This window comes from Apis laboriosa, unplaced genomic scaffold (genome assembly GCF_014066325.1).
Source record: "Apis laboriosa isolate Shangri-la unplaced genomic scaffold, ASM1406632v1 scaffold1321_cov151, whole genome shotgun sequence".
Taxonomy (NCBI): domain Eukaryota; kingdom Metazoa; phylum Arthropoda; class Insecta; order Hymenoptera; family Apidae; genus Apis; species Apis laboriosa.
Genome location: NW_025221248.1, coordinates 75988 through 143138, shown reverse-complemented (window position 1 = coordinate 143138; position 67151 = coordinate 75988). Strand labels below are relative to the sequence as shown.

General features: G+C 22.2%; 7 protein-coding genes across 20 annotated transcripts in view; 2 read left to right on the top strand and 5 right to left on the bottom strand.

Annotated features, from left to right (window-relative positions):
* Nucleotides 1–3649, bottom strand: part of LOC122720658 (rho guanine nucleotide exchange factor 7) — a 5094-nt gene extending 1445 nt beyond the window's left edge. For 2 of the 4 annotated variants that reach the window (XR_006347794.1, XM_043947472.1), the window contains exons 1-8: nucleotides 3457–3649; nucleotides 3250–3376; nucleotides 2976–3153; nucleotides 2551–2766; nucleotides 2273–2471; nucleotides 1895–2131; nucleotides 1723–1801; nucleotides 110–1585 (exon numbers count right to left, since the gene is read on the bottom strand). Coding sequence is in view for 3 of the 4 variants with exons in the window: in XM_043947472.1 (XP_043803407.1) it covers nucleotides 110–1585; nucleotides 1723–1801; nucleotides 1895–2131; nucleotides 2273–2471; nucleotides 2551–2766; nucleotides 2976–3153; nucleotides 3250–3376; nucleotides 3457–3600 (2656 nt within the window). In the remaining variant the exon portion in view is untranslated. Of the gene's footprint in view, nucleotides 1–20; nucleotides 1586–1722; nucleotides 1802–1894; nucleotides 2132–2272; nucleotides 2472–2550; nucleotides 2767–2975; nucleotides 3154–3249; nucleotides 3377–3456 lie in introns of all 4 variants that reach the window. The other 2 variants (XM_043947474.1, XM_043947473.1) reach the window with 2 other exon arrangements.
* Nucleotides 3650–13637: 9988 nt separating this feature from the next.
* On the bottom strand, nucleotides 13638–22091 carry LOC122720807. Of its 2 annotated transcripts, XM_043947792.1 has the most exons (11): nucleotides 21824–22091; nucleotides 21407–21739; nucleotides 20891–21321; nucleotides 20147–20430; nucleotides 19828–19893; nucleotides 17541–17748; nucleotides 17086–17337; nucleotides 15850–16052; nucleotides 15604–15695; nucleotides 14440–14632; nucleotides 13638–14106 (listed from the first exon to the last, which is right to left on the bottom strand). In XM_043947792.1, the coding sequence occupies exons 2-11, from the start codon at nucleotides 21476–21478 to the stop codon at nucleotides 13781–13783; spliced, it is 2127 nt and encodes a 708-aa protein (XP_043803727.1). In that variant the 5' UTR covers nucleotides 21479–21739; nucleotides 21824–22091; the 3' UTR covers nucleotides 13638–13780. The 2 variants fall into 2 exon arrangements, with proteins under 2 accessions (XP_043803727.1, XP_043803728.1); XM_043947793.1 differs by lacking the exon at nucleotides 19828–19893.
* A 122-nt stretch (nucleotides 22092–22213) lies between these two features.
* LOC122720808 lies at nucleotides 22214–40504 on the bottom strand. Of its 5 annotated transcripts, XM_043947799.1 has the most exons (14): nucleotides 39685–40504; nucleotides 38548–38648; nucleotides 38092–38224; nucleotides 37898–37965; nucleotides 37550–37810; nucleotides 37318–37420; nucleotides 36011–36141; nucleotides 35705–35954; nucleotides 35570–35637; nucleotides 35417–35491; nucleotides 31503–31865; nucleotides 31157–31417; nucleotides 22369–22460; nucleotides 22214–22246 (listed from the first exon to the last, which is right to left on the bottom strand). In XM_043947799.1, the coding sequence occupies exons 1-13, from the start codon at nucleotides 39699–39701 to the stop codon at nucleotides 22408–22410; spliced, it is 1884 nt and encodes a 627-aa protein (XP_043803734.1). In that variant the 5' UTR covers nucleotides 39702–40504; the 3' UTR covers nucleotides 22214–22246; nucleotides 22369–22407. The 5 variants fall into 5 exon arrangements, with proteins under 5 accessions (XP_043803734.1, XP_043803733.1, XP_043803729.1 ...); XM_043947798.1 differs by having other exon boundaries at nucleotides 22236–22460; XM_043947794.1 differs by lacking the exons at nucleotides 22214–22246; nucleotides 22369–22460 and adding an exon at nucleotides 30567–30974.
* Nucleotides 40505–41482: 978 nt separating this feature from the next.
* LOC122720664 (5'-3' exonuclease PLD3-like) lies at nucleotides 41483–52375 on the top strand. Of its 4 annotated transcripts, XM_043947485.1 has the most exons (13): nucleotides 41771–41947; nucleotides 46579–46645; nucleotides 46735–46864; nucleotides 47083–47322; nucleotides 47397–47569; nucleotides 47682–48030; nucleotides 48112–48246; nucleotides 48413–48604; nucleotides 48697–48825; nucleotides 48926–49065; nucleotides 50193–50358; nucleotides 50458–50599; nucleotides 50691–52375. In XM_043947485.1, exons 3-13 carry the CDS (start codon nucleotides 46748–46750, stop codon nucleotides 50885–50887), a joined length of 1980 nt encoding a protein of 659 aa, XP_043803420.1. In that variant the 5' UTR covers nucleotides 41771–41947; nucleotides 46579–46645; nucleotides 46735–46747; the 3' UTR covers nucleotides 50888–52375. The 4 variants fall into 4 exon arrangements, with proteins under 4 accessions (XP_043803421.1, XP_043803419.1, XP_043803420.1 ...); XM_043947486.1 differs by lacking the exons at nucleotides 41771–41947; nucleotides 46579–46645 and adding an exon at nucleotides 41483–41618; XM_043947484.1 differs by lacking the exons at nucleotides 41771–41947; nucleotides 46579–46645 and adding an exon at nucleotides 41628–41764 and having other exon boundaries at nucleotides 50691–52374.
* Nucleotides 52376–54165: 1790 nt separating this feature from the next.
* On the top strand, nucleotides 54166–60042 carry LOC122720786 (fatty acyl-CoA reductase wat-like). 3 transcript variants are annotated; one of them, XM_043947761.1, is made up of 9 exons: nucleotides 54166–54245; nucleotides 56215–56576; nucleotides 57108–57356; nucleotides 57455–57600; nucleotides 57724–57833; nucleotides 58859–59054; nucleotides 59228–59485; nucleotides 59564–59821; nucleotides 59912–60042. In XM_043947761.1, exons 2-9 carry the CDS (start codon nucleotides 56256–56258, stop codon nucleotides 59997–59999), a joined length of 1626 nt encoding a protein of 541 aa, XP_043803696.1. In that variant the 5' UTR covers nucleotides 54166–54245; nucleotides 56215–56255; the 3' UTR covers nucleotides 60000–60042. The 3 variants fall into 3 exon arrangements, with proteins under 3 accessions (XP_043803696.1, XP_043803697.1, XP_043803695.1); XM_043947762.1 differs by having other exon boundaries at nucleotides 54188–54275; XM_043947760.1 differs by lacking the exon at nucleotides 54166–54245 and adding an exon at nucleotides 54295–54431.
* A 2445-nt stretch (nucleotides 60043–62487) lies between these two features.
* On the bottom strand, nucleotides 62488–65845 carry LOC122720717. The gene is made up of 5 exons (XM_043947612.1): nucleotides 65651–65845; nucleotides 65167–65491; nucleotides 64974–65103; nucleotides 62844–63175; nucleotides 62488–62714 (listed from the first exon to the last, which is right to left on the bottom strand). The coding sequence occupies exons 2-5, from the start codon at nucleotides 65362–65364 to the stop codon at nucleotides 62613–62615; spliced, it is 762 nt and encodes a 253-aa protein (XP_043803547.1). The 5' UTR covers nucleotides 65365–65491; nucleotides 65651–65845; the 3' UTR covers nucleotides 62488–62612.
* Nucleotides 65846–66995: 1150 nt separating this feature from the next.
* Nucleotides 66996–67151, bottom strand: part of LOC122720705 (formylglycine-generating enzyme) — a 1639-nt gene continuing 1483 nt past the window's right edge. Inside the window, exon 4 of the mRNA XM_043947586.1 lies at nucleotides 66996–67151. This exon is cut by the window's right edge and continues 52 nt beyond it. Within this exon, the coding sequence (XP_043803521.1) occupies nucleotides 67048–67151 (104 nt within the window). The 3' untranslated portion in view covers nucleotides 66996–67047.

The following is a 67151-nucleotide window of genomic DNA, read 5'->3' as shown; positions in this document are numbered from 1 at the left end:
TATCTATATGTATTACGCGCGCTCAGAAAAATATAATTAGTATTAAAACAAGCAAAAACATTAATTAAATGAGAAAAAAAAATAAAACAGCCATGCCATGGAAGCTTGCCTTGGTCTGAACATCCAGACAATGGTATAAATTTCTTCAACCACCAATGGGCATATAGTCCTGATTTATATATTTGATTCGTTCCGTTGTAATTGTTTTTAACAATGGGATGACTTGGCTGAATTACTCTTCTTCCAACTTTTTGTATTATAGTTTGATGTATGTACGGTATAGGTTGCGTAAATCTTTTTTGCACTTTATGCTCATATTTATTCAAAGGTACATAAATTGTATTTATTTGTGTTTGTATTTTATTTGTAGTAAGAATATGCTTAGAATTGTGATCTTTCATATTAGTTTTGCATATTGAAAGATCCTGAGCATTTTCAATATGCTTCGATAAATTGCATAAATGAATGCTATTCCTGGGAGTAGAACCAAAAGGTGATGTACAAATGCATTGATATTCAAATTTACTTTCATCATTTTCACTTTCGCTGGAATAGATTCTTAGAGGATGTTCAACGTTATATTTATTATCAACATATGTGCATAATTTACAAGAAGAATTAATTTCAGATGAATTCAAGCAATAACTCTCAACCATTCCTGAATCTAACGATCCAACGCTAATTACATTAGCTTGAAAATCAGATGTTTGATATATTTTTTTTGGTATATATGTTTGAAATTGGCAACAATGTTTATTGATGTTTGAATTACATATAAAAACAGATGGATGATGTATAGAATTTTTGGTAATTTGTTCATCAATGAATCCTTTTCCTTTCCAACACTTTATTGAATCTATGTGCTTTTCCATTTCGTTAAATATATCTTGATGGAAGTTAGAACCAATTGGATATGAATGAATAAGATTAGTAAAACGTGATCGGTAAAGAGATTGTCCATCAACAAAACTATTATTTACATTATTATTATTATTCATAAAATTATTGATTGAACTTTCAATGCCAATAAATGGTAAACTTTTGCTAATTTCACATATACCATTTTGTGCTGATATAAATTCTGTTAAACATGAATCATGTGCTAATCCTATAGTACTAAGATCAATATCTTCTAATGCATATTTCACTTCAAGTATCAGAGTAGACTTACGCAACATTGTTTGTGTCGTTTCAACAGATGAATGTTTCATTTTATTAATATTATTTAAAGCCATGTTTTCTGAATTTTGAGAATAGCAATCTTGATTGTTTGTTTGCATTGGATGAAGAATATATGTTGTTATATTAGTTTTTCGCATTTTTACGTTACTCATATCTGGTTTCAGAATATATTGCAAATAAAGCAATTTTTTCAGAATTTCAAGACGTATAATTTTTTTCTTGACTAATTTTGCAAAATATCTTGAAAGACGAACATATGGAGGTAAATTATGACTCACGCGTGATATCATTGATGATTTTACAAGACTATTATTTGTTGTTTGTTCTTGTATTAAAAGTTTAATCCAACGCTGTTGATCTTCTTTAGTAGCGCAAAATACGAGTATATTCTCAATCATTGGTCCTAAAATAAAATCGAAATTTTATTAATTTTTATAAATATTATATTATATAAATATTATTTATAAATATTAATTTTAATATTTCATTTTGAAAAGAATGAATGGTTTTAATGATAAATGAATAAATAATATCTCTTGCCTGTAATTTCGAAAGTATTTCTCATTTCATCTGTATCTTCTATTTGAATAATGGTAATACCTGTTAATGGAAGTTTTCCCTACAGAGAATAGAAAAAGTAAATTCTTTTATATATATTTATGAATTAAAGATATAAGAAATATAATATATAAAGAAAAAATTTTGAATATACTTCATAAACAAAAGAACTCATTCTTGGACTGATACTGAGAACTAAAAGAGTTGTTGGAAAAAGAACAAAATATCTATCTCGACGATCTAGACTTGTAGTTCCATTTGCCAAAGTGACTGAGCCAACATAAAGAATTTCTCCAAGAGAATTTAATTCTTCTCCCTCCCATCCTTTAATACCACTAGTTAAAACTTGAAGTGCTAATTCACGTTGTTTTCGTATAGATACACATTGATCCTATACAACAAGAATACATATATTACATTAAAATATAAAAATATATGTATTACAAAAAATATCAAACATTTTTAAAATTAAATATACAACATATAGATTATTAATTAATATAATTTATTAATATTAAATTCTTTAACTTACAGCTATTTCTCTATATACAGCTATACTGCGCTGAGTGTCGCCTCTATCAGGATGATTCTTTTCTGTATACCTTTCCAATTCTTGAAGCATAGCAGAATATTTGTCTAATCTTCGAAAAGGTTTACTTAAACTAGTTGTTAATACTAATATACCCGGTGATATTGCTCCATTATGTTCCATGAAATCATTCAATTCATCTCTATATAAAAAAAATTTTATTTTTTTTTTATTTAAATAATCTAAATAGTCATAAAAATCTTTTAATTTTTGTAACATACCTATATTGATCTAAAATACATACAGCCTGTGGATGATTTCCACAATATGTTATATGAATAGATTTTAATTTTGGTGCTAATGTTAGAAACAGATTTCCAACTCTCAAAACGCAATCTTGTGTCACAGTTGTTTCTAAGTTAGATAATAATCGTTGATGTATTTCAAGAACTTCATGTATATTACCTAGAAGTTGTTTATATTCTTCTTTTTCTAATCTGAAAATTTAATATACAAACAAATTTTATTTTTAATATTAGAAATTTTCAATATTATTTATAATAAAGTATTATTATTTACATACATACAAAGATAATATACAAATAAATATGCATATAACATGAATAGATATATAAAATTAGTAATCAATAATTAAATAATTTATTACATATATTTTATATATTTTTTATATATTATATAAACTTACATATTAGCAGATTCTAGGGGATGTAAAAAATTATTTATTAAACCCTGCAATTCTGCTACATTCACTCTTTCAGAATCTATTAAATCCTTTAATACAATATCTCGATTTAATTTTTGATGCACAGGGGATTCTTGCAGAATTTTTTCAGGAGAAGTCTTCATAGTTAAAATATTGTTTTCTTTAAATGAAATAAAAATAAATAAAATAACAAAATAATAAAAATATAGTAGAGATTATTTGATGAATTAAAATAGATTATTTTATTGCATAATACCTGAAACTCTACATTCTTTGACATAATTAGATGGAAACCAGCCAGTTTTGTCATGCAATGTGCCTTCCCACCAGCCTTCTTCATCTGTTTGTGTTATTGTTATTACATCTCCTTTTTTAAAACATAACTATGATAAAAATATAACAGTATTTAGAAAATCAAATTATAAAAAAATTATAACATGATATAATAGAAAATTAAACATACTTCATCATTATTTTTTCCTTTAAAGGAAAAAAGTGCAGTCACAAGTTTTGGCATATCAGGTTTTGACATGATTATTAATATAAATGAATAAAGAAAGAAAAAACAATTCAGAAACAAATTTAAAAATGAATATATAAAAAACATAAACAATCTTTAATCAAACAATTTCATTTTACAAAAAAACTCTCTAATTTTGTTTGCATTTCTTTTTTATCAATTCAGCTTCATTGTATCATAAAATTTGAAATGATATAATCTTAAATACATATTCATTGAATATATTTAAATAATTTTTCAACTTTCACAAAATTACGATTCATATTTCTTGAATGTTTAGTGATTTTTATTTATACGTTTCACCTTTGTTCTATCGTGCAATTCGTATTCTTTTCTGATTATCGCATTAAATTTAATTCAACTAGTTTAAATATACTTGATGAATTATTATATACAAAAAAAAAATTTGAAATTATTCAACAATGTCATTGACTATTCATCTATAACGAACAAAGAGGTTAGTCTTACATTCAGTTGCAACTATTAATATCTAATACGCATACATTTTCATGTATATATATAATATATATACATGAAAATGTTTAATTTTATGTATTACGTAACTATTCTTATATAAATAAATAAGTTACATAAATTACATATAAATACATATATTATACATAAAAACATATATTACATACATATATATTTATATTATCTTCTCTTTTCTTTTTATGTAATATGTATAATATTTTATAGAAAAAAAAAATTTCAAAAACTTTTTTTTATGAAATTAAATATTATTACCAATACAATACAAATTTATTATATAAAATTTATATAAAATTATATAATACTTACCCACATAGAGAAATATATATTATTTTATTTATAAATAGATACATATGAATATATGATATAAAAGATAAGTTTTTATAGAAAAAAATAATGCATATAATATAATGCGTAAGTAAATGAATTACATAAATGAGAAAATGCTATATTTTTATTGTAGCGAATTACATGCATATGATATTACTTACATTCGCGTTTTTTTCTTAAATATTACTAATATATAGCTATGATATTTTTGAAAATAATAGTTTTGATTTTTATCTGATTTTAATATGTAATAAATTCACAATTTGATGTTTTAGCAAATATCTATTTTCGACGATATATTTTTCTTGATTTTATAATTTATAGTATATATTATATATTATATGAAATTAAATGAAAAGAAAAAATGAGCATATTGTTGACGCATCAACGTAATGATTCGGTGAACAATCAATCTCTTAATTAATAATTTCAAAATAGAGAATGTGCAATACAATTTTAATAAAATAATAATTTTTTTTAAATATATTGGGTGTACGTATAGACATAGAAATTCAAATAGAAATAAGAAAGTGTTTAATGACTATATTATTGAAACAATTATTATCAGTGTTTTGTCATGGTCATTATTATCGCTAACACGGGCATCATATGATGAAGAATCGGGATCATAAATTCGATCGGACTTTATTTTTCGTTGTATCCCGATTTTCCGTACATATATATAATAGAAATCATTTTGCTAATAACATTGCAAATAACATTGTTTAATACACTAATAACAAGTAAAGACAATAAAATCGGCGCGGTTTTACTACGCACACAGGTACAAGGATATAATATAACATCGATCGAAGAAATTGCCTAATCGATAGGCTCTGGTCCGCAAAATATGGGTATTCGTCGGTGTATCCAATCGCATATACATACATATATACTTATATATATATTTATATTCGCATTCGTCGAAAAACAAGTAAATTATCTCATTTATTTGTTTTTTTCTTTCTCAAAATTTTTTCAGCTGTAGAGAGCAATACACGCGATGCATGTCATATTCTCATATAAGAGATGGTGTTCTTTCAAACAAAATTCATTGATATTGATGAGTTTTCAATTAAAACCGACAATATTATTCACGAAGGATCTTTGAAAGTTTATATGATGGACGGATAATCATCAGTGAACATCGTATTTTGTCCTTTCTCTTTCTTCGCTCTCTTTTTTTCTCAACTTTCATTTTTTCTTACCTCTTGCTCCTTCTTCTTTTTTTTCGCTTGCATGCTTTCAACTTCTGGTTTCTAATGAATCATTTTTTTACTATCTTTTATCTTTGCACATCTTATTTTTTATCGAATTGGTCCTTATAATTATCTTTCATTCTATAAATTCTTTAAATATATTTTTGAAATATGTACGCGTATGTCATTAACGTTTAACGTCACTGCTCTCATTATTAATATAGTCTAAGAAAAGAGCAGAGGACGATTTTTCGTTAAAAAAGAGAGAAAAAAAAATGAAAGTAAAAAAGCATACATGCGCGTATAAAGGACATTTGCTCATAGAAAGTATAATTTGTATCGCAAACAATATTTTCGAGGAAACAAAATACTTATTCGTCAATGATATTGTTCGATATTTGAAATCAAATGAAGATCAGTCTCGTGCGTATTTTGAAAGATTATAAGTTAAAATTTGAAAGAGATAATTTACATGGTTCTTAATCACTAATTATAGTCGATTAATATATCATTCATGCATTTATGAAATGTTTGATACGTTCGTTACGATGCCATGCATTGGCGATCTAAACAATTGCCATGGCTCATAGAAATTTTTTTTTACTTGATGGACGGGAAGTTATAAGAATGGTATAGACCAAGATAAAATTGTATACTTGAAAAGTATAATATACGCGATTTACGGGACAGTCTTCTAAAAACTACTTACATCATATTTGCAAAAGCTCGTAAACATAATAAATAAATTCTCACACGTGTATTACACTAGTGCAATATTTTTTCTTTTTTAAAAAAAGCTTTGTTTTTCTTTATATATATTATTATATATGTATTAAAGACAAACTTATCTTAATGATATATCAATTCATTCTAACTTTTGATAATCATATAGAAAAAGATATACTTCACAAATTTCGATGATTTTCGAAATGTTATTTTAAATAATTTTTTTCTATAGCGCTGCTTAATCTTGAAATATTCGCGAAATATTGTATTATTACAATTTTATTTATATGTAATCTTCTATATCTTCTGTAGTAGCAAATGTAACAGTAAAGTGGAATTTATCAATTGTTTATAGTATAAACACATTACAGCAGCAGACAAAATATATAACGGATAAAATATTACATATTTAATATTTATCAATAATAAACATGAGAAAAAAATGATAAAAATGAAATATAAAACAATTGTTTAAAATCAATTAAAATTCTATTTATTGATTTTAATTATCTTAAAATATAATGTAAAGAATATGATTTTGAACAATTCTCTATTTTCTATATAATAGCAGTTAGTTTTTTGAATTAATAAAAAATTTTTTATATTATATCATTGAATTTTGTCTATACGTCAATATGCAGCTTTAAGATCAGCTAGTATATGATTTTGATTATTGGAACAACAAATTGAAAAATTGTGCATTTTTTTTTAAAAATGGTTGTGATCTGAATTATTGCAAATTCAAAATTTCCGAGATATTAACAAAAAATTTTTAATATTAAATTTTGTCTATATCTATATATCTATGAAAATATAAATATCAATATCGATCGTTGTTTATCTATTGTATTTATAAACATATGATGCCCGGCTTTTAAAATATACAATAAAGAGATTAATATATATATAGAGATTAGATATTTTTTCACGAAAATAAATATTCTAAAAAGCATACGCTTTCAATTAATATGAAATTAGAGAGGAACTGAATAAGAAGAAATAAATTTAAAATTTTAACTTCAGGTTATTAATTTTTGAAATGTTAAAAAAAGATTTGATTTTGTAATTCAGAATAGGAGAAATCTATTCATTAATTTTTATACTTTTTGAATCGCAAAAATCAACATTTTGAACAACTTTTTTCTTTAAATATATATCGTCTTCGTATATTATTGCTCTTAGTTTTCAAAATATTTGCAAAAAAAAGTTCTTATTATTACATAGATAAATACATAGATAAATTTTTTTTATATATTCATAGCTGCATGCAATTTTTTATAAATATAAACAACTAAGATATATAATTAGTGAACTAGCAAAAAATTATTATATATATTATTTTTTATTTATTATTATGGATTATATTAGACTTAAAAAGTTTTAAATTTAATATCGAACTTGATTAAAATTAAAATATAAAATAATCCTAGATAAATTATAATAACCAAAGTTACAATGAATATCAACATCATTCTTGGTATTTATCATTGTAATTTCGATTTTTTTTTTTCATTTCGGTCATTCAAAGAATCTGAAGAATTCATATAATGTTCTCGACATTAGATTTGAGACATTTTATTTAAACATAAATAAATATTTATGAGCAAATAGATTTTTGACCAATTTACCAATTTAATTTGAGCAATAGATTTTGACCAATATTTTGGATGCTGTCCGCTAGAATACTTATAAGAATAATAAATAAATGATGGCAGACTCACACATACACGCAATATAAAATTTTTTTTTATAAATTTAATATAAAACTTATAATAACAATATTTTTTTGCAAATATCTCGAAAATTAAAGCGATAGGAACATAGAAAGAAAAGAGTTTTTTTAAAATAAAATGACAAGAATCTTCCTATTCCAAATAATTTTCAACTAAAAATTTCAATACAATATATTAAATTCTACTTTTACACATATTATGAAGATATATTATCTTCGTAATAGCAGTCATAATCGTCAAATATTAAATAACTAATCACAATAATATGACGATAGTAGCAATAATAGTTTTATTAGTTATTTATAACATATTCCATAAGTATCGGCACGCATGACTTCTAATGTACTCAGCTTAGCAAGACTCAAAATATAAAGCTCAAACCAAACTAATACTTTTTTATCTTCATATGACAACACATTTATAAGCTGTTGAATATCTACTAAGCAATCAAATATGGTCTTTGAAAATTTAACATTTTTCTAATTAAAAATAACATTTTTCTTTAAATAAAATAGCTAAAAAAATAATAATGAAAATAAAAATCATTGTCGTCATTGTTAATTATCTATAGTCGGCAAAAAAATTTGTTTTAACTCAATAATTCTGTCAGTAGATCTTAAAACATAATATAATTTAAAATGATTGCAGATAAAAAATATTCTTAAGCAATTGAAGTTACGATAACAGATTTTATTTGAAGATACTATTTACTTTAAAATATGCTATATATCAGTATCACTATGATATTATATATCAACCCACACTCAATAACAATCCATAGAATATGCAATGATAATAGCAGCATTTAATGTTAATTAATGTTAAAATTATAATAGTTAATAAGTATTAGTTAATAAATAATAGTTAATAAAATTATAATATTTAGTAAAAATTATATGTTAGTTATATTATACCTATATATACTAACATATAATAAAATTATATGTTAGTTATATATATAGATATTAATAAAAACTTTTATTAAACTTTTATTAGAATAAAATACAATATGCAATTCTTGTCGAAATGAGCTAAAATTTTGAGGGATCAAAGAAAGATTTCTGAATATAAAATTTTATCTTTGAATCTTTATTATTTTCCGAAATATTAATAATAAGATTGAAAATGTATAAAGATAAAATAGTTAAAAATCTATTTGCTCATGAATTACGATAATTAAAATATCTCAAATTCAATGCCAAGGAATAATAAAACATAAAACAATCCTTGAATTAAAAATTAAAATATAAAACAATTACAATATATCAACATTTTTTGTATCAAATCTATGGTAATTTCCATCATCCAAGTTTTATATTTTATTTATTATATTATATTTCATTTATCGAAGAACCCAATCTGAAATATTGAAATATTGAAATATTCAAATTCAGCATTGAATAAGACATTATAAGTTCATCATAATTCATAAAAAAACAGTTTTTTAGCGAGTTTATCTGTTATATATTTCGCTACCCATTGCGATATGTTTATAAAAACAAAAGATAAATGTTGACGTATATATTGCCAAAAGCGTATGGATATTCATAAAAATATGAGACTTTTGAAGGATTCTAAACATCAAAATGATGAAAAAAGTTCATATACACATATGTTGGATAAGATTTAACGGGTTATTTAAATAATAAATATTAAATAAATATTAATATTAAATAAATTTATATTAAAATTTTAAGTTTATATTAAGATAAAGTGAAAATGCTTTAGCGCGGCAGTACCACATTACAATGTCGCTTGCTGCTCAATGAAAGTAAATATACGATATTTTTTTATATTAAGATTATTACTATTAATGATATTTTTTTTATAAATTAATTATATATTTCAAATGAATTTCAATGTAATATTAATGTACATATCATATAACTTATTTAACATTTAACTCGAAATTTTATGAGAATTTTCATTTGCTTCTATTTTTGATTTTAGTAAGTAAACTGATTGAATACAACAATTCAATATGGATTTAAATAAAATGTTTGTATTATAAAATGATTTATCTATGGATTTAAATAAAGTAGTTAAATATAAAAAATAAATAATATATTAATATTCTAGAATATACTAAAATTTATTCAAATTTTTGTTAAATAAGAAATTACATAATACATATATTATATTATATTACACTGAAATTCAAATTATCAATTTAAAATAATCAATTGTATATAAAAAATATATCAATGTATTTACTTTTATTGGGGATAAAACTATGTAAGCGACATTGCAATATGGTACTTCCGTGCATCCAATATTCTCGCTTTTTTATTATCTTACTCTATTTAAATTTAAAATATTTAAACTTTGATTAAACTAAATTAATTAAGTTTTATTGGACATATATGTATATAAACTTTTTTCATCATTTTGATGTTTAGAATCCTTCAAAAGCATCCCATATGAACACCCTATATAAACAGAAATTCAATGTACCAAAAATTTTATTCAGAATAGAATCTTTATTGATTTCGATGATTTTTGAATATATTCTACAAATTAACATTTTGAACAATTTTTTCTTTTGTATGTTATTACTGCGATATATAGAAATAGATAAGCAGTTGCATCGTGTTGATGTATCATCAAAGAACGTGTATGTGTAAATAAAATCCAATGTATACAAAAAATTTTTTATTAATTATTTTGGAAACTAATAAAAATCCGAAGCTAAAATTTTATATTTTGGACTTCTTTCTCATCTTCTACTATCTTTCAAATTTTCAACTCATTTTTTGAAAATTGTTCCAGTGGATTCATAATATACATTTTAAATGTTGATAGAATCAATAAATAGAGATCGTATATTAATCTATATGTAATAAATAAATAAAATTCAATATATAATACCAATAATTTTTATTAATACGTCAAAAATTATGAATTTGCATCAATCCAGATCAGTTAATAACATAAACTTCGCTATCATATTCTTAAAGTTCTTTCAATTAATAAAATGAAGTCACAATTGCCCAATAACATATAATGAATGAACTTATTGAAAATCTACTTCTAAATGGATTTGAATAATAGAATAATGATATTAGTTTCCCCATATATTTTGACTATCATAATATATTTAAAACAATAAATAAACAGCATAGTAATCGCATATACTACCACAAATATATAGTATAGACAAATTTTAATATAGCAACAATTTTAATAATTATTAAAAATAAAAATCCTCATTGATTTTTTCAATATATTCTAAAAATCAACATTTTGAATAACTTTTTCCTTTACATATTTCTTTGCATGTGTTGTCACTCGGTCTTAGTTTTTGAGATATTTATAAAAAATATTATTACTATTATATAAAATTTCTTTTATATTTATATCTACAATTATATCATTACTATTAATATAATAACATAAAATGAATGAAATAGTAAAAAATCTATTCCTTCATGGAATATGATAAGTGTAACATGTTATAAAATTTAACGCTGCGCTTGAGCATTCCGCAGATCTGAAAAATCTATGGAATACAAAAATAAAATATAAAACAATCTTTACATAATCAAAATTAAACCGAAATAATAAATATCAAAAATGATGCTGATATTCATTATAACTTTAATTATTGAATTTTTGGTTTTATATCTTATTTTTATATTTCGTAATCATTTGTGAAATGCCAAAACTTGATATTGATATTTGAAATATATCAAGTTATTATAATATTTTTGTTAATATTTGATTATAATATTGAATAATATAATATTGAAATTATAAATTTGCAACAATTCGGATTACCATCATTGTAATTCTCGTTTCGTAAATTTTCGATTGATATTTCTCGCCTCTCTAATCGATATCTCAAATATTAAGCCAGAGTTACNTATATATATATATATATATATATAGAGAGAGAGAGAGAGAGAGAGAGAGAGAGAGAGAAAAAATCGTCCAGTGTTATCCTCTATAATATATTTCAAAATCATCGATATGCTTTTCTCTATATAATTAACATTTTCATTTTATAATTAACACACGAAAAAAAATGTTTATTATTCTATTATTTTCCTTTATTATTATATTGTATGAAATTAATAGAAAATGCAATTTGAAATTGTATATGTTTTATGACATGAAATATGTATCGTGTCATATATTATAAATATTTTCTACTTATTAATTTTTTATCATTCTTTGTTTTTTCTTTTTTCTTATCTTCTTTGTTTTTTTCTCTTTTCCTTCTCCTCTTTCTTTTCTGAATCATTTAAACGAACGAAGTAAAGCGACAAGCTTTTTGTATAGTTTGTTTACAATTATATTCAATTGATCGAATATCAAAATAATCTAGTCTAAAATAGTCTAAAATATATATATATATATATAAAGAAAAAGCATAATTTGAAAAATATGTAAAAAATGAATATATATGAAAAATGAAAATATACAGAAATCGAAATAACTACATTACATGTATATATTTATATTGTTTGAATTATCATATAAAAATATCATATAATAAATCATTATTTTTTTTTATTATTTATTAAAACTTAGCAGAAAATAAAAATAAGATTATAGCTACGTATCACTCATACAAATTTTAAAACATAATTTATTTATTTGATTCATCTTTGCATAATATAAAAAAATGTTTTAATAATAATATGTATATTAAGCATGTAAAGAGAAAAGAAATCGATAAGTGATTGCATCACACAAAGAAAGATTGGACAAGAGGGAGAGTTTTAGAACAAGAGAAGGGATGAACAAGCTAAAATAGGAAGATAAACAATATATATATATTGAATATATATTTCTTATCTCTTTATAATTTCGAGATCGTAAGTCATAATTTTAAATAGGAATTAAAGAAAAATAAAAAAAATTATTGAAATTATTTTTTACTTATAGTAGAAATTTTTTCATAATTTCTTTTCAATATAATTATATGATTATAAACATTTTTAAGTTATTCCATTACATTTCAGATATATTTTTTATCTAATATGCTGATTTTCTATTAAAATTACTTTTGAATCACTATACATGATTAATATAAATTATTACAAGAAATACTATTACTTTACAGGAAAAGATTCAATGTATAAAATGTTCAAGATATTATGAATGCAAAGTACATATTAACATATATAATATTTACAAATATCGCCTAATAATAAGATACTACAAAAGTGAGAAATTGGCAAATATATTCTAAATATTATCTATACATAATATATGTATACACATGAATGAGTGAATTTTTATGTCTAATATTTTTGTATATATTTATTCGCAAACATAAATAATTGACTATTCGATAATAATTGAAATGCTAAATTTTACAAATTCGAAACTGAATTTGTTTGCATTGGTCCATTTTTTCTTGTTCTTATAATATATTTTCATTTTGGTTGTAATTATTCATAATGATTGATGTAAATTTTGCATTTTTATCATTAAAAGAAACTAAATGATAATATAAGAATAAAACATAAAAAGAAAAAGACTGATTTGTGATTTCATGAATGTCTTTGTAAAATTCAAAACAGTCAAAACACAAAATGGACACAAAAATAAAAATAAATAAAAAAAGAAAAGAAATGTGTGATGCATGTGTGTTTTTAAATAAAGGCGAAAGGGATAAAAAAAAGACATGAAGAAAAATAAAAAAAGAAAATATAATGAAAATAAAGAGATAGAATAGAAATAAAAATAGAATAAAATAGAAATTGAAAATTAATTTAGTGATTAATTGACATTTTGATTAATAATAAAAAACCGTGTCGCATTTCTTCGTCCAAACGATTAAAGAACATGTAAATTTTCACAACTTTTAGATTTGCTATCTCTTGACCATACCTTACCTAATAAATTTCGTACCTTCAAACTGGTACTTGTACGACTACCTCGATATTTTTTCGGCGAATTATTTTCAGAACAAGATCCTAAAGGTGATTTACTACGATTTTTTCGCGATCTCTTCCGAAATAAATCTCTTGTTCTTTCAGGATTCTCAAGCTTCAGCCGAATTTGTGTAAGTAAGCCAACAAGAAGTTCGTCAACGTTATGATTGATCCCAACGGATGTTTCAATAAATTTACAATCATAAGATGTAGCCATAGATTTTCCCTCTATAACATAGAGATATAAAAATGTTTGTGTTATTTGTTTTCGTTATTTTGTTTCAAATCAAAAAATCACATGCTAATATGCTTGTTTAAAGACATAGAAAGAATGGGAAGAAAAATATAAATATAAAATAAATAATAAACTAGATATAAAATAATATTATTTTAATATCGATTTTATTAATCTAATCCATGTATGACGGAAAATTAGTCAATATTTTTTCATATTTTTGCATATTTCATTACTTTAAAGAAATTTATTAAATTTAGGTAACGATATGGTCAATATAGAAAGACTGAGCACAAAACAGTTAGGGAAGCTATATAATCTCTTACCTTCGGTCGAGACCAATCGACTGCGAACAAGGTCAACTTTATTTCCAACAAGGATCACTGCTCGAGCTGATACATAATCGCTGCGCCAAAGTGTTTGCAAAACTTCTTCTGCTACACGTATTGAAGCTCGATCGGTTGTAGAATAGACGACGCAATAAGCATGTGGTTCATATGTGGTTATACAAGTTTCCGGCTATAAAAAATATTATTCGAAGAAATTTTGTAATTCAACAATTTTCATTAGGATCAATATATTTAAAACATTAATCATAGTCTATATTGATTACATTGATGATGAGTTAATGTGAAATGTTTTTCCTTTTATTTAATTTCGTATGTTTGAATAAGATCCTAAAAGTGATTTACAATTCTTTCGCGATCTCTTCCGAAATAAATCTCATTAATAGATTATAAATTATAGAATAAAAGTAAGAATGATAACCGAGAATCATGGTAATTAAAATTATCAGAAGTTTTTTTTCTCATTCATTCATTCATTTATTCACTCATTCTTTCTCCGTCATATTTTTCAATTTTTAATATTTTTTTTCTATTAAGATACACATTATATTGACATATAAATTGTAATTATAAATCTAAATTATAATCGTATGAAAAAAAACTATAAACTGATTTACATTATGATTTTTATCCATATTGATCACATATATATATATACGCGATATTGTGGTTCGATGGTTTAATCGATCTCTGGACTGTTTTACGGTTGACCGATAGTTATGGTTCGATGCTCGTCAATCGCTATTCAGGATGATATACCGAGTTTTATAATATGCTTCATATTTAATACATTCGACCGAACACTATTACTTCTTGTCTTTCTCATTTTATTCAATCTTATTTTCTATCTCTTTCTTTTTTATTTTCCTTATTAATTTTATGTTTATTTATCTATTTTTTTTTATTTTTTATAATTTAGTTTTGATTAAATTATATCATATGTGCATCTTATTATTATGATATTATATTGAAATCTAAATCAAATATATTTCATTTTATAATGACTAAATTTTCTATTGAATGGGAATATTTGATTTGTCGATTGAAGAAAATTTGTCGAATAATTTAAATCGATAACTTGATTTTTTCAATATTTCTTTTCATTTTTTATATGTAATTATATATATGTATTTCATTACGTACCGTCATTTCCGCACTAGAATGATCAATAAAAGTCAGTTCGGATTCTTCCCCAGCTAAAAGGACGCTAACAGTTTTCTCCCCTGATTCATCATCTATAAAGAAAGAATAAAAATCTAGAGATTTAAAATAGAATTTATCATGATGTGAGAGAAAAAAAATAAAAAGAAAAATTTGAGGATTGAATGAAAAAGAAAATGAAAAAAAAAAATAATCATTATTGAAACATAATGAATATATTTTATTTACCAATTGATGTATCATATGCATGAAGATATTCCGATGTCATAAATTGAGAAACTAACGAACTTTTTCCTACGGCTGGAGCTCCCAGCATTAAAACACGATATGGCGTTGGTCCCTGAGACGCACTGCTTTCACGGGAACTTGCCAATGAGCCCGCTGCTGAATTTCTTGCTGAACCAGGATACGAAGCTGTTAGATGTTCCGTACTGTACCATCATTGATAGTCACGCCATGGAAAAAACCGATAAAAGGACGAAAAAATAGAGAAAGAAAGACGTATTATATAATCGATATTTATATATCATATCAACAATCAAATAAATTTGTGATTTTTTATTATGCATATTGTTTATATCATTTGTTTGATATTTTAACTTCAATTTTATTTTAAAAAATAATTTATATTTTATAGAAAAAAATCTCGATGACAATCGGAAACGATGGAAGTTTGTTTTTGACATACTTTTTTATGCAGCATTTAAATTCTACTCTAAGGTCCAACACGTGTGTCTACGTCGCTTAAATGCTCAATGCTACACGTAAACTCACGCGTTCGATTTAGAATAGAATCGTCGAAATGAAATTTTAATTTCCAAAATCCTTTTTTCTTTTCTTCGTCTTCTTTTTCTTCTTACTTCTTTTCTCCTTCTTTTCCTATAACAATAACAACAACAACAACTACTACTACTACCACTACTACCACTATTACCACTACTACCACTACTACCACTACTACTACTACTACCATTACTATCACTACTACCACTACTACCACTACTACCACTACTACCACTACTACCACTACTACCACTACTACCACTACTACCACTACTACCACTACTACCACTACTATCACTCTACCACTACTACCACTACTACCACTACTACTACTACTACTACTACTACTACTACTACTACTACTACTACTACTATTACTACTACTACTATTAATACTAGTATTACTATTATTATTATTATTATTATTATTGCTATTACTATTATTATTATTACTATTATTGCTATTATCACTATTATTATCACTACTATCACCATTATTACTATTATTTATTACTATTATTATAACACTTATTATTATATTGTTTCTCCTTCTATTTTCCGATTGTCGTCGTTTTCTTCTATTCCATTTCATTTGATTTCAATATTTTTATTTTAATTGTGTTTAATTTTCTTTTTTCTGTCGAAAAAGGAAAAATGAGATACAAAATAAGAGAATCTCACCTTGAGTTGCTCGAAGCAACGCTATTGTTAGATCGAGATCTTCGACTTTTCAACGAATCTCCTCGGTTTACAATTCCTTTACCAGTTATACTGAAATGTCGAAGCCTGTAATATTCTTCCTCTACACCAGTGTTTGGCATGCTTGCAACTCTTGATCTCTGTTGAGGAAGACATAAATAATTTGGTCTACCTGATGAACGACTTCCAGGAGTCTTAACTGATTGAGATCTACTGTGATGTGGACTGCCATATCTAAAAAATAATAATAATATTAATAATATTAAATTTAATAATAATAAATGAAGAATAAAATTGTATTATAAAAATATAAAATTAGAAATAAAATTAGAAATAAATTATAGAAGTATAAAATTACAAAATATAAATACGTATAAATAAACATAATGAATAATTATAATAAAATATATAATAATATTAAATAATGATTATCCAACCTCATTTCAAAATCGTGTATCTCTTGTAATGTCAATGTGTTCGCAACATCTAATAATTGTCTCATATTTTCTTCTCGACGTCTAACATCCAACTCTGGATGTAATAGTATCGTAGCAGCTCCACTCGATCCGTCCAATGAGAGTGATGGTTGTTGTACCACAATCGTTGCCGCTTGCGTTGATCTCTTATTTCCACTCGTGTTGCCTCCTTTTCGGTATTAGAAAGTAAACATCCGTTATCTTCGTCCCTCAATCTTGTCTGATTTAATTTGGTATTTACAAAAAGATCTCCGAGCACCGAATATTTTTTCGTCTTTTATTTTTTATTTCCACACATATCTTTTTTTTTGCCTTTTCGCGGGATTGATATTCCCCTTATAAATCTGCCCGCGTTCCCTATCTTCATTTTTGCCAATCTCTCTTCTCGTGTGTAAGATGTATTTTAATACGCGATCGATCGAGAGGAACTGATCGCACGAACGAACACGGAATTGATCATGCTCATCGTTCAATCTTCTATAATTTATATCTTTTCTTCCTCTTCCTTCATCACTTTTTTTTTATTCCCTCCTTCTCCTTCTCTTTCTCTTTATCCTTCACATTTAATTCTTTTTCCACCTTCACCTTCACTTCTATATATTACCACTATTACCACTATCATTACGTTCATCTTCACCTTCACTATCTTTATCAGTTTTTTTCCTTGTTTCCGTTTCCGTTCGTCGCTATCACATCTTTAGTAACTATTTTAATTTTCACCGATCTTCTATCTCTATGATAATTTGGTATAAATAATGGATTACTTGTCGCAAATTTTGTAAGCGTTCCTTTATTCGATCGAGAAACGTGCGATGCCGGGAGAGTCTTTTTAAAGCTTTGAACACATAGGCGTGCATTTTTCAAGCAGAATTGCCGCCCGAAATTCATAGTTATTATAAAATTCATTTTCAAAATTACCAAAAAATATCTTTCAATCATTGATAATCATGCTAATTTTATACAATTATATATATTTTTTCATCTATTTCTTTTTGCCTTTACTTATATTTGTTTTTTTTTCATTGTTAATATTTCAAAAATTTTTATTTTTGAATAGTGACAATACGATTAATAAAAAATCAATATATATATATTGATATATATAATATGATTAATTAGAAATATTGATTAATTAATTTGAAGCGAAAATATATATACAAGATTATTTACGTGAAAAAAAACTAAAAGATTAAATATGAATTCGAAACAATGTTAAAAAAATATAGAAAAACAATAGCAAACAAGATAAAAATAAGCGAAAAATATTATAAATATTGTTTGTATATTTTCAAAAGAAACGAATCATAAAAAATATTATAGATGTAGAGAAATAGAATACAAGATAAAAATAAATATAATATTCATTAAAGGAATACAATTTTTCAATAAAAATAAAGAAAAAAACAATTAAAAAAAGAAGAATATAGATATTCTTAAGATTAAGGGCAGCAATTCAATGAAATTTGCAATATGACAAATCGAGGCACTATCACCTATGTTATTATAGCTAACTGATAAAAATCAGCAAATCATGCGCTTTTGGATATCGCAATATACTATCACCTCAAGCTTCGAAAAAATACAGCGATGCAACGAAAGGATTGTGAGCGATGATTCTCTTCTCCTCGAAATATTCCTTTTTATATACTTACTATATTTTTCGTTTTACGCTTTATGCCTTTTTTTTTTCTTTTTTCTTTAATATCAATTCTTATATATCTTAGTGATCAAGTGATTATTTCTTAAATTAAAAAAAATGTCATGAATCAATACCAGCTATTATAAATATATGCATAAATATATTTTTATTTAATATGAATTAAATTATTTTATCATTTTCTATCTGTGACGAGGAGAGAGAAAGAGGGGGGGGGAGGGGGAGAAGGAAAAAAGATAAAGAGAGGAAGAAATCGAAAAGTCGGAGATGTGAAATTGAAATTAATTAATTAAAAATGACAAAAATGACTGCTAATATTGCTCATATTTTGAATTCCGAACGTATATGTACAAGAAAATGCTATAACGACAAGGAGCGAAACGAAGGTAATCATGAAATTAATTTCGTAGACAAAACCACCAGGAATCCGAGAGACCACTAACCGAATCCAATCAGTAATTGATTATCGCAATTTATTTCTCTTTAAATTAATTCGTTATCCTAGAATTTAATAATACATTTGGTCTAGTGATTTCTCGATTTCCGAGATAAATATCTCGAAGCAGAATTCGATCACAATCAACTTTATACCTATTGCGCAAAACGGGAAAAAGAGCCTGACCCATGAATGAATGGTTGAAACGAGGGGATGCGATTCTGAAAGAAAACAATACAATTGATATTCTTAACGAGAACAACTGCAAAAACCTGTCTCTATGTTGTTCGTTTTTTTGTCTCTCGTTATTTCATATTTTTTATTTTTTATTTTCTCGCGTGCTATAGATTCTTACAAATTATTCGAGAATAAGTCATCCATCCCTATTGATATTTTAAACAAACGTGATTGATTAATTTAATCTACAGAACAATAACGCTTTATTGTTTACCTATAACAATTATTGTGACTTACCAGTTATTTTTCTTCGAGGTTTAGTCGAGCTACTAGGTCTTCCAGAATTGTCAGATGACTGATTATTATTAGTACAAGTTTCTATTAATGATATATCCAAAGGATTCGTAGTAACGTTCACATTCAGTTTTCCTTCTTCATATTTTCTCTCATTGGATACAATATCGTTTAATCGATTTTCTCGATTCCCATCTTCTCGAGATCTATCGACAATTAATGTTAACATCGAATTTGAACTATCTCTCTCTGGCTGACCAGCATCTACCGAACCTCTTACAGGTGTGCTGAAAAAAAGTCCAAAATTTGATACTATAATAAATATAATCAATGTGGAAGTAAAATATATGGTAATGTTTCAAGAAAATGCCAGAAAGAAAATAAGAATTTCCGTTTGCTGTGCCTAAGATATTAATAGTATTGATAGTAAATAAGATTTTTGTAAATTATAAAGATATATTTTGTTAATAATAACATTGTTTATGATATGAGTTTATACCAATGCTTTGAAGTCATCGTTCCCACATTGCTCTATTTAATCACAATCTATATATTTATTTGTTTTTTTTTTTTTAGTTATGTAATTCGATTGTAGATGTGTTTGTAGATATGTCTAATTACAAAAATACGTGATATGAAATAGGATATCAAATACTATCCATATTTTTATGCCTAGTTATTTTCTAGAGAAGAATAATAAAAAGGAAAAAAAATGAACGAAAATGTAAAGAAAAAGATGATACAAACCTAAAAAAATCTGTTGTTCGAAGGTCTGGAAGAGGTGGGGTTCTTCCGGAAACAGATACCCTGATAGTCTCATTGACAGTACTATGGATTATAATAGGCGTTGAATCAGTTGAAGGAGCATCGGTTTCATCAAGGAGATTTGAAATACTAGATGCACGAATATCAAGGCAAGTAATAGGAATATCTGATTTCAAATCAGTGCCAGTTAACGGTGGACACATTTTAAATCCTTTCTCATCTTCAGTCGAATATTCAATCGATGGAGAGGAAGAAGATGGAATTGGCGGAGATGAAGGAAGTGGAGCCGATAAAATTGGTTCAGATAATGGTACATCCATTGATGATGCAGCAGCAATTGATGGTGACATCTCCGATGGAATGTCCATTAAATCAAAACTGTCATCTGGTTGTTCTCCATCCGTTGTTGTCACCTATACAATCAGATACATTTTCTTCATTCTTAATTATATTTTTATATTCTTATGCATAGCATAATTTTAATTTCTATAATTTTACCATTGTGAGCATTGTATTAGCACTATCAGTGCTAGTATTAATTGTTGTTTCGGAAGCAGTACTCGACCCCATAACGACAACTTTCGGAACAGTGCGGCAACTTCGACTTCCGCCTGCAGATTTAAAGTGCAATCTCCGTAATGCAGAGGCAGCATGCGATAATAAATCGGTTTCGCGAGAATTTTCTGTTCCATTATAACGATACGTGGCATTAGAAACACGTGATATTTGCGATTGCGACTGTGATTCAGTTGTTGTTGAATCGATCCCATCGTTATTTTTTGAATTGCCATTGCTTCTACGGTTTGACCCACGACCATCCACCAGGCATCCCTGTTTTCGAATCAATAACGCAAAAAATAATTTTTATCACTTTTTATATTTCAATCCATTTCTATTTTATTTTCTGATACTCACGTGATTTTTATGTTCCGGTGTAGAAGGGGAGTTTGGTGAGTTTGGCAAAGAACCCCCTGTGGGGGTGCAATGCCGCAGTCGCGCCAGGGCCGTACGAAGCCCCTCCGTCACGAGGCTCTTTTATTTGGTCCTCGTAATGCCACCCTTTCTCTCTTCTTCAATTACTCTTTTTTTTCTTTGTCTTCCTTTTTATTACGTTTTTATACAATGTTCGTCCGCTTTATTTTCTTTCTTTTTTTGTACTTGTTTTATCTCCAATTTTTTTTCACTTTTATTTCTTGCTTCTTTACTTTCTTTTCTATTATTCACGTAACAATCAGTACTTCTTTTTTTACAATATATCAATTAAAAAATTGAAAAAAAGGAAAGAATGTGTGACAATACAATATTAATTTTACTTTCTTTCTTTTTTAATCCAGATCACTGAAATAATGTGATACGTTAATCAACATTTATATATTCTTCAAATATATCATGTAATTATTAATTAAATTTTATTTGGAAATTTTTATATAGTTGGCTAATCATCCATAAAATTTGAATACCACATCTCTATCCTATTCGATTTTCTTCTCTATTCTCCTTCATATCAATAACCTTTTTTCTTCGATCAACCATTGATTTATAAGCTGCGTCTCTGTAACGCAAAACGAAACAATTTGAAGTTTCAAATATCATCTGAATAATTGTAGAATCTTTTATTTTTTTATCATTTGAATAAGATCTAATAAAAATTTAACATTGAATTTCATTGAATATACTAAAATATATGAATACATGTAAAAAGAATAAAAATAGAATCAGCATACAAATGAATATTTATGTCGTTATATGATTTGATATTTATGGATATGATTTGATAACTTCATTACTAAATATTATTACCAAATTTCTTTTACGGAATCATATATTATAAAATATTTAATTTTTCCACATCCATAATTAATTAAAACTTGTTATTAACAAACCATTGATTTGTTATTAATAAATATTCATTAATTTGATATTTTTTCTTCTTCTTTTAGATGAAAAAAATTTTTTTTTGTATAATCACTAAACTCTTATTAATTATTACTATGCATCGAAAACAAAATCTGCGAAATAGAAATAAGAAGCACAAAAATAAATCAAAGCAAATGTATCTAAAAATCAGAAATAATAATAAATAATAAATCATCAATATTATTACAAGAATCAATGATTATCAATAATATATCATTTCATTAATTATAATTCAATTACTCAATTTTTAACAAGGTATACACGCCGATTATAACACCATTGACGTTTTTATATAAATATATTCACATTATTCATAGTATACACTACATTATATTATACATATTCACAATTTTTAAAAAACAAATCGTTTTTTTATAATTAATTTCTTTTATTTTGTCTTATTTTTTTTAATTATAGACATGATGCACTTTGTTATATATATATATTATATTACAGATTTTAACTTGAAATTTAAATAAATTTATAAGCGAGTTTAAAACTGAATTTTTTAATATTTATAATTACATTATAAAGCAATTAGATATTTGCACGAATGAAACAAAAGAAACGAATAATACAGAATAATGAGATTGAACAAATCAAAGAACAATAATCAATCGTGATGAAATAATGAACAATGTGTGAATAAAAATATACAAAGAAAAAAAATATACAAATCAAATGAACAAAAAACAATCCACACCTAATAGATCGATCAAAATTTCATTAAAATAACATTTTTTTTTCTTTATAATTCATAATATGAAAGATAACAGGAGAGATTTATTATATTTCTTTGAAATAATACCTGCTATATTCCTTTAGAATAATACCTGCTATATCCTTTTGAAATAACAGCACTTTCTACCTTCACATTCCACGGATTACTGGCGTGTAATAAGAACTTCGAGAAAGGATATTAGCGCTTGCGCTTTTGCAAAGGGTGAAAACTGCTAAACTAGCAGCACTGTCGCACCCAATCTGCACCATCCCCCACTTATTCATTTCTTTATTTTTTTTGTTCTTTTCTATTAACTAGCTTTTTATACTATTATAGTTTTTTTTTTTATTTAATTCAATTCATTTTATATTTTATTTCATTTTATTTCAAAAATTTTTTATTTTGCATTCTCTGTTTTCCTTTTCCTTTTCTTTATCTTATGCTACAATTATTTATTTTTTCTATTTCTTGTAGTGATATTAAATGAACAAGTTTAAAACAATTGAAAGAATTTTTTCTTATTTTTAAAAATTTTTCTCATTTTATAAAAAATTAAATGAATAAATCAATTATAATTTTTTTAAGTATTGTTTCATGCGCGATGTTAAACACTAAAAAAAAATAAATGAAGAAAAATATAAAAAAAAAAAAAAAAGAATAAATGATATCATATGATTAAATATATCAATAAATCATAATAAAATATAACATTATAATTGAGAAAAACAAAGAATTATCAATTTTAGTTCAGTTGAAATTAATATGCAATAGTAAATATTTTCGATCAATTGACCGATCTTATAATTTACTTGCATAGAAAAAAAAGAAAGAAATAAAAAAATATTACAAATATTATATATATATATATATATATATATATATATATATATATAAAATAAACAAATGAAATTAATCTAAACATTTTATTAAATATATATCAAAAATTGCGTAATTTTATGAGGTATGTACAACATCGAGTACTTTTGAAGATCATATTCATGACAAAATATTGAACCTCATAAATCTGTATATCTGCGCAGATGCACAACCGTTTTCTATATTACTAGTGCCATTCACCTCATCTTTGCCCTACATTTTATTTTCCATCATTTTACTTTTCAATTTTACATTTTTCATTTTTTCTTCTTATAAAATATAGTTATAAATTTAAAAAAAATAATTTCTAATAACTAAAAAATATTTTTTCTAATCAAAAAAAAAAAGAGACAAAAACATAATACAAATAGAGGCAGAGAAAGAGAAAGAGAGAGAGAGAGAGAGAGAGAGAGAGAGAGAGAGAGAAAGAGAGAACAAGGTTAATAATATAAATAGAGGCAAATAGAGGATATAAGGCAAATAGAAGATATGCGCATAGTCTCTAATAGTTAAACGATTTAGTTTATATACACGTTAAATCAAAACAAGCAAGTTGATCGACCGCTTTATCAAAACATTAGACATATCTTTATCGATCCTTACGTTACATATTTTTACATATATTTTACCGATATATTATTTTTCACATTTATAATAGAATATAATAAAATATACTGAATAAAACATGAATATAGAATATACTGAATAAAAAAAAAAAAAAGAAATTAAGAAAAAAAAAAATAATAAATGTATGAAACATGAATTATTATGAAAAAATCTTATTTACAAAACAAATTCAATCTATAACAAATAATTTATAATTTTTTCTTTTTTTCGTTTTTGTTCATTTCAACTAAAAAAAATCTCGCTATTGATTATATATTTATATATACAATATAATTAATAACATTCACATGCAATATTGCATTTTAATTAAACGATATTTTTTTTTTTTACATATAATAATGATTATTTGTATGTTTATATAAATGTTTGTAAGTATTTATTTACGTGTAAGATAAAATATGCATAAATCTCTTTATATGATAGTATAATGTATGTGTATTTTCTCATATTCAAAATATAATAATAAATGTTACACATAGTAGTTATAGAATATTGATCAGGAATCTTTACAAAGTAAAAGTGACGATATTTTATTTCAAATCACTAAATCATAATCTTTATCTCTTTTTACTTATTCTTACAATCGAAATCCATTATATTATTTCGCAATAATTTTCTTTCGTATTTTCATCGATTTTTTATTTAAAAAAAAAAAATAATTGTATATACGTATTAAATAATATATTCTCTAATATACTGTCACAATTGTATTTATCTTTTATTATAATACTTATTATATAATCGATCCATTTTCAATAGAATACATTCGTTTACTTTAATATTTGTAACATAAATAATACATAAGTTTTTAAAAGTTAAAATCTTGTATGCTTCTTGCTTTTATTTTTAATTTTATTTTCGCTGTCATTATTTTTATTATCATCACCATCGTCGTTGTTGCGGTGATATTATTTTAATAAAATATTTTAATAAAAAAATCATGGTTCTTAAGTATACATATTACTTATTTTTAAGTATACATATTACTGTTTTTTTCCTATTCTTTTTTTTTAATTTTACATTCAAATTAATAGATACATACAATCAATATAAAAAATGTAACAAAATTGCATACGTAAGTATAATATATATTAATAATTTTTTCTAAAAAATTATCATTTAAATCATGAGTATTTTTCTCTATACTTACGTTGAATTTTATTTACATAGAAAGTATAAAAATTTCAATGTACATTAAATTTATAATATTTAAATTCTAACTTGATTAATATTAATTTTGCTAATTTTTACGTGATTTATCAATACTCACCCCACAACAACAACAATAATTTTCTTTCATTTATTTTATTCATGTATATATAAAAAAGGGTATGATCATTAATAATTATCAGAATATGTTAAATTGTGTTTATAAAATAGATCAAATCAAGTTTAATAAGACGCACGATAAAGTGCTTAATTTCTATCAAAATAATAGATAACATATCAGGAACTTAGTGAAGTACAAATAAATTTTGAATTCATCAGAAGTAAATAAATAAGGTAACATAAATCAAATAAAAGAATAAATATAAATATATGGTAAAGAATAAGGATCGAGTTTGGAACGATAGTTTTATGCGTATAAAAATAAGAATTTATCTTAAAAATTTGTCTATCTTACGGATTAGAACCAGCACATTATCGTACTTGAATATTATACGAATTTCAGAACAGTCTTAATTGTTTATAATATAATATAATATAATATATTATAAATATAATTAGTATATATTATTATATAATATAATATAATATATATTATATAATAATATATTATATGAATGTTGTGTACATGTATCTGAAAGTATATATGTGAACGCGTGCATTTGTGTGTGTATATATATATATATATATATATATATATATATATATATATATTTTGCTTACACGCGTTTATTCTTAAATTCAGCATAATTACACTCTATTTTCATTTATGAACAATAACAAATAGTTGAAAATACAATAAGATTAATAAATACTATAATCTCATCGTAAGAAAATCTGTCATTAATTTAAAAAAAATGATATTTTGATTAGGCACAATACGTACACGTTATCAATATATAAAAGAAAACAAGAGCATCATAGATCGCCGATTTAATTCCAGTTTAATTATATTTTTAATTATAATTTTTAATTCCAATTTTAATTATATTTTAACGAATTTTAATCGCATTAGACCATTATTTTGCATATTTCGAAACGCATTAATCGAATGTTATTTTTCCACTATCATTCTTTCCGATTTATCAATTTTTCACAATAAATGAATATGATAAAAAATCCTTTTTAAAATAACACTCGATATTTAACTATAATAAATGACTATGTAAGTGATAAAACCTATATCCTTTTTAAAAGTCTTTATACAATGTTTAAATTATTATATACAAAATGGTTAAGAGATAAAAGTATTTTCTTTCTTATTGTAATTGTTATGCATTAAATTAATGAAATTAGCAATGATAGGACTACATTAATTTTGTTCGTGATCGAACATGGTCTTATTTCATTATAGCCTGCTTATATTTACAAAAAAGCAGGTGCATAATATCTTATCAGTTGATAATATACTAATATATGTTTTAAATCTTAAATCTCGGTCTCACAAAAAACGATCGAGGTATCGTTGTTTTTATCTTTAAATAGAAATTAATACCTGTGGTTTCTTAATATATGAGCAAATCTTTCGCTCGATTTCAACATATACTTATATAAAAAATACAAGTGCAAATATACAGATTTATAGGATGTAAATAGATATTCTCGAGCAAAATCTCGACCATTATATGAAACGGACGGGCATAAGATCTAAAATCTAAGATCTAAGTACATCCCTACCTATATCAGACTGAATCAACATATACATAGTTTTGAATAACTAGTGGTGTAATTAAAAAGATTTTTTATGATTCTACATAAAAAAAATAAATCGAAAATAGAGAATGAAATTTTCTTATATCAGATTTTGTTTTTTATTATAGAAATGTGATTTTAAATATTCGCCGAATACATGTTATTTGACTATGTCTTGAATATTTAAAATTGATTTTTTAGAAAACAAAGCGTAAAATTTTATTCTATAATTTCGATTTATTTTCTGATATAGAATTACTCAGTTATATCAACAATTAGCGAAATATAAGTACGATAATAAAAGTTGATTAATATAATAATAAAATAAGAAAGAATACAACTGCATAATGTTCATAAAAATATGAGACATCTTTGAATGTGGATGGTGGAATGGAATGGTGGATACTAGATATCAAAAAGTTCATATGTACCTATATTCGGTTTAATTAACGAGATACAAGCATTTTAAATTTGTATTAAATGAGAATGCTAAATGAGAATGAGAATGCTCAATTAAACGTGCAATAATACTGCATTACAATATTGCTTGCATAACAGAGTCCTTTAATGAAAATAAATATATTGATCAGACATTTTTTTTACATATAATTATATAATTACATATTATATAATTATTTTGAATTTTTTATTATTTCTGAATTTCAATGTAATGTAATATATAATGTACGTAAATATCATATATGTAATAATTAAATATGCAACATTTTTATATCGTTTTAAAAAAAAAAATTTTAATTATACAAATCGAAATCTATGTAACTTGTTATTTAATAAAAATTTACCTTGGACAAATTATAGCAAATTTCACAATATTTGACACTATGTGATATGTGATATTTTAAAATCATAGATAAATCATTGTATTACATTCAATTTGCCGTAGTTGCTGAAATCCAAATAGAAGTAAATCAAAGCTTATTCATAAAATTTCGAATTAGAAAGATTGAATGTTTTTATACGCATAATTGTTCTTTGATTATTTTTATATATATCTGAAGTATTAAAAATATTTGAATTTATTTAAATTTCAGATTATTAAACATGATTTAATAAAATTACTGACAAATCTTCATCTTTATTTCATTTATATTCAATATTTCTTATGCAAAAAGAAATAATCGATTTAAATATCACATATTAATACTACGAATCAATATTACATATTAATATCACGTATCCATAAAAAATATATTCATATAGCAATTGTTTTTTTATGCTATGAATGAATGCTACAAATTCACTAATTTTTTTTTTTTACATTTTTATTTCTTATTTATAAACAAATAAAGATCAGAACAAAGCAACACTTTAGCAATAAGAAATTGTTGATTTATATTTTTTATAAATACTTTTGTATTTAATACACACTAACATAAGATTCGATTTCGAATATTACTATCTTATTTTTTGTTTCTATCTAGATTCTTTTTCTAATGCCCACAATCAACGTTAAATTGTTAGCAACGCTATTTCGGTAATACATTATCGTATACCGCGAAGTTCGTAAGTTCAGAATTGATGAAATAATGCATATTTGAATACAATAAAGTCTAAAGTTCAAAATAAAATCTTAATAAAATGATAAAGTATAATATAAAATTAAAAGTATATATAAAAATATTTATATAAAATTAAATTATATAATAATAAATAATCGATTATTTGAAATAATTTTATTTTTAAAAGTTAATATGAATAGTGAATAAAAAAAAATATGCAAAATTAAAAATAATTAAAAAGAAAATGCAATGCTTATATGATTTTTTTAATGGATATAAAACGCGGTATTAATATATTAAAATATAGATATTAAATTTTGACTATTATTTTTTTCTATTTAATAATTTCATATTGGAATAAAAAACATTGAATTCGAATGAAATAGAGATAAAGATTTTTCAATTGATCTGTGAAATTTAAATTGATCCAAGTATCATTACTGACTTTCTTGTACATGTGAATAGAAACAAATTTGTAATTTGCAATTGACTGCAAAAAAACATTCAATCTTTCTAATCTGATCTTATGGGAATTTTGATTTTCTCTTATTAATTTCGATAAATAAACAAGTCATTAAGTGTCATACAATAATTCAATTTATGGATTTAAATAAAGTGATGTATATGTTAATTTTCTAAAATTTACGCGGGAAGTTAAGTTTTTGTTAAATAAGAAGTATTTAATATTACGATACACTGAAATTCAGAAAATTCAGAATTATATGTAAAAAATGTCAATTTATTAATTAAAAAAGATTGGAAATAGCGGAGTCTTTCAATGATAATAAGATATTTTGGCGTACATCTAGTTGAGTATTCTCATTCTTTCGTCTCACTTTAATACAAACTTAAAATACTTATAACTCGTTTATTAAACTTGTCGGACCTATATCTATATGAACATTTTCATCGTTTTGAAGTTTGAAACCCAAAGATCTCTCATATTTATGAATATATATATATATATATATATATATATATAAATTCATACATACATATATATATAATAGCGCAAAAATTTTCTTTTATGAAAAGAAGAAATAAAATGAAAGTAAAAAAAGCTATTAATTAGTATCGAACATTATGAAAATTAAAATAATTATAAATTAATACCTGATATGTTACGAATTGTGAAGCTTAATCAATTAAATTAAATTATTCATTCTTGATTCTTACAAAAATTTAAAATAATTCTTATAGAAATTAAAAAATCGTAGAGGTTTGTTGATCGTTTTCTGTGTTTAGTTGAATCCACATGCTTAATACTTAATAATAATAATAATAATAATAATAATATCAATATTAATGATAATAATAATAATAATAATAAGAAGAAGAAGAAGAAGAAGAAGAAGAAAAATTATAATAATAATAAAATAAAAAAAGAAATTCTATTAAAAATATTCAATTCATGTGGAAGTGGCATATCATCTTATTAAAAATATGTATGCGGCATAATTTCCTATAACTGCAATATATAAGATTCTAGAATTAGAAAAAAGTGATGCTAAACTAGAATACACTTTTTCCACGTCTTCGCAAATGCCTGAAATAGTAATGATAAAATTATTATTAGATTATAATTTAAAACGTTTTATATTTCAATAAATATTTCACAAAGCAAGTTTAAAAATAACAAAGAAATATATGAAAAAAAAAAACTAAAAAAAGCTGGAAATAAAAAAAAATAAGAAAAAAAAACAAATTTACATTTTTCGTTTGAAATACCTTGATTAATAAGTGTATAAGACCGTTCATCTTCAACTTGTTCTCTGCGACAAATGCGATCTAATTTAGTTAACCAAAGTTTTTGTTCAGAGACTTTTGTTTTAGCCGCTTTTGCAGTCATGGATGTTTTTTCTATATTATTAGTAAATCGCATAGAGAAACAAAAAGTTTGTCCGAAACTTAAAGAAGCTTGATTGGTTTTTAGTGACACTATTGTATACCAAGTATCTTTTTCTTTCCAACTGCCATGACAATAATATGCTACAACATTTATTCATTTTTTTCATATTTAAAATTCGTATAAATAAAAAATATAAAAAATAAGTATGATATAAAGAATGCTTACTTGTTTCTTCAGTATCACATGTTTTTCCAATAACAATTTCTGTCTGATTTGATGAGACACAACCTATTTGAACATTGGTACTCTTACAATCTCCTTTTTGTTGTTGATGTTGTTCTCCTTCATATTGTTGTTGTTGTTGATGATGATGATGATGATGATGATGATGATGATGATGATGATGATGAATTTGTTGATATTGTTCGTGTAATTCTTTTTGAGGTAATTCTTCATGCCAAGTTCTTTTAATAATTTTAGAATGTCTTTCATTATGATGTTGTTGGTGAAACGAAGTAGATATATCAAATGGTCCAAGTACAATGTATCGTCCAGGATTAGGACATTTTCTTTGACGTAATGAAGAACCTATTATAATAAGGAATCAACTTATATTTTATAATCATATAGCTGAAATTGAAGAATTCTTTGAATAAGAGCGTTTCTCGAGATATTTCCTTTTTCTGCATTTTTGTGATCTATTGACTTTATTATATGTACATGCTTTAAATTACTAATAGTATATATAACTGTTAATATTATCTATGTAATATAATATTTATATAATGTAACTTTGTAATAAAAAATTATTATATTATTTACAAAAATTTTAAATTTGTCTAAGAAATAAACATAAAATGTTATTAAATAGTTTTCTTTATATTATCAATAAAATTGCTATGTATTTTATAAAAAAAAAATTTGATTATTCTATTTGATATCGATTATATTCCAACTTACAAGCAACTACATCACCAAAAAATCTACTTCGATGATGCCATCTGCTCAAAAAATGAAATCTATAATGAAATATATATAAATATATAAATCTATAATCTATATATATATATATATATATATATATCTATATATATCATCTGATATATCTATATATATCATTACAATATTGGTGCATACCATTTTGTAGTACTAAAAATATTATAATGAAATCAACTGAACTTATTATTTATTATTTATTTATTTTCTTTAATTTTTCTTATCTTCTATTAAAGATTTTTATTACTTTCTAATAATTTTTAAATTTTTAATAACAATAATGTTTTCAACAATGAATTCTCCATTTTTTATTGAATAAAAATGTAATGCTACTTTGTTTTGCTTCACTCTTTTCGTAAAATTTATAATAAGAGCTTTGCCTTCTATATTTGTTATTGTTTAATTATAATTAGACATTCTGTAAAAGATTTTTAAAACTAGATTCTGCAGTTAACTATTTTATCACTTATTAATTATAGTTATTACCACTTCTAGATAAAAAAAATATTTTAATATTATAAAAATTAAAAATTAATAATAATTAAATTTTAATATTTTTTTCACTATTGATATAATTTATTAATTGATTAATTATTAAATTAAACTACAAATATAATCTTTTTTTTATATTTGTTTTATATAAATATAAATATTTTCAAAAATTCTTATATATATATAAGGTTTATAAAAATGTGAATCACCTTCACAAGGTGAGTCCTATATTTCAAAACGATGAAAATGTTCATATAGATATAGGTCCGACAAGTTTAATAAACGAGTTATAAGTATTTTAAGTTTGTATTAAAGTGAGACGAAAGAATGAGAATACTCAACTAGATGTACGCCAAAATATCTTATTATCATTGAAAGACTCCGCTATTTCCAATCTTTTTTAATTAATAAATTGACATTTTTTACATATAATTCTGAATTTTCTGAATTTCAGTGTATCGTAATATTAAATACTTCTTATTTAACAAAAACTTAACTTCCCGCGTAAATTTTAGAAAATTAACATATACATCACTTTATTTAAATCCATAAATTGAATTATTGTATGACACTTAATGACTTGTTTATTTATCGAAATTAATAAGAGAAAATCAAAATTCCCATAAGATCAGATTAGAAAGATTGAATGTTTTTTTGCAGTCAATTGCAAATTACAAATTTGTTTCTATTCACATGTACAAGAAAGTCAGTAATGATACTTGGATCAATTTAAATTTCACAGATCAATTGAAAAATCTTTATCTCTATTTCATTCGAATTCAATGTTTTTTATTCCAATATGAAATTATTAAATAGAAAAAAATAATAGTCAAAATTTAATATCTATATTTTAATATATTAATACCGCGTTTTATATCCATTAAAAAAATCATATAAGCATTGCATTTTCTTTTTAATTATTTTTAATTTTGCATATTTTTTTTTATTCACTATTCATATTAACTTTTAAAAATAAAATTATTTCAAATAATCGATTATTTATTATTATATAATTTAATTTTATATAAATATTTTTATATATACTTTTAATTTTATATTATACTTTATCATTTTATTAAGATTTTATTTTGAACTTTAGACTTTATTGTATTCAAATATGCATTATTTCATCAATTCTGAACTTACGAACTTCGCGGTATACGATAATGTATTACCGAAATAGCGTTGCTAACAATTTAACGTTGATTGTGGGCATTAGAAAAAGAATCTAGATAGAAACAAAAAATAAGATAGTAATATTCGAAATCGAATCTTATGTTAGTGTGTATTAAATACAAAAGTATTTATAAAAAATATAAATCAACAATTTCTTATTGCTAAAGTGTTGCTTTGTTCTGATCTTTATTTGTTTATAAATAAGAAATAAAAATGTAAAAAAAAAAAATTAGTGAATTTGTAGCATTCATTCATAGCATAAAAAAACAATTGCTATATGAATATATTTTTTATGGATACGTGATATTAATATGTAATATTGATTCGTAGTATTAATATGTGATATTTAAATCGATTATTTCTTTTTGCATAAGAAATATTGAATATAAATGAAATAAAGATGAAGATTTGTCAGTAATTTTATTAAATCATGTTTAATAATCTGAAATTTAAATAAATTCAAATATTTTTAATACTTCAGATATATATAAAAATAATCAAAGAACAATTATGCGTATAAAAACATTCAATCTTTCTAATTCGAAATTTTATGAATAAGCTTTGATTTACTTCTATTTGGATTTCAGCAACTACGGCAAATTGAATGTAATACAATGATTTATCTATGATTTTAAAATATCACATATCACATAGTGTCAAATATTGTGAAATTTGCTATAATTTGTCCAAGGTAAATTTTTATTAAATAACAAGTTACATAGATTTCGATTTGTATAATTAAAATTTTTTTTTTTAAAACGATATAAAAATGTTGCATATTTAATTATTACATATATGATATTTACGTACATTATATATTACATTACATTGAAATTCAGAAATAATAAAAAATTCAAAATAATTATATAATATGTAATTATATAATTATATATAAAAAAAATGTCTGATCAATATATTTATTTTCATTAAAGGACTCTGTTATGCAAGCGATATTGTAATGCAGTATTATTGCACGTTTAATTGAGCATTCTCATTCTATTTAATACAAATTTAAAATGCTTGTATCTCGTTAATTAAACCGAATATAGGTACATATGAACTTTTTGATATGTAGTATCCACCTTTCAAAGATGTCTCACATTTTTATGAATAGACCGTATATTTTTATTATATTATATTTATTTAAATGTGAATTTAGTAAGATATTATATAAGTAATATACGTAATATATTACTTTTAATAAAATGAAATGAAATTTTGATATAAAGAATATAAGAAAATTCAATATTTGGAGAAAGCGTGACCAAAATCATTTTTTAAAATTGATTTAGAAATTTTATTTTTTATTGAAATAAAAAAAATTTTTATTATCTTTATATATATATATATATTTAAATAAAATTCATATACTATTTATTTTATAAATATGACAATTTTATAAATAAAAGAAATATTGAATATTTTAAAATATGATTTTAGTAGATATGCTCTTATTTAAATTTCAAGTTACTTACTTATTAAAGTGGTATATGGCATTGTAGATATATCTATAAGAGAACATGCTTCATCTGGCATTATAGCTTTTTGATCTAAAAAGGTTTAATATTTGAAATAGCAAAATAATATAGTTCAAGTATTCAAAAAATAAAATGTCAAGTTGAACTTACTTGATTGTTGTAATTCTATAATGTGATGATCTCTTTTGTGAAATATCATACAAACATAACCAATATCACTGTAACAGAGTATTCTTATTACATATTATAGTTTTAGATCTATAACATGCTATAATTACTACTTACCATCCACTAGTAACATGAGCGATTAACTTTACTTTATATCCTTGTGAATTTTCTGTTGGATATAATTTTTCTAAATTATGACAGACAATCTTTTCTTCATGAAACATATCTCCATCGACTTTTTGTATTTTAATTTTAAGTGTTGCATTTTTATTTGTGAAATGATAAATTTTAGAACCATCCAAAGAACGCCAGTCATGATGTTCAGTAATCCACGAAGGATATTTACATCTGTTGTGCTCTTTATCAACTATAAATAGTATAAAAAATTAAAATTCTTGATCAAAATTAAAAATTTTTATATACCTTTTGTAAGTTTTATAGTTGGTGATCCTTCAGAAACAGTAGTTAAGCCGTTACAAGTTGGCTCGCCTGATTGAGCGAGTAAATAAACTACTTTTCCCTGATGATGCGTTTTCTCTTCATACAGAAAACATCTGATTGAAAAAAATTAAAAAAAAATTGATACTGAATATGAAAAGCAATTTTTGTTATATCAATGACTAATAATACACATGCATATAAGAAAGACCGAGACAAGTTGATACATTTCTCAGTTTTTAATTTTTTCAATTTTTTATTTAAATTAATTACCTAATAAAAAATATATTAAAATATTGGCTCTTCTATATAAGTGAATATTTGAAAAAATACATATAAAATAAATTAGAAAACTTTTATTTAATGAAATCAAAATGCATCAACTTACCCCATAGCAGGACAAGTTGATACTGCTCTGTTATTAAATGTTAATACATATATAAAATATCTTGCTATTATTCCATCACTTAATAACTATTTTTATTACTTAAAATATATTACTTCAGTCATGTTGATTATAATATAATTATAATTTATGTTCTAAATTATTATTTAAAATTTAATAATATTTTGAATAATTTATTTTTTTATATCAGGATTCCTATTTTTTTATTAATATGTCTTAATAAAATCATCTTATTTGTTTTATATATATTTACATTTTGATAATGAACCTTCTTTTGTAGTATAAGCTTTGTCAAAAATATCTTAGAATATTTCATCACAATATTCTTTATATAATTGTGTAAACCATTTTTCTAGAAAAAAAAGAAAAAATCTAATTAGAGATAATTGGAACAAATTGATACAACATACTTCAAAGAAGATGTATCAATACGCCCCACAGAAAGTTATTACATAAAAATATTTTCATATTTTTAAAAATATGATATATATGAATAAAATAAAAAAAAATTTATTTTCAATGTAAAGAATAGAATAATTTGAAATATAAAATTTTATGTAATATATCTAAAGATTGCAAAATCGACATAAAAATTTTTTTCTATATAAATGAAAATGATTGTATAATATTGACATTCTATTATAAACAACAATTAAATAAAAAATATATATCTATATAATATATTAATTATATATATATATATATAATATAAAATATAGTATAGTATATAGTATATTTATAGTATATATATATGTAATATAAAATATAATATATAGTAAATATAGTATATATTGATATATATATTATAATCTAGTTATACATATAAAATGTGCAAATAATTTTATTGTATCAATTTGTCTTGGTCCATTCTATATATAGTATGTACCTATATGTTTTTTCGGCACCCGATATACTTCTTCCTTTCAATGTTCCAACAAGATATTTATTACGACCATCGTTCCATACAGCAAGACATTGTAATTCTTCCGCTAAAATATGAAAAAAATGCATTCATCAATAAAAATAATAATATAAAAACATACTTATTCAAGAAATTTATTTTTATAATAATAATCCATATTCAATAAGTTAATTTATAATAATAATATTGAGCTTACTGTTACTTTCACTTCGTTCAATATCTGGACAAGCCTGATATTTGAGAAGCAATTTACTTTCATCAGTGCATTTCTCTCCAAGACTAATAGGCATTGCACATTCACCAAAACCTTTATCATAGGTAAATGTAAATGATGGTCCACTAAAAGGGCAGGGTATTGGTTTGGAATTAACACGAAACATTGAATATAAAGTATCATCGGATTTAATTGTATTTGAACACATATCATCCAAAGTGGTTTGTTCAGCATTGCACCATCCTGACAGAAAAAGAAAATAAATTATATTTGAGAAATAAAATATCAAATTATAATACATACATTTCTTGGAAAGAAATTTGGATTTACCTTCACGAAATTGAATCACATTCTCATGTCGATCATTAACAATTATACAATAATAGCAATTATCACCGCTGAAATATTATATAATGATTATATAATTTTGTTTTGCAATTTTGCTTATACCTTGTCTATTAATCTTTTTTTATTTTATTATTTTTAATATTTTTTATTATTCTCAAAAATATTGCAATACTTACTATACAATATAAGAATGTTCTGACCGTTCTACACACATCCTTTCACCCAGAAATGTTGTATTTACAGTAATTGATACTGGTTTTCCATATTGATACCATTCTCCAGTCCATGCAATGGGAAACTCGCATGAGCCTAAGATAATTTTTTAAAACATTATTCTTTCAATTATTTCTTTAATTGTGAATGTCATTTTAATTGTGAATTTTTTTTATAAATGTTTAACTTCTTCAAAAATAAAAATGTAATTGAATATTTAAGCAAAAATCATTATCTATTAAATAAAAATTTGAATTTATTAATTCTGTTTTCTATTGTCTTATATTAATATATGTAATATAATTCTGTTGTCTTAATATATTGTCAAACATATAATCTCACATATTATTATATAATAACTTATAAAATATTTTTGCTTTACATTTGATTTGATACAAATAATTTCTATACACACTTACCATTTGCAAGATGTACATCACTTAGATATAATAGCAACAATATTAACATTGTTGTCATATAACAAAAACGTTTTTCTTGATATAAAAAAAATTCTTGCATTCTGAAATAATAAATAGATATTATAAATAATTGAACATAGTAGACAATAAATAATCTTTGTTATTATTATTATTGCTTTTGTTATTTGCTATCATTATAAAATAATTTAATCACTTTTATTTATTCATCCACAAAAAATTTTTTTCTATATATAATCTAAGTTTTTTAATATATTATAGAATTTTAGTATATTATATAAAAAATTAAAATATCATAAAATAATAATATATACACAACAAACAATGATTTCAATTATTTATAAAAATGAATAAAAATATAAAAAATATAAAAATATAAAAAAAATATGTATTATCTATTTATAAATATATATATATATATATATTTATTTTATATATATTTTAAATTGTTAATATTAATTGTATTATTCATGTAAAATTTCCGCAATACCACAATTTAAATACATTACTTTTATATTATATTATTTTTTATTATATATATTTTTTTGAAATAAAAAAATCATAATAATATGAAATGAATAAATGTAAGGAAATGTTCATTACAATTGACAATGATTGAAAAAAATATATGTAAAGAATTTGACAGATATAGGGAAAACTTCTGAGAATAATACATTATTTACCAAAGTACACGTGTTTCAATTGGTTTCGTTCAATGTTTTCTTTACCGCGAATTGCATATATCTTTTCATATCCTATTATTCGAATGATGCGCGAAAAGAAATGGATCTGCGCATACCAATGTCTAAACTCTAAATGTCAAATTTTTGCTCCATTTATTAGTCTTGTCTTTTATTGTCTCTAAAGATTAAAAAATTACGTTTTTTAATTTCTATATTCTTTTTAATTTTTATATTTTATTTCTAAAAGAACATTATCATAACATGTATTATTGTTATATTTATCAAAATATGTTTAATCGAACTTGTATTAATATTAGGATATATATCGATCCCAATTTAATTAAATCTATTTGTCAAAACAAAATAATTCAAATTTTCATTTTGAATAATTAAATTTATTATTTTATTTTTATTATTGATAATTAGCAATACTAACCTTTTTATATTGATCATCACAAACGCGAAAATGATGGAGGAAGCAAATAGCAAGGTCTAGAGAGTATCACATAATGTTCCACAAAATGAAAATTCAATTTTTAGATATAAAAAAAATTGTTCGAATTTCGTTCAAGCAGATTATAATATAACAATAATAAATAATAATTACGAAATCTTTATCACTATGTAAACAATAATTTTTAAAAAAAAAAAATAATGAATGACCACAAGAAATTTGATTTTTTTAATTGTAAAAGTTTTTCCCGCGATAATTAATTTAATTAATCAGCAATCAAAGAAACGCATTAAATACAATTGGATTGTCTATTAAGATTTTTCTTTCACTGATTCTAGCATGGAAGAACACAACACTTAGCATCACTATTATCACTGCAAAAATTATAAAAGCATCACTATTATATTAAGCATCACAATTAAGAAATAAATATTGAATGCATTTTTTTTCAAAATGCGATTTCTAAATTCTTTTGTCGATTTTTTAATTCTACATAAATAAATAAGAAAATAACATAAAATTTAAAGCATAGAACATGCTATTTATTATTCCTAATTTTTGATTAGTTTTTATTGATAAGGAAATACAATATTCACTATTGTACATTGATTTTAGTCTCTTTGTTCGTTTACTCATTTGCTCACTTTAAGAAACAATGGCGACTTATAGGCAGTAAGCGGAACGCCGCTGCAACTATTCTTACAGTGCGATATAATGCTGTAGAACCAGCATGCATTGCTAGACTTATAGTCTATTTGCCTCACCAGTATCTGCATGCATTACAAAACCACTGTGCAGTAGTAAAGCAAAGTATTAAAATTTTAGTGTCTTTTTTAAATTATATTTTATATTTGTTTTTCTTTTTCTTTTCCTTTTCTTTTTTCATTTTCTTATTCTTTTCTTTTTTTCCTTTAGCTTTCGTTTTTTTTTTTTTATTTTGAAATTCATTACAAAAATGTTACGAAATATTGTTTTATTATTCAATTTGTATATTATACTTTTTTTGCTTAAGTAAACAAAAAAACTTGAATATTAGTTTTTAGTATATATTATTATTATTTTCTCAAATAGTATATATTTATGAAATATGAGAGTAATTTATAATATTATAATTTTACGAAAAAAAATAATATCATATTTTTAAATTATAAATTAAAAATTGAATATCTATACAAAGTAAATATATGAATCGTATCATTTTAATAGACTAGGAATTTTCGAATGTTTCAGTACCAACATAGAAAAAACAATGTATAAAAGAACTAATAACATGGAATTCTAAATATATATATTTATAGACACAATTTCAGATAATTATCTTGAAATAAAGACAAAAATCATACATTTGGACAAAATCATGAAAATTAAATGAAAATTAAAAAAAAAATTTTTTACTTTCAAAGTATTCAAAATATTTATGAAATGCAATTTAATTATTATTAATTATTATTAAAAATATAAATTTTATTTTGCTTTATTATATTTGTTAATTTTTATTTTATTCTTATAATTTTAAACATAAATAATTTTAAATATGCTTATTATAATACATATCTTATATTATATAAATTTAAATATAAATTTAATAATTTCGGAAAAATGAAATTTTTGATAACTGTTGATAATCTATTTGATCTATAACTTATTTTATTTTAAAAATATAGTAAAAAATATAAAAAATATAGTAAAAAACTTCATGTAACTGTTTTTAGCATGTTTGATGCAGTGTCCACCATTTTGAATTATCTTTTGTCTTAAGTGATGTTACATTTTTTCCTATTATCTTTGTTCAATTTGATTTATGAATCTTTATACAAATTGTGTTTATAAATATATATAAGCATAAACTTATAAAAAACAATAACTTGATTTATTTCAATTTTTTAATTAGTCTTCATATAATTTGATATTAACTGGTGCTTAGATATAGTATAAAAAAAATTCTTATTGTTACATTGTAGTGTAGTGATGAACATTTATTAATTTGATTTATTGATTTGTAAAAAATTCATACAAATATCGTAGAAATTGGTTCAAGATCATAATAAAGGCAAAAAAATTGGTAATAATGCATTTACAAAAAATAAAATAAGCAATAGAAAATTTAATGTTAAAAATTTAGTGCTTGATATAAATTCTGTTCAATTTTTTTTTTTTTTGGTAAATTTTGTTTGAACAATTATTTATAAAAGGTGATCTTAATACCAATTTTGCGAAATTTTGGATATGTATAGAAGAAAGGAACGTGAGTAACATGTTCTTTGTTTAAGGCATGAAACAATTGCAATTTGAAAGTTATAAAAAAAATATTGTATAAATTATTACATTATTTGAATATAAATATTTAAAAATGAAATTATAAATGTATTTGTAATTGCGATAAATTGATTAGATTAGATTAGATTTTTTAAATATTCTAGATGGATGGATTTCCTTCTCTTCATTCATTCCCCTATGTAAATAAAAAACTTTGATTAAAATAATATATATATATATTTTATATAATATATTTTATATATATTTTATATATATTTTATATATATTTTTATATATATTATATTTATATTTATAATATTTTATATATCATATATATATATATATATAATATAATATATATATATATATATATATATTTCCAAAAAATTATAATCTAATCTAACCTAACCATATTTCGTATATGCAACGCATATACAATTTTTAAACACTTATATTCAAATAATAAATATAATATAAGAAATATAAATACAATTTTTTTTTTGAAGTAATTTTTAAACTATGATTTTCCTATGTTTCGGATAAAATATATCTATTATTTATAATGCTTATTTCTATAATATATAATATAAAATTTAATAAAATTTTTGTAATTATTTACATTTGTTATTTAGTTAATTTTTCATACATGTTATTATTCAACAAATCGATAACAAAATTTATTATATACTTATACATTATATTATATATAATATATTATATTTAGTCCTTTATTTGCACTATTTTTACAGATCGAAAAAAAATGCTTATTTATTACAGAATATTAAGAATTGGAATTAATGAAATGTAATATAATATAAATATAATAAATATAAATAAAATTGTTATTCGTTTCGAATATAACATGCATCAATAACAATATTGATATCAGTCAAATTAGTTTTTCAGGAATTATAGTAATTATTTTTTTTAAGATTAATCAGTATTTCATTTACATGAAATGAAATTTAACTCTTGCTATCACGTGTTATATATATATTTATTCACAAAAATATTCGGACACTAACATATGTTTAATTTTAATGATTTATATATCTTTGTTAATTATAAAAGAAATGAATTCAAATTTATTTTTTTCGATAAAATATTTATTATCCTTTATAAATATAAGCATAATTTAATTAATTAATTTGTTAATAAAATAATATTAAAAATTAAATATTGAAATCAATTATTTTTTGCGTCACAAAAATATTCAGACTCTTTAAAAATTTATAATAAAATAGCAAATTTTATAAAAATTAAATATGATTTTGATATCTTTTTGATTCTATAATATATTTTAAGCAATCTAAAAATTAAGTATTTTTTTTAATTAAAATTATTTTTTAATAATATACTGTATATTTTATTCCTAATTTAGATAAATCCATTTATTCTTTTTCTTTAGTGTATTTTGTTATTTTTTATCGATAGTTTGATGAGAATGTTTATACAAGATTCCTCAATTATGATAACTCAAAATTACAATGTGTTTGAATATTCTTGTAAATTAAAAATGTATTTTTCTTTGGTTTATTTTTTAATTTTCAAACAATAAATCAGATTAAATAATTTTTTATTTTATATATTCTATTATAAAATCAAATGTAATAATTTTTTATAATAATATAATTTTGTATATAAAATCTCAAAAAAATTTGCTGATTTGTTATTTGAGTATTATAGGAGAAATAAAAAAAAAAAATACTTTTATTTGTACAAAAATATTCACAATTCATATTTAAGTTATCGAATTAAATTAACAAATATTATATATTATGCAGTTACATGGACATCCACATGCAAACAATTGGATCATTGAATGAATAAAAAATTATAATACATACTAAAAAACATAAATATATAAAATATATAATACATTAAAATAACAAATTCATTTAAAATAAAAATAAAATATAAAATATATTGTTAATAAAAAATAATTTTTGATCTAATAGTTTTGATATAATATCTTAATTATTTTTGATTATTCAAAATATTATGATTAATTAAGAAAATATCAAAAACAAATATTTAATTAATTTAATATTTAATTATTAAAAAATTTACTATTTTAGTTATTTTATTAACTAAAATTTTTAAAGATATTTATATTATATTATATTTATAAACTATAAATTTTTAAAGAGTTCGAATATTTTTTGATATGAAAAATAGTTATGATTTCAATATTTAATTTTTAATATTATTTTATTGTCAAGTTAGTTAACTAAATTATTTATGTTTATAAAATATAATAAATATTTTATCGAAAAAAACAAGTTTGAATTCATTTTTTCTATAATTAAAAAAGATGTATAGATCATTAAAAAAAGAAAAAAAAGAAAAGAAAAAAGAAATATTCGAATATTTTTGTGAATAACTGTAGATGATGCGTATTATACTTCAATTTTTTTTAAGGATAAATGCATAATATTTTATTTATTTTCATTAAAATATTTTTATATATTATTTTTATATATCAACAACGATAAATTATTATTAATTTTTTTTTTTTATTATTATTAATATATTGTTTTTAGTTATTTTGAGTTATGAACAGCGACAGTGTTTTCTTAAACAATAATAGCAGAAGAATAAATTGATTCTTTTTTAACTAATATTATAGATAATATTGTTTATAAGTATTCATATTTTGCATTTTTATAAATGTATAGTTATATATTATGTATTTATAGTTTATGTACTAAAATTATTATATAGTATATATATATGTTGATATCAACTTTTTCTTTTCTATTAAATAGAAATAAAACGTGATTTTATGTGCATCAAAATATTTTCAAGATTGTTATGAGAATTGCTATAAGATAAATGGAATTTTTCTATTTTTTTTAATAATTTTGTATTAATAAATTTATAATAATTCGTATATATGTGATATATATATTTGGTTATTATTCAAATAAATTTATTTGGAATATTTTATTAATAAATAAAAAATTATGAAACATAAAAATTATTTAAATAAATACATATCAATATATATCTTGAATGGTAAATAAATATAGTTGAAATAGATACATTCTATATATTTAAAATCATTCACAATATTGGATCGTGTAATGATTTTCATTTCATACATAATATTATTTTATTAAATATAGAAATAGATATTTTTTTGAATTTCATAAATCTTTATTTCTTTAACAAAAATTTTTTATAAACATAACAAATTATTATCTATATTTGATCTATTTAATATTGTATTGTTTCTTTTTGATTATTTAATATATAATATTGAAGTAAACTTATATACATATAATATATATATTTATATATATATATTTATATATTTATATATTTATATACATATAACATATATATTTATATATAACATATATACATATATATAAATGTATAAGACAAGTTCTTTAAAATTTTATACATATAAAAATAGCAAATGTATAGATTTTTAAGAATTTTTTCAATATCAGTTTATTATTATTGATAATATTCAATTATAAATAAAAATTTAATAATAATTATGAGTTTTTCCATTCATATTATTAAAATTAATTTAATTATTAATTTTCTATATTATTAAAATTATTTTTTTTTATTTTTATCAATTTCTTTTTTTTCCATTTTTTTTTATTTTTGTTTTTTTTGAAGTTCAAATAAATACGATAAAAATGATAATAAAAGAATTATTGAAAGAAAAACAAAAAAAAGAAAAATTTAACAATTCTTTTAAGATGTTCTCATGCATTTCATCAAATATAGTATAGATGTCAAGTGGAATGCACATTTTATTTTTTTTCTATTTAAAAAAAAAAAACAATGAAAACTTATAATTATAAAGTATATAATTTTTAAAAATTAATATAATTCATTTACCAATAAAGTTTTAATAAAATTAATGCAAAAAAAAATAAAATGATTAATATCAATGTGAAAAAATATTATTTTGAAACTTAAAAAGACTATTTAGGTCATAGAAAGCTTTTGAGCGCAAGTCCGTTGTGAAGCAAACATCATTTTTCGATCGACTTTATTCACTTTGTAAAATACATTCTAAGTAGTTACTTAAGAAGACAGATTAACGTATACAACGTTTAGAATTTATATGTGTATAAATTTTATCGAAGATTTTTTTCATTACGGTATATTTTTATTAAATTTAATCTCAATATTTTATTATAAATACTTAATTGTTTGTGTGAAACGAACATATATTTGTCGATTTCTCTTTAAACAAACATTCATTTATTCTTGTTATTTCAATGAATAATATTTTAAATGAATAAATACTAATCGAATAAATAAAAAATAATGAGATAATTTTATTTATTTAAATTAATAATTATATTATTTATTTATTTTATGGCAGATCATATTTTCAATCCTTTAAAATTATTTTTATTTCGAAAATAATTTAAAAAAAAATCACAAAAATAATTGATTAAAAACTTGAAATTGATATTAATACTAGTAACATGATACTCATATATATATATATATATAATCATACATATTTTAAATCGGTTATAAATATTTTTAACCAACATAAAAATTAAAAAAATGGATGTTATGCTATTTGTTGTAAAACAAAAGTAAATAACAAAAATAGATAACGATAGATATTGTTTTATAAAGATGAATGTAACCTTCATTTTTTTTGACGCTATTGTGGTTCCAACTTGAAAATTACTGTAAAATTACTGTAAATGTTTCGCTCATTATTATTTTTTTTTTTTACTTGTTCTACAAGCATGTAATTTTTTTTATAGAAATATTGTTTTTAATTTATAGTAAATGCATCGCAATGTCTTTTTTTACTTGGAAAGGAAGCAACCGTTCCGAAAATATTGAACATACTGGACACAATTTACAAGATGGTCTTTTTCAAATCGCATCTCAAGCTTGTCATATTTTAGTACAAGTAAGTTTAATAGAATTAAATAAATCGAGAATTTCTTTTGTTTCTATTTTTTTATTTTTAAATTTATTTGTTTGTAAATTTATGTGTATACGCTTATGTATATATATTTGAAATATTTTTTCTTTTGTTATATATTCCATTTATTAACTAATTTTTTAATTATTTTAATTAATTATCTTGTGCATAATTTTATTAATTGATAAAATTTGATTTAAAAGGTAAACAATACGCATAATATTTCATACGGTGGAAACAATAATGTAAGGAATATTGCATATTCCAAATATTTAAAGAGTGATAAAGATTCAACACGATTGGCAGCTTCTTCCACGACTAAAGGAACTACCACAGTCAAATCTTATTCAAAATATATGAAAGATCAAGACAAAGATCAGGATATTGTCGTTCTATTACCACATCGTAAAAACAGAACACCTCTTATTAAACATAAATTATCTGTATGTACAATTACGTAAGCTTTCTTTTATTTAAAACGCTTTTATTCTGTATGCAAAATAAAATTTTATCACAGACAGTTTCGGAAAATGCTAGATTAGAATTGAATTCATCAAAATATACCAGCGGTAGTGAAAATAATGGTAATTCTGCTGGTAATAATATCGTATCCGATGATGATTTCGAATTATGGGATCATTCTGGTTTTATGTTAAGAAACGATGCAGATGATTCAATAATGAATGGAAAGTTAGTATATATTTTTATTATAAATTTCAATTTTAGTAAAATATAAAAAACAATTGATAAAAAAAAAGAAATGATTTATTACTTATGTCAATATTATATGTTATCGAAACAGATGGGGAGGTGCTCAAGGATGGTGTAAGCCAAGTTGCATTCCAATCACAGTTATATTAATTTTGATTGTGCTAGTTGTTTTATTACCATTATTAGATCATGCAGCAGATAAATATGCATTAAATGATACGGATTTAGATATTGATTCTAATTGCATGGAAGGCTGCAATTTATCTTTTGTTGAAACTTTACCAATAGGCATGAATTATATAAATAACACTGTTTTCCTTGATAATACTTATGATTCCTGGATCAAACTTATTTCATTAGCACAACAAAAAATAGAAATAGCATCGTTTTATTGGACTATGAAAAGAGAAGATGTATATTCAGATGATACTGCAAAACAAGTAAGAAACTGAATAAAGAGTAAATAAATAGAGTTTAAACTTAAAGGTTGTATTTTCTTTTCAATTATATGATTGTTCTAGGGCGAAGAAATTTTTCGTTTGCTTCTCCAAGCGGGAAGAGATCGAAAGATTTTGTTGAAAATAACGCAAAATATGCCATCACAAATTAGTCCGAACATTAATACAGAGATTTTGATGAAAAAAGCACACGCTAAGGTAACATTGAATTGTTAAAAAAAAGAAGATACATTCCAAAGTAGATATACAAGCTGTGATATTATGTTTAATAATATATGTTTATTAATGTTTAATAATAAGATACATCTTGACACTAATAATTTATCTAAATGTTGTTATATAAATATTAATAAAATTTCGATAGGTTAAAAATTTAAACTTCGCGGGATTATTCGGAGGAGGAGTACTTCACTCAAAATTATGGCTTATTGACAGAACACATCTATATGTAGGTTCCGCGAATATGGACTGGCGTTCACTTTCACAAGTAAAAGAGCTTGGTTTAACCATTTTAAATTGCAGTTGCCTGGCAAACGATTATGCCAAAATTTTCGATGTAAGTCAGTTACATCGAAATTATTTCTTTTCTAATACTTTTGTATATTAATATTTTAAAATTAAAACTAAAATTTTTACAATATATTATAGATTTATTGGACAGTAGGTGAAAATGGTAAAATACCATCTGTTTGGCCAGACACTTTTAATACAAAAATCAATTTAAAGAATCCAATAAACTTTAGTTATATGAACAATAAGTATAAAGCATTTGTTGCTGTAAGTGTGATATTTCTATGAAAATAGTACTCAGTATGAAATCTAATTTTAAATAAAAAAAAAAAAAATAATATTTGTACTATATAACACTATATTTTAGAGTTCACCTCCACCATTTTCGCCCAAAGGTAGAACCAATGATGTGGATGCTATTCTTTATTGTATCGAAAGAGCAGAGAAATTTATTTATATTTCTGTAATGGATTATTTTCCATTAACTGTATATACACCTAAAATAAAGTACGTATTTATCAATTTTATAGTTACTGATATATTTGTTAATTTATTTTTTATTTATATTTTATTTATATTAATAAATATGAGTACATAAAATTGAATGTATGCATGTATAATATTTTATATGTATTATACTCACAGAATTAATAAAATTAAATTTTCATTGAAAAATTGCTGATATTTAAACTATTATAACTTTATAAAAAATAATCACAACATAATTTATTTAAAATTATTTTAAACTAAAACTAAATTTTAAACGAGAGCAAAATCAAAAATGATTATATAAATATTCTTTTTTTATAAATATTATTTTTATATATCATTCATTAAAAATTTATTTAAAAATTTATAATAAAACGTGTAAAATATTAAGTCCACATATTTATAATGAAATTACAAATTGCGATTTCATTTTATTTTTTTTATTTCAAATTTATAATCATATATGTATTAATAATATATGTTAATCATATATGTTATAATAATATGTATTAATAACTTAGTTAAATAATTAAATTAATTAAATAAGTTGTATATATATATTAATATATAATATATTTATATTATATATTAATATATTTATGTTATATATTAATATATTAATATATTTATATATATTATATTATAATATATATATATTTAAAATCTATCAAAAGAAACAAGTTTGAGTTCATAACTAACAAAGATATAAATTATTAAACTTAATTATGTGTTTAATTTGAATATTTGTTTAAGTAATTATACTTAATATGGTCGGTAATCTATTTTTCATTTAAAGTGCGATAAAACAATAAAAAAAATCGTAAATTCAGTTTTTAGAATTCGTTGTAAAGGAAAGATTTTTCTATAGGAAATAATATTTAAACAAATCGCAAAAAAAATTTTTGAACTCTGTAAAATTTTTAAAATTTTAGAAAAAAAACTTCGCACTGCATTTATGTAACAAAAAATGAATTTAATTTTTAAAAAAATTTAATTCATATAAATTTAAAATGATTTATTTTTATAAAATTATAATAGTTTAAATATCAACAATTTTTGCACGAAAATGTTTCTTTAATTTTGCACATAAGTATTTCTATATTACAAATTTGACTCTTTATCTAATCTTTATCTATATGATACAGGTATTGGCCGATAATAGACGATGCATTGAGAACTGCAGCAATCGAACGTAAAATACATATACGATTGTTAATATCATCATGGAAATATTCAAGTAAATTAGAATTTCCTTTTTTGAAGTCTCTTGTGGAATTGACAGATAGTTACACAGGTGTGAAAATCGAAGTGGTCAGTTTTTGCATATGTTTACGTTTCGTATATTTCTATAATACAATTATACTTATATCTTCTACATGATATTGCATTTATATTGATTTTATTTTTCAGAAAAGATTTGTAGTTCCTACTAATCCTGATTTTGATAAAATACCATTTTCAAGAGTAAATCATAATAAGTATATGGTGACTGATGCAACTGCATATATAGGTACAAGCAATTGGTCTGGCGATTATTTCATAAACACTGCAGGCAATTATTTTTTTTGTTTTTTCTTTTCTCTTATTCTATTTTATTACTTAATCAATAATAAAATATATGAAATTTGTTATTGATGTGTTAGGTATTGGTACAGTATTTGAGACAATCGGCGATCAAACTTTGGATAATCTTAGGCAACAATTGGAAAATATTTTTCATCGTGATTGGAATTCTGAATATTCCTACTCTCTAAATGGAAGTTTGCCATTCGTAGAACGACAGATAAATACTATTGAAGATGACTATTATCTACCATCAGCACGTTACATATTAGCGTGATAACGTCAATGATTTCATTAACAATTATACGTGCCTAACGAAAAAAAATGAAAATCATTTTTCGATGCTTAATATTTATAATTAGAGATGAATCTGTTAAATTTCTAGACTTTCCATTTTTGATAAATATTAAACTTTTTTTCTTCTCTTTTTTATTATTTTTTTTTTTTTATTTTTACGCACATTTTTACGATTATCTATATTCAGCAAATATCAATTTCATGCTGACGTTTTATTTGTTCCGTGTACATTACATACATGCAAATACAGACACATTCTTCTTCCATTCTTTTTTACCATCTCTTTTGGTATTATTTCTTTGAAAATATATATATATGCAGTCGCGTATATATCATATATACATCTACGTGCAAGCATGCTCTATCTTTTTTTTTCTTTCCTTTCTATGTATATATCCGTCATACATAAATGTATAAATTATGAGAAACGCACATACCTGAAATCTTAAGCTTATAAGAATAATCTTACATAACGGACGTTTGTGTGCCTTGCTTTAAGTGACCTTGCAAATGTCTTCTATGAAAAATCGTTTTAATGCCAGTGCCCCATGTTCCGTCCATATATGTATAATTCTTAAAAAGATATTAAATATTGTAGTAATTAATATTTATAATTTTTTGTTTTTATACATTATTAATTAAGAAAAATTGCATGAATCTGTGACATTTATTATGTGTTAATAATATTATATGTTTTGCAAATATAAAATATAAAATGTATCGTAAATATGCAAATTATATTGACGTATCTGATTATAAAAAAGTAGCTTCTAGTATGCTCATATAACGTTTAAAAAGTATTCATCTTCGTGTGCAAATACACATAATTCCACAAGAATAGCCTGATAATCGTGACAAAAAGCTGTGTTTTTTCACAGCTACATTCGAATTTGCATGACGAATTATATGCTTACAGAACATGTTAGTTTGCATCACGTTAATCATGTTAATTTGTTTATCTATTACGAAATATAGTTCTTTTCAAACGCACAATATCATGATTCGCATTGGATCTTGATTCGTCATTGGATCTTTCTTTTCATTAACTATTTTCAAACGAACTTTTCTCATTTATTATACAAATTATTTCCATTTTTCCTAAATACATATATTTTATTCGGATTTTTATTTTATGCATTCTTATAGAAAAATATATTATTATGTATTATACGTAATGTTATACATAATATACAATATACAAATATATATAATAATTAATCTGTGTAATTATTAATAATTAATTATTAATATTACGAAGCAATATTTCTAGTAGGAGGTTATTATTCTTTCTTCAGCTGAATAAGCAGATTGTCACAGAGTACGTCACATACCAGAAAAAACGTACGCGTAAGCGAATAATGGCGCGATTCATTTTTAATCGTTTCTTTTTATTTTAAACGTTAGATAAAAAATATATTATAATAAATTATATGTATAATGAAAGATATGTGTTCAATATATTTAAAAAAAGATTTATGATATTATAATAAATTTATATAACAAGATATTTGTTATTTATTTGTTAAGACACGTCATATATATATATATAAATTTTGCGATATTTGCAGAAATTATTGTTCATTAATGAATGTTTCGTACTTAAGATATCTAATTGTGAATTTAGTAATTATTATTAAATTATTTTGAAACACATGAATATATACGAATTTTCATATTCAAATGCTGAAATGAATATTTCAGATAATCGAAATCTTCTTTATTATTTCTATATTATTTCTATATTAAGTCTCTTGTTTCTCTTGTGCTTTCTCTTCTTTTTTTCTCCTATTTCTTTTTATTTCTTAATTTTAATTTTTCAATAATAAGTGTAATGTTTTTATTAATATTTTCATTTTGATTTTTTGTTAAACAATTATTTATAATATTAATAAACTTTCTGACATTTTTTAATAAATTTGATGAATTTTATGATTAAAATGCGACAAATAGAATAACTGATTAATCTTCTCTATTATTCACATTGCAGTTTTTAAAATTTTTCTTTACGTTATATATTTCTATTTTTTAAAAATTTTGAAATATTAATTATTAATATAATAATATTATTAATAAAAATAATATTTTTATCATTCGATTTGTTTTTAAAACAATAAATAAAATAATTAAAAAGTCTTTTTAATAATAATCGAAATTTGAGTTAAAATGAAAAAAATAGAAATTTATTTTCTTCGGTAGAAATAAATATTAAGAAAAATTATTGCAAAATCTTTTATTGTAAAATACAAATTTCCATAACAATAATATATTATTATAATATATTATTAATAATTAATATTATATTATTAATATATTATTAATTATTAATATCAATTTGAAAAATTGTTTATATGTTAACATTATTTTAAGAGGATTATTATAATATTTCATGTATATGTTAACGAGATATATACTCGTAGTAAAAGTATATTTTCTTAATCAATATTTATTATAAAATATCTTTTAAAAAAGATATGTTTAGAAAATACTACATAAAGTAACAGAATTTTCTATAAATAACAAAAATTATTATATATAATTAAAATAAATATGTTCTCTCTCTCTCTTTCTCTCTCTTTCTCTCTCTCTCTCTCTCTCTCTCTCTCTATATATATATATATATATATATATATTAGAAAAAATAAGATTTTTAAAAGCTCGAAATTTGATATTTTTATATAAAATAATAGTAATTAATTTTTGTGTAAAAAAAGTGTACATTTTTATGTAAAATGAAAATTATATAAAAAATTGCATATAAAAATATAAAAATTAAAATAAATAATTTAAACAAATAAAAAAAATTAATTTTTATGATAAGTGAAAAAAATATTGACTTACGATTTAATGATTGATTATAATTTATGAAACACTAATATATTATATAATAATTTTGAAATCATTTAATTTAGGTATATATAAGCTTTTCTTCTTTTCTTTTTTTTAATAAGATTTTTTAGGAGAAATTTTTTTTATTTTCAAAATATTTTTTTTATAAAAAAATGATCAAAAATGAAATTTCACTTATGCATATATGATATTAAGGGATTAAAAAAATCTGAATTGAAATGCAAAAATAACTCAAATAAAATGAAAGGAACAAAAAATATCAAAGAGAAATGAAAGGTAAAATAACATAAGAGAAAAGAGGTAGTTGACTGGGACCGGGTGTGATTGAACGATTAAGGAAGGGGAAGGAGAGTTAAAGGGTAAAGAGAAGGGGCAATTGATGAAACAGAGTAGAAGGAGAAGAAAAGAAAAGCAAGACTGACGATGCCAAGAGTGACAATTCTGAGGTATATCGCTTGCAAAATACTCGAGGTGGCATAAGAGAAAAATCGGTAGGTTCACGTGAGGAGAAAGTTTTTAAGGTATATCTAGTGTTTGTTTGTTCTTTTCTTCATTCGATCGTTTGATTGTTCGTTTTTTATCCGTTTTTATGCTTTTTTATTTTTTTAATTTTTTGGTGCTGTCTTTTTAATATCTTGAAAGTGTGGACATTGATTTCGTGAAATATTACAGATAAGGTCAGTGAAATTGTGCGATAATTTATCATTATGAAATAATATCATTAGTATAAATTTACTAATTCCTGATTTTATTATAATATAAACTATATAGAATTGAATAAAAAAAAGTATATTCAAATCAGTAATTGTAAAATTTATTTTATTTATACAGACACAACATTTAATTAATAATCTATAATCGATAGAAATCGATGTTTAATGATAGAAATATTTCATATAAAGTACATATGTAAAACAAAATATTGAATGAAGAATAAAATTAAAACAATTCAGTATTTAGCTCAGTTCTTTTTTTTTTAATGATTCTAAAATACAATACAAGTAATATGATCTTCATTTCGTATAATCATATATCGTAAAAATAATATTAAAGAAAAAGGAATGGAAAAACATGTCATGAAGCAGAAGGGTGAAATTCTATGTAAGATGTATATGGTATATCAATATAAAAAGTTATTTTCCTGAATCGGTATCAACTTTAATTTATGTCAGAGTTGTATTTCAATCATGACTTTCTTCGTCAGACATTCACCATGAATTTACTACCAGTTAAAATTCGTGTCGAGCAGGAAGGAATCGTTTAAATGTATTTGTTTATTATTTATTGAAATATATATAGATATATTCATCGAAAACTTACGAACAAGTTTGATAAGTAGGATATTTATTGTGACGATTCGACATAACGGTTGATTATGAGATGATTATATAGGAATTCAATAAAACTATGACGCAGATTAATTTAACTTTTCATATAGCAATAAAATTTTGAGCTTTGAAATTCTTTATATCAAACAGAATATTCTATAATAATCTATAATAATCTTCTAAAAAATATCTATAATAATTTTCTAAAGTTTACTTACAAAACATATTAATATAATTTATATATATATTTATGAATATCATTACTGACTAGTATTTCTTTAAATATAATCTTTTCCATAATAGCGAAACATCTCCATTGACTTCAAGAATGATAGAGAAAAAATACATATTATTTCATAAATTATTAGTTAATTATAATCAAAATTTAAAATTCTAATTTTATGAGGAAATTTAGAATCAAATATAATATCTTCTTTCAAATAACATTTTCATTTTTATATTATTTGATTTCCATCTTTATAAAAAAGAGATTACCATAATCAAATGTCAAAAATTGGTCAACAAATATGAAAATATATGTCAAAAATTTCTAAATGCTGAAAACGGAGTTTCTAGAAAATGAATGAATTTTGTGATCTATTGTATATTTCAATAGATAATAATTCAACAGAATTTTATACAGTTTTTTTAATATTTTTGAAATTAATTATTATTTTAACATTTATCAAGAAAATAAAAAGAAATATATTAACGATCTAAAAGAAAATGTTTCTAATGTAACTAATTTTGCATAATAGCATTTTTAAAGATTATCTTAAACATTTATATTATAAAATTATGAAATATATATAATGTATAATATATTATATTACATTAGAATTATAAGTAGAATCGAATTTGGAACGGTCTTTTATAGTGAAATGATAAAGACAAACTGCCGATTGGCAGTATGACTTTCGATTTGAATTTGGAACATAGTAAAAGACGCTGCGACCAAGTTCATGATCAACTTTCACTCCATGACGATATGTGCGGTTTCTCTCGCACTAGCAACCGCGAGAGTTCGAACTGCGGTGTGGAACGAATAGTAGATTTCAGATTAGCATCTTACAGTCGACGTGTAATATTACGCGTATTAATTTTTTTCTCTTTTCTGATTTGTTTTCTTTAGTTGTTTAATCATTTATTTCGAAACGTCACGCGACGAACGCGATGGTGGAAGTTTTGGTAGAACCGTGTGGTCAAGAAGCAATAGTATCAGATAAAAGTTGTAAAATAAACGATAGCCCAATGGAATGTTTGACTGAAAGTGATCGTTGTGATTTGATTTTGGAAAAATCTTCACTCAGTCCTATTCAAAACTTCTATAATGGACAAAGCATTTTCGTTACTGGTGGCACCGGATTTATGGGCAAAATTCTGATAGAAAAGCTCCTCCGAGAATGTCCTGGAATTTCATTTATCTATATGTTAGTACGTCCGAAGAAAGGCAAAGATATGCATCAACGTATCGAAGAACTTTTTGATGATCCGGTAAGGATTTCTATTATTTTTCTTTTCTATTTCTTTTTTCTTTTTTTTTATTTTTCTACATTTTTTATCTTTTATCACCTCCATCTCTTTACATTTTTATAGAGCTTGTTTAAATTCTTTTATCTTTTTATTAAATTCTTCGACTAAATATTTTTCCAAGCACTATTTTTCTTTCCGACACTACGTATCAATTGTGACATTCACTTTCCTTCGACAAGATTAATTACGATCTCTTCTTTTTCTTCTTTATTTATTTATCAATTATATATATATACCACATTATTTTTCTAATATCTCATATCTCTTCTAACTTTGCAATTTTTTTCATAGTTAATTCTTTCATAGATATGATCCATGCATACATACATACATATATCTATATACGTACATACATATATTTATAATGATCATATGTATAATATAATATATCTATGTGTAAAATTATAAATAAACTAATAAACTCATAATTTAAAATTATAAAGATCAATCGTATATATAAAAACTATTATTAATGATCAATTTTTTGCTTAGCTATTCAATAAATTAAAAGAAAAACATCCAAAATTTCGGTATCAAATAGTTGCGATAGCCGGAGATTGTGTTCAACCTGGTCTCGGGTTGTCTTCCGCGGATAGACAAATGATAACGCGAGAAGTTTCTATCGTTTTTCACGTTGCGGCTACGGTCAGATTTGACGAGAAAATGAAACTCGCTGTACCTATTAATGTTCGTAGTCCCAAAGAAATGATAGATCTTTGCAAGGAAATATCATATTTAAAGGTAAGTCATAAAGTATACATATGTGTACAAATAAATGTCTATATGTATAATCTATTAGAATTATAATTATATTGTAAAACAATTTAACAAATTTTCAGTCATTTGTTCATGTATCGACTGCATATGCCAATTGCCCGCACGATCTTATCGAAGAAAAAATATATGAAGCACCAATGGATGCACACAAATTAGTAACAATCATTGATTACATGGATGATAAATTGATTGAAGATATTACTCCGAAGTAAGAAATTTTTTCAAACAATTATAATAATTAGATTCGAAATAATCAAAATTATATTCAATTTGTTCATTTTTTTTTCATTGTACTTATTTATGCTAATAAATAATAATTCAACTGCTACAGATTATTAGGTGCATGGCCGAATACGTACACTTTCACAAAAGCAATAGCAGAAAGTGTTATTGTGAAAGAGGCCGGCGAATTGCCTATTGGAATATTTCGACCTGCTATTGGTTAGTAATTTATAAATATAATGATTTTAAATGATTTTAATTCTAAATTATAAATCAATGATTTTAAATGATCATTTTCTAATCATTCCAATCGTCTTTTTAATTTGTTTCAATCATATGAAATTTCTTAACTCTCTGTTTCTCATATTCTGTATATATATATGTCTTATTTAAATCGATTTATTCAAATATGTATTCAAACTATAAATAATATAAAAGAATAAGTTTCAAATAAGAGTCTAATAATTTCAAAGAATATATAATTTTACACAATTAATATTTTTATGAATGAAGAGCATTATTTATAAACATATGCGTCAATCTGCAGAAAAACTATTATTGCACAATAATATTTTTTTATAAATTTAAATAATTTCTATCTTAAAAAATTCATAGATTTTTTTTATTTAATATATTTAGATGAAATTTACTATATTTAGATATTTTGCATGTATAACATATAAATATATTCATGGAATATCTTTAAAGAATTAATTTTAGAGAAATAAATACAAAAGTGTCGGTTAAAATTTATTTATTTTAAATTACAAACAATTAAGTTTACATTAGATGAAGTAAAATGGAAACAGAATATAATAGAATACAATGTGTAATAGAAACAAAACAATTTTTCTCTGTCTAGTTTTATCTAAGGCAAACTTTAATTGTTTATAACTTAAAATTAATGAATTTCAACTGACATTTTTGTATACCAATTCTTGCATTTGTTTTGGCTTTTAAAATTAAATTTATAGAAATGAATGACTTATATAGAGTGTATACTTCTGAAAGTGTCTTATAAATATAATATTTTGTACATAATAATGAGTATAATATAATACTTTTTGATTCATATTGTATTTATTTTAAATAGAAATAAGATATAATAAAATTAATGGGAAAAAAATTGATATGAAAATAGCAACATATCTATTACGAAGTATAAAGAAAGTACAGAGAAAGAAGAAAGAGAATGTTGGTCAAATATAAATAAAATATAATTGATTTTTGTATTGAATTTTCAGTAATATCAACATATCGAGAACCAGTACAAGGATGGATTGATAATCTATACGGACCAACGGGTGTTGCAGCTGGAGCTGGTACCGGAATTTTACGATCGATTCATTGCGATGGATCTATACAGGCCAACGTCGTTCCTGGAGATTTAGCAGTAAATGCTTTAATAGTTTCCGCTTGGGATGTAGCGGATCGTCGAAAGTGAGATGCGAAATTTAAATTTTTTTATATATTTATTTATTTATTATTTAATTTATTATTATTTTTTATATATATATTTATTTTTTAAATATTTAATTTCAATCTTCATAATATTTTTTTTTATTTTTTCTCATACGTGATTTATTTATTTAAATCTTTATTTACATTTACAGATCTACAATTAATAAAAAAGAAAAAAACGATATACCGGTTTATAATTATGTTTCAAACGATAATCCTATAACATATGATGAATTGAAAATTTTATCTGAAAAATATGGACTTGAATTTCCCACCAGTAGAGCTATGTGGTATTATAGCTTTCGAAATAACAAATACAAGATTATTCATTTGATCTATGTCTATTTATTACATTTATTGCCAGCACTTTTAGTCGACACAGTCATGATTTGTTTAGGAAAACAACCTAGGTAATAAATTTTTATTTTTTTCTTTATTTCATTTTTTTTTATTCTTTTATCCTCTTTTTTAATTTTATTTTTTGAAAGGATGTTAAAAGTTTATAAAAAGATACATAAATTTATGAGTGTAATTAATTATTTTACTGTCAAAGAATGGAAATTTGCAAATGATAATGTTAAAGTGTTAATAAATAAACTGTCAGAGGAAGATCGCGAAAATTTTGCTTGTGATATTACTCAAGTTGATTGGGATCATTATTTTCGAACATATGTGCGAGGACTTCGTATTTATCTCATAAAAGATTCTTTAGACACTCTTCCACAAGCGCGCATTAAATGGCAAAGGTAAGTTTAATTAATAACCAGTTTAATTCTTTTTTTTAATTCTAATAATTAATAATTCATAATAGTCCATGTTGAATGTTTGCTTTACAGATTATACTGGAGTCATCAAGTGTTAAAATTAATTCTTGCATATGGCTTGTTGCGAATATGTTGGTTAATTATATCTTTTTTCTTTTGAAGTGATATATGTTAATTTGCATATTAAATGTGTTTTATACATATATAACGAGTGCACTCAATTACGTACATGGTAATATATTTGTACATTCGTGCATATATATTATTACATCAGTTATAATACCTATGCTTTTTTCATTCATCAAGTATAAATTAAAATTAAGTTTGTTTGAACTCACATTTATAAACGAAAGTAAGGCTATCTTTTTGGATAATTTTAATAACTTAAGTAATTTCGAAAAAATAAAAAATAAAGAAAGGAAGAGAAAAAAATATAGAAAAAAATAATCAATTTCAATATTAATTTGTTATTTAAACAATTTTATTATTTTATTTGCATTTTTTGTACTTTTTATTTAATTTTTAAGAATAACTAATCAGCTTAAGATTTTAAAATAATAAGTAATAATTTTTTTATTAATTTAAAATCTTCGATCTAAAAAAATGTATGAGCATTAGAAAAATTTATAAAGACAACTAAATAAATATATTTTGCTTCCTTTCATTTTTTCTTTTTTTTTCTTTTATGAATATTCTTATAGGTTGATTTTTTATTTGATCAAAAAATTTCATTCATATTTTATAAATATTCAAAACTTATATTTTTATACATTCATTTTTAATAAAAAATATATAATTTCTTTTTTTTAGAAATCAAATTAATTCGATTTATTTTTTCATTGTTATTCATTAAACACAATTAACAATTCTTGCATTCAATTTTTGAAATTTATATTTGCATATAAATAAAGTATATTTATATATTCGCGGAAGTATATTTTTGAAAAATTGATAGCAAACATAAAAGTTGGTATATAAATATATTAATTAAACTTATTTATTTTAAATTATAAGTATTTATAATTCAATTTCAATTTTTTTGTAACATTTTATTAACAAATTTATTCATTCTATAACCATTTAAATATTAAATACAGCAGTAATGAAAATTTTTATGAAAAAAAATATTGCACAAAAATTATCTCGGGAATTTTCACTTTACGGATATTTCAATATTTTTGAGATTCTATATATCAATTTCGGTTTTTTTTTTGTATCATTATTTTTCTTTTTTATTTTCTTTTTTCTTCTTTATTTATTTTTCTATTACTTTATTCCTTCTACAATCTCTTAAATATTAATAATATAATAAAATTAAAATATTAATTATAATATTATATATGTTTTGAATAGAATATATATGTATTGAATAGAATCATATCACTCAAAAGAAATATACTTCTATATCTATATATCTATATATAATCACATCTATAAACATAAAGCTTCAATTTACTCTTCTCTAAACTTATGAAAATATAACATTTATCTTTAATTATATTGATTATGAAATCAATTTAAATTTGCATTAAATAAAGTAAAACAACTGATGGATATAAAGTTGTCCCTCCTTACTTCTTACAAACTTTAATTGCTTATATTTAATAAATAAATAATAATAAATAATAAATAAGTTTCAACGATATTTTTATATAACTTTTGTATTTAATTTGTTATTATGTCTTTACAATTGATTTTCCAAAGATTTTCTGTATTTTCTATGAATATATTAGATGTAAAATTTATTAAAATCATTTGTTTTTTTTTTTAAGTTTAAATATTTTTTAAGCCTCGAAATAAATTCTCTATGTATAATAATTATAATTAAAAACCAAAATTAATATTAACATTTATTATTTATTATGTTTTTCATTTTTTTATTGAAAAGAGATAATTATAACAAGAATTAAATATAATAAAAACGTCTTAACAACAAGAATTTTAAAATTATGGATTCTTATTATTAATTTTATTAATATAAATTTCGCATCATATAAATATTGTAAACTTTTGTGAATTTCTATACTTAAAAATTTATTATTCATTATAATTTTAAACGGAATCTTAAGATAAATGGACGGAAAAATGTACTTATTTAAAATATTAATATATTCGTGAAATATTTCTGGAAATCAAATAAAGTTAATCAAATAAATTAAGTAAATAAAACAAAAATAAACAAAAATATTTATTGAGAGTTATTTAATAAGTTATAAATTATTGTATAAAAGCGAAGAACAAGATTGTAATATCACGAGACAAAGGAGAAAACAAAACTATCTATTTTTCATATATTTCATATATTATATTTGTACATTTTTTTACTTTAAAATATTTATTTTATTTAAAATATTTATATAATAATATTTATATAATAATTATATAAATTAATAAGTTAATAAATTAGCATCGATTAGCATTTTTATATATATTTGCAATTTTTATATTTTTTTCGATTTCTAGAATCGATTTTTCAAAAGTGTCTCACGAATATATTAATATTTTATATGTATATACACTGTTACAAAAGTATATAATCTTTATACATAATATATATCAATTTTTCTTATGTTATGGTCATCTCATCTGATATTCAATATATTTATATATATATAAAATATATATATATAAAATATATTAATATTCAGTTAATTTTTTTCTATTTATATTAATAACATGATAAGTTTGAAAAGAATGAGAATGAAAACGACAAACAACAAAAATGATAATGAAATTTGATAAGATTGATTTAAAGATTATTTAATTGTTTTTGTTAATTCGCAGGCAGTATCGATACTGCACTATGTGGTGTTGTTGGACGAGAACCTGCGATAGAATGTGTAGTAGATGCATTTAATGATTGCATAGTACCGATCTAAAATAAAAATTGTCAATTATATACAATAAAAAATAAAAAATAAAGATAATTTTAGATATCAAAAGAAGAAAATAAAAAGATAAAATTTAAATAAAAAAATTTCAACATTAAATAAAAAAAACTTACTCTCAAATGAGCCAAATCTTCTAATCTTGTGAGATCACATAATTCCACATATAAAGAATAAACAATTAACCATCCGTAAATAGAAAAGCAAATGAATATTATCCATAAAATACACATTGTAATATTATAAGCAAATATCATATCATTTACTACACTATAAAATATAAAAGCAAACAATCTAAAAACAGTAAAAGCTGCAAAACTATAAAGCCATGGTACCATTTTCCTTTCATATTCTTTTCGTAAAGCAGCTATTAACATTAAGGATGTTGCAAGTACTGCAATTCCGCTAAGTGTAGAGAACAAAGCAAACACAACTAGAGTATTACGTACTGTAACAAAACATTAAATTAAAATATTATAAATAGTAATTCATTATTTATTATAGTAATGAATACAAATATTTGCATATTTTTTAATGAAAAATGAATTTTAAAAATTGGGAATTTTAAAAATTAAACTAAATGATTTAAATTTTTTGAAATGTTAGAAGAATTAGTTAAGAATGTATTGTAAATAATAATGTATTGTAATGTATATGTAAAAGAATTAGATAATATATAAAAAATTTTTTTTAAAAATTACTATTAATTGAAATTGTGAAGAAAAAAAATCACGATTTTTTTTATCTGAATCTATATCTATTATATATTATCTATACAATGAAAATTTAAAATATGCCTTTTATAGTCATAATATATAAATACTCATAGTCAGCATATTTTAAAAGCATAAATATTCGTAATCTATATGTAAGGTACTTAGATAAATTACAAATATTTATGTTTTTAAAATATACTGAAATAATAATAACTTTATTTCTAAATATGATTATATAATTATATATATTATATGATTATAATTTATATTACAATAAATTACAAGTATTTTTTTCACATTAGTTGCAAATAATTGTTAACACTTATTACTTAAAATTAATTTGCAGAAAATGATCGCTCAATATCATATAATGTAATTGGAATATATTTAAATTTATTTCAATAGCAATCTTCAATTTCTATTGGATTCTCAACAATTCTTTTTCACATTCATACATATCTTTTTCACATTTATACAGATTTTTTATCATTTATAAAACTATTATTTTCTATTCCATTTAATATAATCTTGAATTAATGTTAATTGATTTTTTTTTATTTTAGACATTTTTCATTAATTTAAAGCACTTAATTAATGTGTATTATTGATATATTGATTTGCTATTTCAAATTGTACTTAATCTATATATGTATGATATGATAAAATTATAATTGTATAGATTTAAGAGCAATATTTGTTGTCATTTCTTGGATAATTATTTGATATTTTATATTGTATAACAATGTTGTGTAAGTTGTATTTATTATAAAATGATATCAATGTATGCATTTAGAAAAATAACAAAATAAATTTTTTAGATCTCATTTCTGTAACTTCTATAAAAATATAATTATACAAAGTATTCCAAAAATATGATAATATTTGTTGAAATTGAAGATTTTTGATAATTTCAAACATTTTCCTTTGTAAAAATTTTTATTACAAATTAAGAAAAAAATCACAGTGAGCATAGTCTAATCAAACTGCGACAATAACGTTACTTATATGTTGCCAATTGAGCATAAATAAGTCCAAATATATGTAGAAGAAATTTTTTTATTGAATATAATAAATTTTTTTTTATCAATAAAAAGTTATATGGAATTATTTCATGAATAATGAATAAATAATATTTTTTTACATTACATTATAATTATAGATCAAAAGTCGTAAAAAATTGTAATTTTCACTTTTAATTATATAGCTCATAGCAATATTAGTCAATTTGATGAAATTTAGTATATATATACTATATATATACTAAATTTAGTATATATATAGTTAAATATACATTCTATATATTCTAAATTTCTATATATTATTCTATATATTATAGATTTAGATAAAAAAAATTAAAAATCATGACATTTACTTTTTTTACACTTTATCTAATAATCTTCTAAATATCTAAAAAAAATTAAGTTTTTTTTTAAATTTTTTTTTAACTCAATTTTGAAGAAATTATTTCATGCAAATATTTTTATTCATTATTGTATTAATTTTATTAAACTTGAAAACATATTTTTTTACCATGTCGATTACCCACGTAAACAAATTCATAAGATATTATATAATAACCATAATGTGTTGAACCTGGTGTAGCTTGAGAGAGACAATAAAGATCAAATATTGATGTACAAATAGTAAAGATAGCTAATGACTGAAATAAAATAAAGTATCAAATATGTAGAATATGGATATCATTTTTAAATTTCATACATACCAATGAAAATAATGCTGTAAGCATAGCACCTCTTTGAATATCTAGTAAATAAGCATTTGTTAAAATTGGCTTTTGATACCAACATGTTTTAACACTTCGCATTGATCGCGAAGATTTTAAATTTGCGCTGCTACGTGTAGTAACATGGGAGTATAAGGATGGCGTACCCATGCTAGGAGATTTCTTTCCGTAATTCATTTGAAAATTAATACGTTTTCTTTATCTATAATTTTATATAATTTTTCTAATTTTTCTTCATATATTTTGTTTCATTTATTGAGATCTATTTGTTCAGAATAAAATTTTGAAAGTATTCCGTATTACACTGTAATAGAAAAAGGTTAACACTTTGAGAATAATATATCATATTATTTCCATGTTATGATGATATAAAAAAAGATATTCTAATGATAGTTTATAATCATAATAAAAATTCAAATTAATTAATTCACAAATATATACAAATATGTAAAGTCACACTTACCGTTTTAACAATAATCATCTATTATAATCATCAGCCGACGCCCCATGTTTTAAATCTATTTAACGAAATATGTCGATAAAAGTCGAAGACATCCGAACTAAATCATATTTAATTGGAAGAAAATCATTTAAAAAAAAATGTGAATTTTTATCTATTTTAACATATCCAAATCTATTCAAAAAATTAGTACATATTGGCCAAAAGTATATCACATTAACATTATATAACAATATATATAAATATATATATATAAACAATAACATACATGTCAGTATGCTAGAAAGAAGAAAAAGTGGAAATATTATTTCATTTCTATAATTTTTTATAACCACAAAATAAGAACACTGATTTTAAACCATATATATTTATAGATACGATTTTAATTGTCTTGAAATAAAAATAAAAAGATAAAAATAATTTACGAATTACAATTTATAAATATTTATACATATTATTAATTATAATAATTAATTGCAATTTAATTATTGTTAAATCTATAAATACATATTTTATTATATTCTATTATATATTAATTTTTATAATTTTAAATAATCTTCATTACAATATTATATTTTGGAAAAAATAATTTAAAATCATTAATTTAAAAAAATTAAATTTTAATTGAAATTGATAATATTCAATCTGTAATTGTTTTGTTATAATTTATTTAAAAAAGTAGTAAGAACAATATTTAAAGAAAAATTATTTATTCATAATTGTTGATTATAAAATGAAATAATTTTTGTCATGCAAGAAATAAATATAAATATAAATAAATCAAGAATATTATGAAATATTATAAATATTTCTAACATAATTACATTCTTGATAAATAAAACTTTATATTTTTTTCAATTCGATAAGATTAATTTTGGATTTAAATTGCATTAAATATCTCACTTACACATAGATATTTGTAGTACATATCTGATACAGTATAAAATCATTTTGAATTATTTTTTATTCACAAATAATATTTCTTCATTATATTTGTCTTACTTTGAGTCGCGGACTACGTTTATGGTTTAAAAATTAGATATATATATATCATGCAGTAATAATACTTACATTTGTACATATATATATATATATATGTTAATAATATATATATTGCATAGCTAAATGACTTAAACAAATATAAAAATTGAATAAATACATAGTTATTAATAGTTATTAAATAGAATTAAATAAAAAATTAAAATATAAAATAAATATTTAGATTGATTTGTATGAAACAAAAATAATTTTACTTTTAGAAACTAAATTTTTTTTTTTCATTTCAATGTGTATATACTATATAATATAATCATATAAAAAAATAATGGAATATATAATAAGAAATATATAAGAAGAAATATTCAGATTATTTATTTAAAAGAATTCATTTAAATATAAAATTAAACTGATAATGCACATCTAAAACCAAGATTTCCAGCTGTTGTATCAGGAGTATTTTGGCTCCGTGCAGCACATCTATATCGAAAACAATAACTTTTGTGAC

Excerpts from the sequence above, each read along its gene's own strand:
- LOC122720807 (XM_043947792.1), bottom strand. The coding sequence starts at position 21,478 with ATGGGGTCGAGTACTGCTTCCGAAACAACAATTAATACTAGCACTGAT. Across the intron at positions 17,749-19,827 it reads TTTCCCGTTTTGCGCAATAG|GAGGCAACACGAGTGGAAAT; the intron begins GTATAAAGTTGA and ends AATACCGAAAAG. Across the intron at positions 17,338-17,540 it reads ATACACGATTTTGAAATGAG|ATATGGCAGTCCACATCACA; the intron begins GTTGGATAATCA and ends ATTATTTTTTAG.
- LOC122720808 (XM_043947794.1), bottom strand. Across the intron at positions 37,811-37,897 it reads TGTGATTCAATTTCGTGAAG|GATGGTGCAATGCTGAACAA; the intron begins GTAAATCCAAAT and ends TTTTTCTGTCAG. Across the intron at positions 31,866-35,416 it reads GCCATATACCACTTTAATAA|GTTCTTCATTACGTCAAAGA; the intron begins GTAAGTAACTTG and ends TTATTATAATAG.
- LOC122720664 (XM_043947486.1), top strand. The coding sequence starts at position 46,748 with ATGTCTTTTTTTACTTGGAAAGGAAGCAACCGTTCCGAAAATATTGAA. Across the intron at positions 47,323-47,396 it reads TTATTAAACATAAATTATCT|ACAGTTTCGGAAAATGCTAG; the intron begins GTATGTACAATT and ends ATTTTATCACAG. Across the intron at positions 48,031-48,111 it reads CAGATGATACTGCAAAACAA|GGCGAAGAAATTTTTCGTTT; the intron begins GTAAGAAACTGA and ends TGATTGTTCTAG.
- LOC122720786 (XM_043947761.1), top strand. The coding sequence starts at position 56,256 with ATGGTGGAAGTTTTGGTAGAACCGTGTGGTCAAGAAGCAATAGTATCA. Across the intron at positions 57,834-58,858 it reads AATATTTCGACCTGCTATTG|TAATATCAACATATCGAGAA; the intron begins GTTAGTAATTTA and ends TTGAATTTTCAG. Across the intron at positions 59,486-59,563 it reads TGTTTAGGAAAACAACCTAG|GATGTTAAAAGTTTATAAAA; the intron begins GTAATAAATTTT and ends ATTTTTTGAAAG.
- LOC122720717 (XM_043947612.1), bottom strand. The coding sequence starts at position 65,364 with ATGAATTACGGAAAGAAATCTCCTAGCATGGGTACGCCATCCTTATAC. Across the intron at positions 65,104-65,166 it reads TTACAGCATTATTTTCATTG|TCATTAGCTATCTTTACTAT; the intron begins GTATGTATGAAA and ends ATTTTATTTCAG. Across the intron at positions 63,176-64,973 it reads TTACGTGGGTAATCGACATG|TACGTAATACTCTAGTTGTG; the intron begins GTAAAAAAATAT and ends GTTTTGTTACAG.